The sequence below is a fragment of the Nicotiana tabacum genome, chromosome 3 (assembly GCF_000715075.1).
Source record: "Nicotiana tabacum cultivar K326 chromosome 3, ASM71507v2, whole genome shotgun sequence".
NCBI classification, from domain to species: domain Eukaryota; kingdom Viridiplantae; phylum Streptophyta; class Magnoliopsida; order Solanales; family Solanaceae; genus Nicotiana; species Nicotiana tabacum.
In genome coordinates this window covers 101,297,109-101,369,197 of record NC_134082.1, presented here as the reverse complement: position 1 = coordinate 101,369,197, position 72,089 = coordinate 101,297,109, and the positions used below count along the sequence as shown (strand labels likewise).

Below are 72,089 nucleotides of genomic sequence, written 5' to 3'. Positions count from 1 at the left end.
AACATTAAAATGCACTTCAACCTAAATTTATGAATTTCTTCCAAAATGTCAACTTCCACAATAGACGCTGAAACGCTCCTCGGTTATCCAAAACCCGATTCGAACATACGCCCAAATCCGAAATCATCATACGAACTTGCTGGAACCTTCAAATCCCGATTCCGATGTTGTTTACTCAAAAATCCAACCTTAGTTAATTCTTCCAACTTAAAGCTTCTGAAATGAGAATTCTCTTTCCAAATCAACTCTGAACTTCCGAAATTCCAATTCCGACCACGCGTACAAGTCATAATACCTGAAGCGAAGCTGCTCAATGCCTCAAACCACCGAACGACGTGCTAGAGCTCAAAACGATGATCGGGTCGTTACAGACACGTGTTAGTTATCCAGACCTATATTGACATCTGTTGGAGCACGTTTTAATGAAGCGGAGCAGCTCCCATTTGGATGTTGAAGTTGTGTTTCAACAATGAGTTTTAATTGGAAAAAGAGTTTAACTCCTGTCAACTTGAAATACTCCTCGAATAAATATTCCAATATTTTACCTATTTAGGCAAATTATTATTTCAAATAGTGAAGTTCAATATATGACCAAATTGGGGACTCTTGTTGTGGGAGTTCTTGTTGCCTCATCTGTTACAAGTTATAGTGCATTGAACCAAAGTCCAGGCAAGTAGTAACCCATTGTTAACTTCTGTTTCCTCGTTGTTCAAGTTACGGTACCTTACATTATCTAGTGGTTGAATATTGCGTCATTCCAAATATACAATTCAAGGTTTTTTCTGTGATTCAACTAATGTGAATTGCTTCGCATAATATCCACAAAAAAAGAAGTGTTATTAACACGAGATTTCATGTTCAAGATATGAACACATACGTATTATTCAGAATGGATAGATCTCATTCATTCCATCACTACTTGACGATAGAAAGTTGTAATCTTTGGGCTTTGTAGAGTGCTATTCAAAATTTACTCCATTATATTTAATACGACATGGATTTAACTTCTCTCCATTTTCTATTGTCTCTATTTCCCAAGTTCCTACTTGGATTGATGGCACATGTCACTTTTTGACATTAATGGTTCAGATTTAATTTACAAAAGATGGGTCTAAATCATGATTAGAATAATAGTATTTCCATTTGCTCCCGAAATTTGTGGAAATCCCACAATTCTAGCAAAATAAAAAGAACTTTAACTATTTATAAATATATGTGATACATTAAAATTCTCTTTATCTCATCTTTAAACTGATATTACATACCAAGTCTTTGCAACTTAAGAAGAATCTGAGGTGTATAGTCAATTTATTTCAAGTAACAATAAAACTTCAATGTCTAAATTATTTATTCTCTGTTTTTTCCTCTTCTAGAGCTTAATTTTAGGATGTTTCTTTTTTGTTGAATTTTGCTGTAACAATAATCTCTCAAAAACGTAATATCCGTGGCAAGAATCTGTATAATTGTATATGCGGCAGGGTTTTCGGTGCTATTTATGGAGTAATTTTGGCCAATACAATTTTTTTTGAATATTATATATATTAATACTACCTATACTAACCATGGTGAAGACCAATCTTTAAATAATTAAATCTATATTATCTATATATATATTAAAGCAAGAAAGTTACCATATATAATTGACATTATGGTTAAGTCAAGTCAAGCTAATAAACATCAATAGTATATGGTAACTTTATTCTATATTTGACTATTTCAGTTAAATACAAATATAATTATAATATACATACATACATATATATATATATATATATATATATATATATATATATATATATATATATATACGGAATTTAAATTAAAAGATAATTTTGAATTTATAGATAAAGGTCTAAAATTCGAATTTAAATTAAAAATAAAATTTATCTTTTTCTATCATGTTATCATATTTAATTCGGTTAATGATCATATGCAATCATGTCAGGAACTTTTGTTATTTTTTATAATTATTTAAATATTACTTTGCCTCTAGGAAAAAAAACTATTCCTTATAGCTATAGAACTCTTTCACATTTAAAATCCTATAAGTATAGTTCTTTGAAACACTGTAGCTAGATTTGAATAAAATGAAATTCTTTTAAAATAAATATAATATATATGGTACACGTCTATGTTTATCTAAATAACAAAAAAGATATTACAAAACCAAATAAAAGTTTACTTACATATGTAATAAAGTAAACATACATGCTGGAGAAAGAAACAACACAAAATCAGTCAATATTAAAAAAAAATTGTTTCTTTTTTCTTCTTGAAAAATATTTGTTTGAAGAGTCAATTTGCATAAATGGACATCAAACAAATAACAAAACTTTGGCTATACAATTGCTATCATTAATTTCAATTTAGCACATTTAAGGAATTGAAGGGTATAAGCTGAAACCCCTTCATTTAGTTGTAGTCAAGCCAATATTGCAATGGTATAATATTTTTTTCGTTGAAGAATATTAGTTTTGAATCATTAGATTATGTGAAAGGTTTTTTTGTTCACACTCAACAAGAGATAAATTGATTTCTAATTGATAGTTTTATAGCGACTTTTAAGTGTAACAAAGAGTATATATAAAGAAAAAATTAGTATGACGTGAAATATTTTTTTTTTTAAATGTAAACAAATTATTTCGAAAAATCTCATTACTTTTTTTAATTCAAAGATAATAACAAGACAAGATATTTTTTAACATTAGTAGGGAGTTTTAAAATTATTATAATAGAAGTTATATCATGGATAAACTCAAAAAATCGAAATCTTATGGAATATTTACAAAATATCCGGCCATATTTATTGTTTACTTTTTATAGATAATATAAATAGATGATATACCGACAACACACAATTATACACATATTATATATGGATTATATATAAATTACACATCATTCAATTTTTTTAATTTAAGTTATCGGGTAAGCACCTATTTAGTTGATTAGATAAAGTCAAAAGAAAATTATGAAATAATTTCAACCAAAGACTAAAAATATAATTAAAGTTCATATATAGACAATTTTTATTATAACTCATCCTTTTATAGTGAAATAAATTAATTTTTTGTAACAACAGAAATAATGACATAAAAATAAGATAAAAGAAAAAAAATATTGAAAAAAATTTGAAAGATCTAAAAATGAGAAATAAAAGATGACAACAAATTTTTTTTTATGTTTCATTGTTGTTGAGTATAAAAAATTGGAAAGTTAATCTCATCAATTTCAAATATTTTTTTTCAACTCAAATACATAGATTATAAGATAAGGATATCTTCGATTTTTTTTAAAAAAATTTACATTATGTGTCATTTTTAAAAAATTACTATTACTAACAAACTCATATGATATTTGAATTTGAATTGGAATGCAATTTGAGTAGTTTGCATTGAGGTTAAGCCAAGTATGGTGTCGAAAGATAAACTACTTGACAATTTTAAGACAATATATGCAATGTTTTATAATAATAATCAACTAATTTAACATTTAATGATTCAAAGAACAAAATTTTGTATATACAGGATATTAAAAATTTAAATTCTAGGGCTAGAGATATCGATAAACTTAAAGTGGAGTCTTACTGAAATAAATCCGGCCAAAGAATCATTTAAATTTTTAGATAGCCGATTAAAGTGAATTTTAAATTAAGGATAATATCTTCACTTGCATCATTATAAAGATAATTATTATTATAATATATATAAAGTTTTAGAAATTGAAATTTCAAAATAGAAATATTTTTTGAAAGATAAAATCATACCAAATAAGAGTTCAAGTCGTAGTATAAGAGTCACGTCGTAATCAAAGAATCGTTTATATCGTGTCAACCTTTGTGCTTTGCCATAAATATGAGTTATTATTTCACTTTGTGGCTATTTTTAAGTTCCAATGACACCTATGAGAACAGTGCAAAAATAAAATTATCACTACGAGAATTGAGAAAATGTTAGTCTTTTTTCATGTAGTATTTCTTAATTAATATCTGACGATTATCTATAATTATTTAGAAGGTCTAAATGTTAAGGTTATTTACATATAATTCAAATAACTCAGATATTTAATATGGTTAATGTCAAATATCAAAATGGAGTAAAAATATTCACTAGCTAAAGAATTTTTTATATTTTTAGATAGCCAACTAAAATGAGTTTTGAATTAAGAATAATATTTTCAATTACATTATTATAAAAATAATTATTATTGAAAAATAATGTTTTAGAAACTGAAATTTTAAGAAAGAAATATTTTTTAAGAGATATCAACACACCAAATAAGAGTTCAAGTAGTAGTAAAAGAGTTAAGTCTTATCCAAAGAGTCATTCATTGTCTCAACATTTGATTGTTTTGCCATAAATATAAGTTATTATTTTGCTTCCGGACTATTTTTAAGATTCAATGATACCGGCAAGAATGGTATCAAAAAAGAAAAATAGAAGAAATTGTTTTTTCATGTAGTTAATATCCAAGGATTATTTATATTTACTGAAAAAGTATAAATTTTAAGATTATTTACATATAATTCAAATAACTTAAATATTTGACATGATTAGTGTCCGCGCATCCACGTATCCGCGCGAGTACTAATACTAGTTAACGATAAAAGGTGAAATGTGTCATCTATCTATATAGGGACTTGGGGAAATGGAGACTAAGTGCTAACTATGACAGCTACAAAATTGCGGGAAAAGATATCAAGCAGTTCAACACAAACTTTTACTTTCTTGTTTTCGAATATTTTTCTCTAAAGGGGAGTGGAGCTAATTACAAAACCCTCCCTTGAGGTGTAGGATTATAATATGATTTTTTTTTTATAGTGAATCACTGTTATACATCTATAATAACATTTGACGTTTAAATATATTTTGGATGTTATAGACAAAAATTTATATTTTCCTTTTCTAATATGTAATATAAAAAAATAAAACAATATTTAAATTTAAAATCTCAAAAATATGAATTTCACGAATTAAATGCTAAAGAAATCTAAGACATTATCAAAAAAATCATAACTAAATGTACAAACATTTAAACTCTAAGGCACACAATCAAATCTTTCAAGATTGATGGAAGAGCTCCATAATTGTAGCTTGATTCGTAAATTTCAGTCTCTTACTAGCGGTATAATATTGGAATCGGCGAAGATTTGCATCCAAACTTTCAGCAAAAGGATATCCAATTGCTTTTCTTTTAAGGTAATATTCTAAGGGTTTAACAATTGAATCTTATATCTCAGTCCAATTAGCAGTAGGTTGAGGTTCTTCGACATCACTTTCATCTGTCTCTATAGTGTCTTTCTTCTTCCACTCCAATAACTTGGGCAATAGGAAGTGTTGTATCAAATTGCACATATGTGGTAGCATCCATCGTCTCATTGATGTTATCAGATGGGATTTGAGCTAAACGTGATAATACGTTCCCAACATCCTCGACTAGCTATAAGATAATATACACCCATTATAAGTTGTACATCAAAGTTATAAAATATTTAGAATTATTAGTAATAATCTCAGAAAATCTACATGGTTGTTATAGAGGGATAATTTTACAAAGAGCGTACTATCATAAAGAAGATTATTATTGTTAATTATAGGTAGAAAGTTATTATAGAGATGTAAAATATAACATAAAAATAGGTTCTGAGAAAAACTAAGCTTTTATAGTGAATAACTATTACATATGGATACTGTTATAGAGAGGTTTGACTGTATTATTTAACATGATTTCAAATATACTTTTTCTTTTTAATGAATTTTTATAAATACAGCAAATAACCGAAATTCACTGCAAATAAGTTTCTATACAATTTTGAGCAATTGTATGAAGGTCCTTAAATTGTCTAGTGGTTTAATTAATACTACTATATATTTCCATCTAATTGTATTAGCTTAGTAGGTGTTAATGGAAAACATGGAGGGTCCATCGGGTGTTATTTATTAGCGGACCTACATAGGGATAGTAAGGACCCGGACGCCTCTCCATTTTCTATTATTTTTCGTTTGGAAAAATTTTATAGCCCTCCTTCCAGGTTTCATTTCATATCGTTAATTTTCCTTATGGTTTATGATATTACACTTGTTTCTCGTATATTTTAATTTTTTTTGTAACAATTTCTTTAACTTATTTATGATTATTAATGTAGAAAAATAACAATCTCACAATTTTGCCCCCTTTTTTCAAAGGAATTTTGCTCTATCTCTAGGTGCATGCATTCATAAACAGAAACAAGAGTAATAATAATCAGAAAAGAGAATTGACTAGACGTCACAAAAGACTACTCGATGAATCCAAATTTCTAGAGGAAGTCGGTTATGGAGCGAGTGCAACTATTTATTTATTCCATAAAATTTTATAGATAAGAGCTGCTGGAAGAAAAAAACAAGCTTTTCAAATAACATTCACTTGATTTAAACTCACTTTTTATATTCGAAATGCAAGATCCACCTATATAAGTTTGCAACAATGGTGATTTTAATACTCAGAAACTTTTAACTACGAATGCAAAGTTTTTAAAAAGAATAGATGTTGCTTAAATGGCTTTGTGCAAATTGACTGGGCTGCGACTTTGCCCTAAAGCAAAGTCAAAGTGATGGAAATATTGGCGAACACGTTATAAGACTTGTCTATTTCTTTGTTTTGTTTTTTCTCTGATTTCTTTCTTCTCGATGTGATATCATCAAAGCAGACACCTTTGAATGGATTTAAGTAGATATGAAGTTCTTCAATCAAACGTACGTGGCTGGGTAAGACTATTCCTTCAAATTGGTAAAACTCAAGGCTGCTGAACTTTAATTTCAATTTTATTTAATGATTATAGCAAGAAAAAAGAAAAAATAAGTTGATTATTTAAATGGTCAGGTAGACTGAGAAATAACTTAGTAAAGCCACTTATCTTCTTTTTTTTTAAATCAATAACATAATCTAAATAAACAAAAGTATTTTGTTCCTATTATGAAATAAAAGCAATTTAGTAAAACATGAACAAGAAATAAAGACAATTTAGTAAAACATGAACAAGAAATAGAGATAGAGAGAAAGGAAGAGATTTTCTTCTTAAATTGTGTGTATTTTCCTATCTATTACAAGGCCTTTATATAGGCATGAAAAGTGAAGAAAATATGTCATGGAATATGTCATTGAACATAGAAAATATGTCATTGAATATGTCATTAACCATTTGAGAGAAAGATCATGGAGGAAGAGTAGACATCCACCATATTTTGATTTTTATCATAACACTCCCCCTTGGATGTCCATAAATAATGTGCCTCGTTAAAACTTTATTAGGAAAAAACCCTATGGGAAAAATTCTAATGAAGGAAAAAGAGTACACATATTTAGAAATACGCCTTTTGGTTGCCTCGTTAAAAACCTTGCAAGGAAAACCTAATGGGACAAAACCTTGTAAGGGAAAAAGAGTACAATGCGTATTAACTCCCCCTGATGAGATCATCAGTTCACATCGTTGAGCCTTCGTATCCCAATCTTGTACACTAGTTTCTTGAAGGTTGACGCCGATAGATATTTGGTGAACAAATCAGCCATATTATCACTTGAACAGATCCGTTGCACATTAATATCACCATTCTTTTGAAGATCATGTGTGAACAATAATTTAGGTGAAATGTGTTTTGTCCTAACTCCTTTATGAATCCTCCCTTTAATTGGGCTATGCATGTTGTATTTTCTTTATACAAAACTGTAGGTAGTTTATCACACTTCAAACCACATTTGTCTCGAATAAGATGTATAGTAGACCTCAACCATACACATTCTCGACTTGCTTCATGAATAGCAATTATCTCAGCATGATTAGAAGAAGTACCCACGATTGATTGCTTAGTCGATCGCCAAGATATGACAGTGCCACACATGTAAACACATAACATGTTTGAGATCAAGCCTTGTGTTTGTCAGATAAATACTCCACATCGACATAATCAACAAGATCGGTATTGCAATCATTGCCATAAAATAAGCCCACATCGGTAATCCCCCTTAGATAACACAATATGTGCTTGATTTTATTCCAATTTCTCCTTGAGCGGAGCTATATCTTGCTAAAACATTAACTGAAAAAGTTATGTCATGCCTTGTAGTGTTAGCAAGATATATTAGTGCACCAATTGCATTAAGATATGGTACTTTAAGACCAAGAAGCTCTTCATTATTTTCATGAGGTCGGAGTGGATCTTTATTTATATCGAGTAATCTCACAACCATCGGGGTACTTAATGGATGTGCTTTATCCACATAGAAGCTCTTTAAAATCTTTTTAGTGTATGCTGATTGAAGGACAAAAATTTCCATCTTTCATATATTCAATTTGTAGACCAAGACAAAATTTTGTCTTTCCAAGATCTTTCATTTCAAATTCTTTCTTTAAACAGTCTACTGCTTTAGGAAGCTCTCCGGGAGTTCTAATGATATTTGAATCATCAACATACATGGCGATTATAACAAATTCAAATCCATATCCTTTTATAAGAACACAAGGACAAATTGAATTTATACCCTTCTTTCAACAAGTATTCTCTCGGGCGATTATACCACATGGGCCTTGATTGTTTCAATCCGTATAAGGATTTTTGAAACTTTATTTAATAAATTTCTTGGAAACCTTAATATGCTCCAAGACAATTTAAATCTTTCAACGATATCTACTATACGCATATCAAGTTTTTCATATATTGCCAGATTAAAACCTGAAGTGACTATATCCACTATAAGAGAACATGTCTCCATATAATCAATGTGAGGATATTTACTAATTTTCTTGTGCCACAAGTCGTCTTTATGTCTATCGACTTGAACCTTTCGCACAAGAACACATTTATACCTCAATTGACTTTATACTTTCAGGTGTTGGACTATCCGTCCAACTTCACATTTTTCAAGTGAAGTCAATTTCATTGCGTATTTTTTATTTGGCCAATCTTTTATCTGTCCAAATTTCATGACAGATTTGAGCTCAAGATCCTCGTCAATATTAATAATATTGAGCGCTACATTATGTTAACAGTATCGTCGACGATCATTTTATATTGGTTCAATTATTACACAATAAAGACATAACTTATTGAGATCTCTTTATCTCATTATTTTCAGGTACCTGAACCTCTCACATGAGGTCTTACGAAGTGTTATGTCGTGGTGCTCTTCTAGAGCATTTGCCTCCTTATTATGACCATTTTGCCCCTCTCCTTCTTCAAGGAGTTTTATCTTTGGAACCGATTGGTCTGTTACACTTCATGCGTGCCATAGACTCTGTCCCTCATGGACTTTATTCTATTTGGAGCATTAGCAGCTGAAATATGACATTTAGCTTTGGGTCAGCAAATGCGTCTGGCAATAATTTGTAAATGAATTATCACTTGAACTTCAAGTTTATATTTTCTTGTATGAGGATCTATATGTATTCATAATAATTCATTTCACGTATCACTTTCTCAGCTGCCCATTTTCTCCCCCTAATGTTGGGATCACCAAAACATTTCTCAACCATCTTTGGGAACTCATCTTTGTGCATTTTGGTGGCATAATTAAATCATATAGCACATCCATATTTCTTTATAGAAATTATTTGGTTCCTGACCCTGAACCGATTGTGATAGGGAGAAATTTTTATAACTTGGCTAGATGCGTACAAGTGCTGTTGTATATTAAATAATAAATCGCATACCAAATTTCGTTTTTGGGAGTTTTGTTCTCATAACCAATGATTTAGCTATAATTGGAGGCATACAATTTCTGCTAAACCAACTTGGATTTAAACCAATATTATTAAGATAAATCATCATAATTTATATTCTGGAATTGTGCTCTAATAATTTGAGCAAGCAATCTTGCAAAAATCAAACTGCAAGTTGATAACAAATGCACATGTGACCATAAAATAGATGCATCTATTAAAACCATATAATAGTAAACGATCCACATGGCAGGTGACTGGGCCCATATATATATATATATAAATCATATAATAGTAAACGGTCCACATGGCAGGTGACTGGACCCATATATATATATCACCTTTTATTCCTTCCAGAAATCAAAGGATTCAATCTCAACCTTTAACTGGTATATCATGAGAATAAGCAGCACAAGAGAATTCTTGAAGAATCTTCTATTCTTCAATATGTGTCAATGTAATTCTTAATTAATTTTTCGCATCATAATTGAACCGATATGGTCAACCGATCATGCCAATTAATATTTATTTTAGTAAATCTCTAGTTTACTTGTGGCATATGATTCCAGCATCATGCTTATATTTGTGTAGTACAAATAGAAAGAAGATCGGGTAACCTTTCATATTTACCCGGTATGATTATAGAAATATGAAGATATTCAATCTTCCTTTCATTTATAGTCTCAATATGCCAATCACTTTGACTTATATATTTGAAACTCAAAAAGTTTCTTTTGAGACTTTACAATATCAATGTCATGAATAAGTTTATTCATCCGGGTAGTAACAAATTAGTTTTCCCGGAGTTCTTAACAACTTTTGTAGTACAAGATCTTTTATCATACCATTCATATGGTAAATGTCTCCTTCACGGAGAAAATTATATCATAATAAATTGTCATGGTCAAAATCATCATAAGCAAAATCATTTCTTGCTTTAATTTTTCCTTTAATAACTTTTATAAAGCATGGCAAAATAATATTTGGCATATCACATGTACGCGACCAATGACATATTCATGTAACCACACAATAATATTTATTCTCTTTAGTTTACTCAAACCTCCCTTAGAGGTGAGTTGTGTGGTATTCATATAATCATGAATTGTGTGTCTTTATTCATTGCTTTTATCACATATTGCCACATTCAACTTTAGGAATGGGTTTGCATTCTCAATGCTTATCATAAGTCACATTCTCTTCAAGGAATGGATCATAATCAGCGACGTATTTTCATACCAATTTGATGGTAAGCATTGCCTTCACATTTTGAAGGACTATTTTGAGAACCCTTATTGTTCTCCTTTTATAATCATAGTGATGATTATTATTATTTTGATATTTGAAACGCCCACGTTCATTGTTCAACCACTTGTCTTCATTGAAACTTATTATGCATTGTTATCACATTCACTTCAAGAATGGAACAAATGGGACAATTTTCATGTCTTTTCATGAAAAATATATTATTTTTCTTTAGTCATCATTATATCATCAATATGGTACATTGGGACTCAAACCCAATGTCTTACCAATATAAAGGCATGTTAGGCCATAATAAATTGGGACTCAAACCCAACTCTTATCATTATGGAGCATCAGGACTTGATCCCGATGTCTTATCCTCAATTAATGGCATAATAGGCTAAACAATATTGAGATTCATTCTCAAGTCTTAATTTCAATCACATGCTAAGAAAGTTATACACAACTAATTTGCAACTTAGCAAATCAAATTTGCTTTCTTAAATAAGTGTACAAATCTCAAATCAGCGTAAAGCTTTATTAATTATTTGTAGCATCTATATGAAATACAATTATTTGTAGTCAGAATATTTCTTCTAAATTCTATTAGAGTTTAAAAGGATCATAAAATCATTGTCATAATATTTATTGAGTCTCTCTCAAAAATATTGTTGTTTTCGGGGTATACCCTACCTATTGGATTTGATTTAACGCCATGACTTTCCTTCACTCAATTCAACCAAGCAATTAGTGAATAAATTTATCAAAAGTATATCATATAGGTAACAACACATATATAGTACTAATACATAAATTCAGCATTTATATTACCTGAAAAGTGACATTATAGGTAACAACTTACCAGTTGTAGCTTGTGCATCATTCATATAAAATACTTGAAAATGGTAAGTCAGTAGCAAACATCAAGTAGGTTATGGATACTCAAAAATACCTCTTGTAGTAGTCATACTAATCATTGTTTGCTTTCAAATGATATGACCATAAATTATGAAGTATATTTTCTCAATAGCTGGTTTGTTTTCCAAACTTCAAAGAAGTAATTAATCAACCTAGATAAAGATGTGAAGTATTTCTTGTTTTCTTCAAGATGATTTATGCTTTTAATCAGTATGACCAATTTTATTTTATTTTTTATTCCTTTTTTTGGTACTATATGCAAGTGTAAAAATCCAAAAGGAAAAAAAATATTCATCCAAGTAAAAGAAAATGTTTAAAGCGGCAGGACAGATTGAAGATAGTTAACACATAAATATGCATAAGACAATTTATATAAAATATCCTTGGTTACCATGACATGCATCATATCAACAATTAACTGCTACTATGATTTTCACATATAGAACTTCGAAAATTTTATTCCATTCATGTGATATAAAAGATGTAATATTAATATGTGCTTATGCAATACAGGTGTAGTACGAAGTTGTGTGCATATGCGATTTTAAAGGAATGACAAGTATAAGATAATCATACCTTCTTACATTTCATTACTTACCATATGTAGTTTCTCTTTACATTTAACCATGTGATGATATGTATGGCTTCTAATTGTAATCTTTCCAGATGTAGAAAAAAAATTATAGATATATATATACAATTAGTTAGAGACTCGTGCTGATAACGTATTATGAAATAAAAGCAATTTAGTAAAATATGAACAAGAAATAAAGACAATTTAGTAAAACATGAACAAGAAATAGAGATAGAGAGAAAGGAAGAGATTTTCTTCTTAAATTGTGTGTGTTTTCCTATCTATTACAAGGCCTTTATATAGGCATGAAAAGTGAAGAAAATATGTCATGGAATATGTCATTGAACATAGAAAATATGTCATTGAATATGTCATTAACCATTTGAGAGAAAGATCATGGAGGAAGAGTAGACATCCACCATATTTTGATTTTTATCATAACAGTTCCAGCTACTTATATAATAGTACTGGTATTAAATTGCATACACAAATCATAAACTAATACATTAACATGTTCGTGACTGAGTTAAAACACCCGAATTTATAGTTTTGGGTGTTGGCTTGTCATTAATAATGTTATTAAATGGCCAATTTGAAGCCAATATTTATAGCGGAATAGGGACAGCTAGTAAAGGAATTGATCTCGCTAGTGTAATGCCAAACTTCTCTTCCACATCCAAATCTTCTGGTGCAATATCACCTTCAGCTTTCCAATCAAATGAATTCAACAATGAACCCAACATTACAGACAATATCCTGGTTGCCAAAGGTAACCCTGGGCAAATTCTTCGACCAGCACCAAATGGAATGAGCTCAAAATCATCCATTTTCACATCCCAAAATCTCTGTGGGTTAAATGCCAAAGGATTCTCCCAAATAGTTGGGTCGCGGCCCATTGACCATACGTGCACTAACACTTGGGAGCCTTCTGGAATAAAGTACCCACACGCCTCAACGTCTTGGTCTACCTTTCGCATCAAAAAGGGAACTGGTGGATGCATCCGCAGGGTTTCTTTCACTATGCACTGCAGATAAGGGAGGCGAGCAATATCGGCCTCTTCTATTACCTTGCCTTTGCCAATAACTTGTGCAAGCTCGGCTTTAGCCTTTCTCATAATATCTGGGTTTCTCATGACCTCTACCATTGCCCATTCTAATGTATTTGAACTTGTATCAGTTCCTGCAACGAAAAGATCCTGCAACATAATAAGGGATGTCAAAACTAATGTAAATTAGAAGATTTACACTTGCAATGGGATAGACCATTGTCACATATACTCGTGCAAATTGGTGGTGTACCTTTTTCAAAATAGACTTTCTGTTTCTACAGTAGCAAGTACTATGCATGTTGTATATGTGTCCACGTAACCGTGTGTATGCTTTTTATTAATCTGAGGTAGTAAACCAATGTAGTGTATTTATATATATAGCTCTTCCCCTAACATGGTAACTGTGATAAGTAAATCTATGCACAAATTGGCCAAAAGCAGAGGGCAAATTAGATCCAGAAATATGTGTTAAGGTCGAAAGCAGATAGCAGTAGTTTGAGAACAAAACCAGATTATAGGAAAAAGTTCGAAACGAATCTAGTGAAGGCGAATAGAGCAGCATTTGACAAATAAGGAACATAACGAAGATAAAGAAATCCAAAATACCAGGCACAAGTGTACTATCTGATTTTTGTCAATTGCCTGTGGATCCTCTGGACTAGTATTTAACAAAACATCAAGAACATCAGTGCTACCACTATTCGGCGATTTCCTCCTTTGCTCTAATCGTTCATCAATCCATCCCTCAATCTGCTGAAGCAAATTATCAAAATGCTTGCCTATGCGTCGCCTTATCCCTTGAGGATCAATCCATTTCAACACGGGGAAATAATCAGCCAAATTGGGCTTACCAGCTTCTTCCATGATTTTCCACACAGCATCCTTAAATTCTTTGCCTGAATTTGCATAAGGGTCCACTACATCCTTGGAAAAAATAGTACTCGAAAGTAAATTCATAGAGGTCTCAAAAGCAGCTTGGCCTATATTCACTGCCTTCCCTGTTTGGCTACACTGACAGCAATAAGCAATAAAATCCTGGATCTTTTGGGACCTGAAATTAGAAGTGACAACATCAACTAGTTTGTTAGCAACCCGCCAAAGCTGTCCAGGTTTAAACACAAGTAAGTTTATGGCCGTCTTTTGACTTGATCCTTCAAATATCGGGTCAAATATAATGTAATCAAGCAAAATTATTTTGAAAACATTTTCTTTTTGAAAAAAGCAATATAAAAAAGGATGGGAAGTTGGGTCATATTGGTTTAAACTTATTTTGACTCGAGCAAACTTTGGACAGGTTAGTTCATGCTGTTTTATTGATTTGACCGTCCAATTTTAACTCAACCAATTAAGCCAATTTGCAATTTGTACCTAAGATGCTGATATTCATCAAGCCTGTTGCCTGAGAAAATATTAGAATTCAAGATTTTCCGCAGGGATCTCCAACGAGTAGTAACAGGTAGAAATACGACAGAGAACTGATAGTGATTATGGGAATGGAGTGCATCTGGGATTGTTCTGCTGGAGAAGGCCAAATCTTGGTTTTTAAGGACTTGTTTAGCCACGGCTGATGAAGATATTACCACCGTCCTTATTTGGCCCATTCTGAGGCTGATTATTGGACCATACTTTTCTGCAAGCCTAGCAAGTGACTGGTGGGGTTGATCACCAAGAATGTTATGCAAATTTCCAATCAATGGTAGGGAAATTGGTCCTGGTGGAAGTTTTTGGTTACATATGTTGCTTGTTGCTAGCCAACAAATGCCTTGAACAAAAGTCCAAGTAAGTAGTAATCCACCTACAATTGCTAGATAATCCATAGGAATGTAATATTCTATCCAGAGTACGTGCCAGTACTTAAATACTGCATCATATTCTAAATATAGAAGGTGTCAACATTGTGTATTTGCCTTTTTTCTAACTATGACAGCCACAAAGTTGTGGAGAAAGATATCAAGCAGTTCACATCTTATGGAAACGGAATAGCTACGCCAGCAGGTGGGAGTGCGTGCGCCATGTGATACACGACTACTATTTTTCACATGGTTCCAAATACTACAACTTTTGCTTTCTTGTTTTTATTTTTATTTTTACAAACTAGTTTTTGGACATGTTTGATAAATTAATTTTACGGAATTCTTGATACTTAACATTGCATTCCGAGGTCCCTTACCTTGTAATAGGTGTGCATACAGTCAAAATCGGGCTTATCTAATTTTGTACCACTAACCGAAATCGGGACGGAAGATGAAGGCCCGGCCCCGGTTATATCGGAATATGGTACGGAGATGGATTGGTAAGCTCATGGATCGATAGCCGATCAAGATCGAGGCCGACCGTGATCGAGACCGAAGCGAGAAAGAAATCGAGCAAGATCGAAGGAAGTGTGCCACGTCGAATAGCAGAAAGCCGAGATATTTGTGATCGAGCGAGGATCGTGGCGGAAATCTCGGCACGTATCGAGTCAGGATCGGTTATTTAGCCTATCATGGGATTTACTTCTATAATTAGAATTATACCATAAATAGGATTCTTCTACTATATAAAGAGGGTCTTAACCATTTTGTAAACAATATACATTCACGCATAATAAGGCAATATATCATATTTTCTCTTGCAAGCTCTATTACTCAAGTTCATACTTTTCAATAAGCATACTCAGTTGGTTCGAGGGCAGTCCAGCTCGAGGGCCATAGTTGTTCATCACATTGGTTTGCTTTATTTTACTGTTAATTCCTAGCATTAATTCTCATATTTATCAGTTTATGCCAAGTGAAATCACATATCCTTAAAACCACTTATAAGTTTAATTGTTATCCGATTTTAAGGGTAAATAGTTTGGCGCCAACTGTGGGGCTAAGGATAATAGTGATTGTCTGGTATATTTTTTGTGGCATACGTAATTTTACGCTTGTTCATTGAAGTGTCTTTGATTTAAGGAACAACATGTCAAACGCTCAAATAGCACCCACACACACAGACGACGGCCTGGGTCTCCGTGGCGAGAACGACAACATAGCCGCCCCAGGAAACAAAGTGCCTCCAATCAACCCCAATGGAGCTCCGGCCATAGATCCAATCGATGTCAGCTCTCATATTGTCGTTAATGGGAATTTGGGCGTCGATCCTGAAAATAGCATCCACAGAGATGCTCGAACAGCCGATCAGAATGCACATGGTGGTGAAGAAGGCGGGATTATCCTTCGAATGATATTCGAAATGTTGCAGACTCAACAAGCTGCAATAGTACAACTCCAAAATCAGAATCGTGCACCAAGCAGGATCGAGCTCGAGCCATCACAAGAAATTGCCCATAGACCCGAATCGGTGCCAAAGAGATCGAATGGAGGAGATCGAAGACCAATCCTGCTATCCTAAAAATGCTCGAGGAACTGACGAAGTGAATCGAGACAGGGGAAAAGAAGATCGAGGAGAACGATAAGAAAGTAGAAACTTATAATTTCAGGGTCAACCAAATCCCGAGGGCACCGCCGATGTTGAAAAGACTTGATTCCAAAAAGTTTGTCCAAAAACTTTCCCCCCAAGTGCGGCTTCGAAGCCAATCCCCAAGAAATTTTGTATGCCCGAGATCCCGAAATATAATAGGACAACAGATCCAAACAAGCATGTCACCTCATACACATGCATCATTAAGGGAAATGACTTGGAAGATGACGAGATTGAGTCTGTATTGCTGAAGAAGTTCAGGGAAACTCTATCGAAGGGAGCTATGATATGGTACCATAACTTGCTACCTAACTCTATTGATTCATTTGCTATGCTTGCAGATTCTTTTGTAAAGGCACACTGTCACGACCCAAACCGATGGGCTGCGACGGGCACCCGGTACCTTACTCAACCGAGTACCAACATAGCGTATCTTTCATATCATTCTATTATAGGTAAATGAACCAAAATAAAGCCTAAGGGAATACAAACTTATACATATAAAGTATAGGCCTATAAGACCAAAATAGCCACTCGTGTACTGAACATAGGCCGACAAAGCCATATAATCTTTTACGTACATGACATCTGTCTAAAGACTCTATGAATACATAATTTTCATAAAGGTCGGGACAGAGTACCGCCATACCAAACAATACGCGTTTAAATCATAGTAACCAATCAAGCAATTCCGAAACAAATAGAGCAAACCAACATCTTTTGCTGAGCTGATAGCCTACTTGGAGGGCTCTCGACCTGTCTATCGGGGTATGCGGGCATAAAACGCAGCGTCCCCAGGAAAAAAGGGACGTTAGTACGAATAATATATCGAGTATATAAGGCACATAAATAAGTACATAACAGACATGGAAGAAGTATAGAGTAAATAACTCAACCTATAAGTCTAGATAACTCTATAAATCATGAAATACTTATAGTGTCATGCATATACGTATGAATGTCATGTCGTGCATAAGTACATGTGTTCATAATATCATTAAGCCTCTGAGGGAATCACATCATATCATCTCGGCCACTGTAGGCAAATCATCAATGTATACCAGCTGATCAGGTGGTGGTGCCCATATGGGAAAGATTATGGCGTTATATACGTACCACCACCCGATCAGCTGGTATACGTTGATGATTTTCCCATAGTGACCGAGATGATATGATGGGATGCCCTCAGAGGCTTGATGATGTTATGAACACATGTACCTATGCACGACATGATATTCATACGCATATGCATGACACTATAAGTATTTCATGATTTATAAAGTTATCCAGACTTACATGTTGAGTTATTTACTCTAACTTCTTCCATGTTTGTTATGTACTTATTTACTTACCTACTATGTACATTATTCATATTGACATCCCTTTTTGCCTGGGGACACTGCTTTTCATGCCTGTAGGCACCGATAGACAGGCTGAGAGCCCTCCAAGTAGGCTATCAGCTCAGCGAAAGATGTTGGTGCGCTCCATTTGTTTCGGAGTTGCTTGATTAGTTAGTATGATTTAGACGCGTATTGTTTGGTATGGCGGAACTCTGTCCCGACCTTTATGAAAGTTATGTATTCTTAGAGGCTTGTAGACAGATGTCATGTACGTAAAAGATTGTAATGCCTTGTCGGCCCATGTTTAGTACATGAGTGGCTATTTTGGTCTTATAGGCTCGTACTTCATATGTATAAGTTTGTATTCCCTCAGCTTTACTCCGGTTCATTTACCTATGATAGAATGATATGAAAGATACGTTATGTTGGTACTCAGTTGAGTAAGGTACCGGGTGCCTGTCGCATCCCATCGGTTTGGGTCATGACACACACACTGGAGCCATTAAGGTCACTACTAGAAAGTAGGACCTCTTCAAGGTAAGACAAAAAGACAAAGAAATGCTCAGAGAATTCGTATCTCAATTCCAAATGGAGCAAATGGATTTTCCACTAGTCACCGATGATTAGGCTATTCAAGCTTTTACTCAATGTCTTAACTCTCAGAGTTTCGTAGCTTCACAACAGTTGAAGCAGAATTTGGTCAAATATCCAGCTGTCACTTGGACTGATGTACATAATTGTCATGCCCCAAGCTCGGGGAGCGCGACCGGCGCTTAACCGAGTGAACCCGGAAGAGCAAGCATGTTAGACACTTTCTACCCAACTCACTTACGATCAAGTGAAGGCATGTTTTCATTAATTAGACAATAGGAGATCATATAAGTACATTACTAATCCATTTCATTAGTTACATCATTGTTAAGTTTCAAAATACATACACCTTACGATTTAGTGGAACAAGAATCCAAAACATAACATAATCCATTGACCTTCTCAACACCCACATAACGTCTATGGAGCCTCTAAGTAGATACAAAAGAGAGTGCTACAAAAGTATCGGCAGGAAGGCCCCGGCTATACCTCAAAACATGATAAGAAGGTAAACAAGAGATACAAAAGATATAGGACCCCGAAATGATGTGGGGCTCACCAAGTCAGCTGGAAAGAGGGTGCACCACTAGCTGCAATCAACTATGTCTGCTATGGAACCACCTACATCCATTTAAAGATGTAAAGCCTCCGACAAAAGGGACGTTAGTACTGTCGAATAGTACTAGTATGTAAAGCTAAGCACCAATCTTAATAGAATGAACAATGAAACAAAGAGGAAGTAGTTATGATGTACAATAAGAGCTTCAAACAAATATGAAAAATATCAAGTAAGGATTACATAGTTCTCGGTTCAATTTCCATATTATTAGGTTGATAAGCATAGTGCCATGTGCCACAATTTTCAATACCACTGTGTTCCTACACGGAGTCCGATCTCAACCCGATCGGCTAGGTCATCTCATTTGAGACATCAACCATATTCACAATTTCAATCAATCATTTCTAGCACAGTTACCACCATGTGTGCGCCATGGTGTCTGCTCACGGCCCGATCGGCTAGGTCATCTCAGTTGAGACATCATCCCTTCAATCGTTCATCTCAATTCACATTTCCTTCCCATATTTTAATGCATGGCACGAGTGGCCTCATTTATTAAGTCGTTCTTGGCTCTTGGTCGTATCTTACAATCCAGGTTTCCCTTTTTATACATTCAAATAACACTATCATCAACATCAATAAAGCCTATCATATAAGGCATTGCACACATAAGGGAAAAGCTTAGAAAATCCTAATCACACGGAGGCTTTTCATATAAATTAGCATAGCAATCTTTATTCGATTCTTGACATGAATTCTTGACCTTTCTCAACACATATTCCACATTTCAAACACATTCTCAAATAGCATGATGACATGGTAAATATTTAGAACAATTATCGAACATGAATCTTTCAGCACAACACATTATGGTAGTCAATTCTAGTATGATCAATTTAGGGACTTACACCAATTACGTGAACACCAGAGGTTCGATTCTAAGAAGAAGGGGATTTAGCCATGCATACCTCAATTGAGCTCTTATAACTTTAAGATGTTTCCGAAACTATCAACTTCATTCTATTTTGCAATATAGCAGAATTGAACCCAAAATTAGGAGAATGATGTATAATTCTAGCTCACTAAATCATTATATCAAACACTATGTGTTCATTATGTTTTAAGACTCGTTTTGTGTAAGATTCCATCATTCCACAACCCATCTTTTATCATTTTTAGCCCATACTCTTCCTACATTCTTTCACCACCCATGCATGTAAAACAAACAACCCTCAAGCCCATGAACCATCTTGCTAATTACCATTTTAGTAGAAATTTTGAAATTAAGAGATAACGCATAGATTCTTACCTTTAAGGTAAGGACTTAGTGAACTTCACTTGACAATTTTCAAGGATTTTTATGCAAGAATTCAGGAATAATTGGTTGAGGATCACTCTCTCACTCTAGGACTCCTTCTCTCACTCTAAAACGTCAGGAATAGGCTCAAAATGAGCCTTAGCATATGTTTTAACGACATGGGATCGGGTTTAAAATTAAGAAATTTGGAGCCCCGACACGGATCTGCGGTTGCATATGCGTCCGCATAATGGCTATGTGGCACGCAAAATGGTCGCGAAGTGGACGTCAGGGACCTAAATTTTTTGCCTCGGTCTGCAGCCAATATGCGGTCCGCAGATCTGTTCTGCGGTCGCATAATGCGCCGTAGAACCTCCCTTCACAAAAGTTCAAGAATGGTTATGTGGCCAAAGTGCAACCCGCAAAATGGCTATGCAGTCGCATAATTGGTCGCGAAAATGAACCTTAAATTTGGCCCAAAAGACTGCCTTGCTCTGCAGCCAAAATGCAGCCCACGGAGTGATTATGTGGTCGTATAATGGGCCGCAGAAATACATATTTCTGCAAAACACTTTCCTCTAACTATGTAGCATACTGTTCAATCCAAAAAGTCCGAAACAACACATAAATCTAACTTGGCACCACGAAATTCCGAGTTTTAGGAAGAATTTTGCGGAGCCTTACAATAATCGGTCTCAGTCGAGATTAGGGTCAAGGATGATCAACTGAGGGTTCCAATCGGTTCGATTTATCCTAACAGGCCGGTGGATAAAATTAAAAGGGACCTCGACCGAGAACCACGGTCGAACAGAGACCGATATCAGCCATACAGTGAAGATCAGAGAAATAACAGGCCGGGACGCAACCCCGTTCAGAATGATTGAAGGAATGATTGGGGACAGAGCTCCCGAGGGCTAATGAGCAAAAGTGGTTTCAATAGGGACGTCGGTTCCAAAGAAGCACCTTGATTGTCAGAATATAACTTCAACATAGATGTTTTTACCAGAGTATCGGCCATTGGACGTATCAAAGATACTAGATGGCCTCGACCTGTACAAACCGATCTGGCCCAGAGAAATCCAAACCAAATATGCAAGTATCATGGTACCCATGGTCATAAAGCAGAAGATTCCAGACAGCTAAAGGATGAAGTAGCCCGATTGTTCAATAAGTGCCACCTTCGAGAATTCTTAAGTGATCGGGCCAAGAATCACTTCAAAAATAGAGATTCAAAAAGGCAAATCGAGCAAGAAGAGTCGCAGCACGTGATTTACATGATCGTTGGAGGGGTCTACATTCCTCAAGGACCGATATTTAAGCACACCAAGGTGACAATCACAAGGGAAAATGAACATGGGACTACTTACCAGAAGAAACCTTGTCTTTCAACGATGAAGATGCGGAAGGGATCGAACAACCTCATAATGACGCACTGGTAATATTTGTCCTTATGAATAAAATTCAATTTAAACGTATTTTGGTTGATCCAAGTAGCTCGGTCAACATTGTTCGATCGAGGGTTGTAGAACAACTCAGCCTACAAGATCAAATTGTGCCCGCAGACCGAGTACTTAACGGTTTCAACATGGCGAGCGAAACCACCAAAGGTGAGATTTTTTTGCCAGTGAACGTGGTCGGGACCATCCAAGAAACAAAGTTCCATGTAATCAAGGGAGACATGAGGTACAACGCCATGCTCGGAAGGCCTTGGATCCATAACATGAGTGAGGTACCCTCGACCCTTCACCAAGTTCTGAAATTCTTGACATCTAAAGAAGTCAAAACAGTGTACGGGGAACAGCATGCTGCCAAGGAGATGTTTGCAATTGACGAATTAATATCGGTGTAAGCACTTTCTTCAGCAAAGGGATCAAACTCTAAGGGAAAGAAAGAGGCTAAATATCAACCACAAACACCAACCTCGAACCAACCGGAAAAGCGGGATACCGATGAGGACGATGACTATGGGATACCTCGATATTTTGTAGTTCCCGATAACTCTGACGCCGCCAAATAAACAGGGTCAAAGAGCTGGAACAAATCACACTGACCGAACATCATCTAGAAAGGTATACTTAGGCACGGGGCTAACCCCTAAGCTTATGAAAAAACTTATTCATTTCCTTATAGCTAACATGAATTGCTTTGTTTGGTCCTACCTCGATATGACAGTGATCCCGCCGGAAATTACCACTCACAAGTTGATCTTGGATCCTAAATTCTGCCAGGTAAGAAGGCCCCAGTCCGAGATTAAACATGCCTTCATCAAAGACGAGGTAACCAAACTTCTCAAAATAGGATCCATTCGGGAAGTAAAGTATCCCGAAAGTCTAGCAAACGAAGTGGTAGTCCCTAAGAAGGGAAACAAACTTAGAATGTGTGTAGATTATAAAGACCTAAATAAGGCATACCCCAAGGATTTTTTTCCTTTGCCTGACATCGATCATATGATTGATGCCACGATCGGCCACGAGACTCTTAGTTTTCTTGATGCCTATTCCGGGTACAACCAAATACAAATAAACCTGGAAGACCAAGAAAAAACTTCATTCATCACGAAGTATGGCACCTACTGTTATAATGTAATGCCATTCAGACTAAAAAATATTGGTGCAACTTATCAATGCCTAGTAAATCGAATGTTCGAAGAAAAAATAGGGAAATCTATGGAAATTTATATCGATGACGTTCTAGTTAAATCTCTGCGAGTAGAGGACCATTTAAAGCATTTGTAAGAAACCTTCGATATACTGAGGAAGTACAATATGAAGCTCAACCGAGAAAAGAGTGCATTCAAGGTTGGCTCGGGCAAGTTTCTTGGCTTCATGGTGTCCAATCGGGGGATCGAGATCAACCCTGATAAAATCAAATCTATCGAGGATATCAAGGTCGTAGATAATATAAAGGTCGTAAAGAGGCTAACCGGGCGCATAGCCGCCCTGGGGAGATTCATTTCAAGGTCCTCAGATCGGAGTCACCGATTCTTCTTGCTGTTTAGGAAGAAGAACAATTTTGCATGGACCCCGGAATGTCAACAGGCCTTGGAAGAACTAAAGCAGTACGTATCGAGCCTGCCGCTGCTTCATACCCCGAAGATGTACGAACAACTTTACTTGTACTTGGTAGTATCGGAGATAGCAGTAAGTGGAGTCCTGGTCCGAGAAGAACAAGGTAAGCAGTTTCCTATTTATTATGTTAGTCGGACCTTAGGTGAGGCCGAGACTAGATATCCACACTTAGAAAAATTAGAGCTTGCCTTAGTAAGTGCCTCTAGGAAACTAAAGGCATACTTCCAATGTTATCCAGTATGTGTTGTGACAACTTATCCTCTTCGAAATATCTTGCACAAACTCGAACTGCCGGGCCTGTTGGCCAAATGGGCCATCGAAATCAGTGGTTACAATATTGAGTATCGACCTCGAACCTCCATCAACTCTCAAATCTTAGCAGACTTCATGGCTGAATTTTCACCGGCCTTTGTACCCGAGGTCAAAAAGGAACTACTAATAAAATCAGGTACATCTTTGGGAGTATGGACCCTCTTTACGGACGGTGTTTCGAACGTGAAGGGGTCCGGACTAGGCATCGTACTAAAATCACCCACGGGTAATGCAGTTAGGCAGTTATTAGAACTACGAAATTGAATAACAATGAGGCCGAATATGAGGCCGTGATTGCAGGTCTCGAACTGGCTAAGAGTTTGGGAGCAAAGGTCGTAGAGGCCAAGTGTGATTCCCTCCTCGTGGTAAACCAAGTTAATAGGACTTTTGAAGTCCGAGAAGATCGAATGCAAAGGTGCTTGGATAAACTACAGACAACTCTACACCGGTTTAAGGAGTGGACCTTGCAGCATGTACCTCGAGAACAAAACAGCGAAACCGATGCTCTTGCCAATCTGGGTTCATCAATCGAAGACGACGAACTCAACTCGGGGACTGTCGTACAACTCATGAAGTCGGTGATCTAAGAAGGCCACACCGAGATAAATTCCACAAGTTTGACTTGGGATTGGATAAACAAGTACATAGAGTAATTAAAGAACGGAAAGCTCTCATCGGATCCAAAGGAATCGAGAGCCCTGTGCATAAAGGCAGCACGGTTCACTTTGTCCGAAGATGGAACGTTATTTAGAAGGATGTTCAATGGACCATTGTCAATATGTTTGGGACCGGGAGATACCGAATATGTCCTACGGAAAGTTCAGGAAGGCACTTGTGGAAATCACTCTGGTGCTGAATCATTGGCCCACAAAATAATCAGAGCAGGATACTACTGGACCGATATGGAGAAGGATGCAAAGGAGTTCATTCGAAAATGCGACCAATGCCAAAGGTATGCGCCAATGATTCACTAGCCTGGAAAGCATCTTCATTCGGTCTTATCCCCATGGCCGTTCATGAAGCGGGGAATGGACATCATCGGCCCTCTTCCATCGGCCCCAAGTAAAGCTTAGTTTATTTTATTTATGACTGATTATTTTTCTAAATGAGTTGAAGCACAGGCTTTCGAGAAAGTCAGAGAAAAAGAAGTCATAGACTTCATCTAGGATCACATCATATGTCGATTTGGGATGCCCTCTGAGATCGTGTGTGATATGGAAAGCAATTCATCGATAGCAAAGTGACTAAATTTCTCGAGGATCACAAGATTAAGAGAATCCTATCGATGCCTTATCATCCCAGTGGAAACGGACAGGCCAAATCGACCGATAAAACCATCATTCAGAACCTTAAGAAGTGGTTGACCGATGCCAAAGGGAAGTGGAGAGATATATTGCCCGAGGTTCTATGGGCGTACCGCACAACGTCGAAATCCAGTACCGAAGCAACACCGTTCTCATTAGTTTATGGAGCCAAAGCTCTAATCCCAGTTGTAGTCGGAGAACCCATCATCAGATTTTGATATGCAATAGAGAAGTCAAATAACGAGGCCATGAATATGAGCCTAGAATTGTTGGACGAAAGACGCGAAGCTGCCCTCGTTAGATTGGCCGCTCAAAAACAGCAGATCGAAAGGTACTACAATCGAAGAGCCAATCTTCGACATTTCAACATCGGGGACTTGGTGCTAAGAAATGTCACCCTCAACACCCGAAATCCAAATGAAAGAAATATGGGTCCGAACTGGGAAGGACCATACTAAGTTCTCGAAATCATCGGAAAAGGGTCTTACAAGATCGGTATAATGAATGGTGAACAATTACTGAGCAACTGGAATATATTGCACCCAAAACGATATTACTGTTAAGGTACGACCTTCTTCATTTTCATTTATATTTTAAACTAACTCCTGCAGGTGTTCGATTAGAAACAGCAATGGACTTCTCAACACGAAGACTTTAGGTCTGAAAACACGTGTTGCTCTCTTTTTTCCTTAGACCGGTTTTGTCCCATAAGGGTTTTCCGGTGAGGATTTTAACGAGGCAACCATTGATCGTGCTAACTTAGAACAAGTCAACAGTATCGAGGCTTCTTTATAATCAACCTCGAATATTGGGGGCATTACCCTCAAACGTCAACTTTGTTGTGAGGAAATTACTTCATGGTATCAGGGCCTCGATAGGAAAATTTATAAGGGTCAAACGGTCAAACGAACCGTGCCCGCGTAATTTGCTCGAGCCCTGGCACAAACATGTATGCATGTATAATCAATTATAAAGAGAAGTATTTTTCCTTGCCAATATATCATGCCTTAGAAAAAAAATTATACTTTACAATTTTACACTCTCAATCTATTATGGCTTAAGGGCCGATCATAATCGAAGTTCGGATAATTACCCTCACACTCGAGGACTGCCATCCGAAAAAATAAATGAGATTGAATTCATAAGACCTTTTAGGCAACTCCCGATTCTTATAGGCCACGGTTATCCCTCTCGGGGACAGACACTTCGGGCAAGCTCGAAGTAAAACGAGAAAATAAGCCCAAGGGGTAAATTCCGGACCAAAGAGACTATAACCAAATTAATATGGCTCTGAGACGTCCGAATTTTGTAACAAAACAGGCCTTCGAATCTTTCATAAACCGGTTAAAAGGGCTACCCCCGGCAAAATCATAAAAGGCTTCGATAATATCAAGCCTCGAAAACTCTAATGAGTACGAAATTGTTCAAACTCTCGAACGATTCCTTACTTCGTGCTAATGCACTGCAACCTCTGTGAACATGAATGATAAACAAAGGAAAACTTTAAAAGCCAAAAAGGGTAGAAAAGACTTATATATATGATTAAACGATCATTTTACAAAGGCCAGATCAGCCGATTACAAAAATTTACAAAGGGCTACTTTCACTCCGAGTTCGAGAAATCATTCTCACTCGATTAAAATCCTAAGGACTACCTTATTTCGAGTTCGAGCAGACCCTTACCTTGAGTTTGATAAATCATTGACACTCGACTAAAAGCCTAAAGGCAACCTTATTTCAAGTTCGATCGGTCCCTCACTCAATCATTAAACTTAAGGGTTACATAAACTCAAAATTCGAGTTATCATTCGGGATCCATCAATTAGAAAATATTGAAAACAAGGCTTAATATCAGCCCTTACCTTTCCCAAACCATGGACCCTCGAACATAGCTTCATGATATTATGCTAAGGCATTTTGATCTTTATATGAAATAACAAAAAAAGGACGACAGATTCATAAGACATGGAAAGGAAAGAAAATTTTATATATATCAAAAATCATTTACAAGGGCAACATGGCCCGACCAGAATTCTCTACAAAGGCCAAAATGGCTCTAAAAGAAACACGAAGAAAAAAAATACAAATCCTAAGGGCCTAGTCTTCTTCGAGAGCAGCATCCTCACTCCCAGGGTCTTCCCCACTTTCGGACCCGCTCATACTCCCAGAATCGGCATCGTCAGGGAAGGCCAACACTTTGGCTTCAGCTTCAAGCTCTTTGGCACTCTCGATCTCAGCAGCGAGATAAAGCCACAAGCGTGGATCTCGAGAATCTCTCTTCGGGAATGGCATTTAGCATGCTCGACAACCCAGTTCGCTTGAACCTGAGCAACCTTGGTGACCTCCTTTGCCCGAGCCTGAGCAGCTTCAGCGTCGGTCCGATAGACTGCCACCATAACATCAGCATGGGCCTTGGCCGTTTCGATCTCCAATTTGGCCGCTACAAGTTCTATTGCCAGCTTCTCACGATCAGAAGTTGTTGAACCCAACCGATACTAGAACTCCTCAATTTTCTTGGCTTGCACCAAGGCATCCACTTTCAAGCTTCGAAGCTAGTTCTCGGCCGAGGTCAGTTGAGCTCGGGCAGCTTTCTTCTCTGAGGCCAAGCGGTCCATCTTCTCCTTTTATCCTTATGCCTCAGCTTTTAGTGCATCTATTTCTTCACAGAGCTACTTGATCACGTCGAGTTTTTGATGGACCTACGGGTTCGAACGGTTAGCTATGATGCCTGAATTGCCATCACTAACTTCAAAAATTCTTCTTACCTGCTCCATCAGTCCAGTGTACTCTTTCTGAGCCGTTTCTAGCTCATCACGGAGACCTCTAGCTTCCTCTTCTCTTTGCTCGCTGAGAAGTTTGAAGACATCCTTCTCCTCAGCCAGCCCCCGAATCTCGGCTTCATAACGGCTCAGTTCCCCCCGAAATTAGAGGAAAGCTTCATGATGAAGCACTGAAGCCTGCAAACATAGGAGGGAAAAGTTATACAAAGGGAGAAAAAACCTAAGTATGAAAATAGGCAGGAGAATCAGGAATTACCCGGTTTAGAGCCTGTTGGGCTTTATTGAAAACACAAGGCATTCCGACCTCATCCATCTAGGCTTGGTCCTCCTCTGTGACCAAACACTCGAGGTAGTTGGCCACCCCTACGGGGGCAATAAGAACCCAAACATCCTCCGGGACCGTGATCGCGATTGTCCGCTTGGACCTAGGAGCGGCATTTGGGGCCGGAGTTGGTCAATTTAATACTTGGGGAAGCCTCACCCAAGATTTTCTTCGGAACCTCCAAATCACTCAGGCCAGTAAAATCTTCTACCCTAGCAAAGAAACTACGAAATAGATCCTCCTCTTTGTGGGCTCTTTCCCTGTGACAAGTCTCTGCGTCCTGAGCATCACGTATCATGGAATCGGAGACTGGAGGAAACAAAGAAGAATCCCCGATCTCTATTACCCCAAGTGGGTCTTTTGAGGAACTGCCTCCATCTTGGGGAGTCTCGAGCTCAATTTCTATGCCCGGGATTCATCGCCTCTTCAACGGCCTCTTTGCCCCAAGGTAAAACATCTTCGGTCCCTTTTGGCTCGAGGACTTGGGCTAAAGTCTCCTCCTCGACCTCATTGAGCCTAGGCTAAGCAGTGTCGACTCCCACTAGCTCTGAAGTTTTTCGCGCCCCTGTGCTAGCTCGTGCACGGGCCACCAGTCCGGAATCATCTTCATTCTCTTCTTCTTGTTCACCCTCTTCGGGCTCATCCCGAAGCTTGAGGACTGAGTCTATTGTTAGAGGGATGACTCTTCCCCTACGGGTTCGCCTCTTTTTGGGCTTTTGTTCATCCAACTTCGTAGAGATCAGAGCCCCTCTCCTTTTCCGCTTTGTCTTTTGCTTCGGAGCAGACTGTTGGGGAAGGTTTTCTTCGTCACCAGATAGGGGCCTCATGGGCAAGTTCCACCTGAGACCTGCAAAAGAAGGACAAGTGAGATCGAGAAAAATTTCGGGCAGTGATCAAAGTTGTCGAGTTATACGAAAACTTACCGTGGTTTCAGGCCTCCCATCGACCTTTCACCAATTCGCGCCATGTGCTCAGCGTGTGTTGATTTCGACACTAAGCTTCTGACCCAGTTCTCGAGCTGGGGAATTGCACCCGGCATCCAGGTGATGGCTGCATCAAATAAAATGCCAATAAGAAAGGATGAAAAAGTGAAGGTAATAAGCAGAAGTTAAAAATGGAGTTATACTTATGTCTCATAATCCATTTCTCCAAAAATGGCAATTTCGGCCGGGATCAGGTCCGGGGTCTTCACTCGGACAAATTGGCCCATCCACCCCAATCCTTGTCCTTATTTATGCTCGAGAAAGCGGCTTTGGAGCTCGACATTGAAGCTTTATTAAGCCCCCTTGGTAAAGTAGTGGTTATATAAGCGTATGAGATGGTCGAGGGTGAAGGGAAGCTCGTAGACTTGGCTCACAAAAAAATGGAGCAGTATCACTATCCTCCAGAAGAAGGGGTGAATTTGTCAGAGGGTGACTTCATACTTCTTGCATAAATCCACGATGACCGGGTCGAAGGGACCCAATGTTAAAGGGTAAGTGTAAACACTTAGAAACCTTTCCACATGGGTAGTGATTGAATCCTCAGGCAAGGGCACCACCACGTGTTTGTCAACCAAGTTGCAGTCCTTTTTGACTTGGTCAAGGAGGTCACCGGTGATCGTGCATATATACCTCGGTATTGGCTCGCATCAGTCCAGAACCGAGGGGGTATTTTTAACCTTGAAGTCAGAGTTAAGGACGTACACTCCGGGAATGAATTCTTCAGGGCGTGGCTCTGTCGTTGGTTGCTCGTCGGCCGGCTGAGACGAAGAAGCTTTTTCTTTCTACGAAATGGTTTTAGATGTTTTGGCCATTTTGTTTTCGTGAACAAGGGAGAACAGAGATTGGGATATTTCATTTTTTGGGGAAAACGAACGAAGAAACTCAAAAGCTTGAAGGTAAAATGTTTTGTAGAAGGCAGAGAAATATGAAGATTGAAAGTAAAGTTTGGGCAAGAAAGGGAAGATACATTTATAGGTTGAAGACGACAGTTCAGAACCGATAGTGGCCGACAATAACTTCCAGGCATTTAATGCCTCGACATCTGAACCGACGGGATGTTTCGATCACCTATGCCGCTTACATCACGATGCTTACATCATAAAGAACCGAGGGTAAATTCGAAGATTCAATTCGCTTCTTGTCATTGCACTCCAAAAAATGAGGGGACTATCTGTATATAGTCAAAATCGGACTTGTCTAATTTTGTACGACTAACCGAAATCGGGACGTAAGATCAAGTCCCGGCCCCGGTTATATCAGAACATGGTACAAAGATGGATTGGTAAGCTCGTGAATCGATGGCAGATCAAGATCGAGGCCGGCCGTGATCGAGACCGAAGCGAGAAAGAAACTGAGCAAGATCGAAGGAAGTCTGCCACGTCAAATAGCAGAAAGCCGAGATATCCGTGATCGAGCTAGGATCGTGGCAGAAATCTCGGCATGTATCGAGTCAGGATCGGATATTCAGCCTATCACGGGTTTACTTCTGTAATTAGAATTATACCATAAATAGGATTCATCTACTATATAAAGAGGGTCTTAACTATTTTTTAAATAATATACATTCACGTATAACAAGGCAATATATTATATTTTCTCTTGCAAGCTTTGTTGTTCAAGTTCATATTTTTCAATAAGCATACTCAGTTGGTTCGAGGGCAGTCTAGTTTGAGGGCCATAATTGTTCATCACATTGGTTTGCTTTATTTTACTGTTAATTACTAGCATTAATTCTTATATTTATCATTTTGTATCAAGTGAAATTACATATCCTTAAATCACTTATAAGTTTAATTGTTATTCGATTTTAAGGGTAAACAAGGTGTTAATGCAAAACCTCGAAGATCCATTGGGTGTTAGTAGTTTACTTAAGGAAATTTTAACTCCTATCGAAAAGGTTGATACCTTATTTATTATAAATAAATACCCTATTAAAAAATTATCTCATATAGCTACCTTTTAATTTTTATAGCAAAATATCTATTTATGGCCACTTCCTACCTTTAAGCCATTAAATACGCTGTGTATTATTTTTCTCTCTCCCTCTCCCATCCCTCTCTCCTCCTTTCTCTTTCCTTTTTCTTCTCTTTTTCCCACGGTTTTTTCCTCCCCTGCTTTTAGAAACCCTAGCAGGGGTTGTGTTCCACCAACGACAGATCTGGTTGGTGACCACTTTCCCCCTTCCTTGTTGTGTCACCCCTAAACCCCCCTCCTCCGGCCGGCGATACCTTCTTCTTTTTCTGAAGTGATGATTACATTATAAAACCATTTGGTTTCCAAACGTGACGATCTAAAATAGTTGAAGTTGAAAAACTCTAAGATCCAACATCTTTCACGCCATTTTGAATGGAAAGTAGAAAAGTGATTTTTTTGCTTAACTACTCGTTATTCAAAATTCACGGTCCAACTAATTCAAATTCATTCTACGAGATTATAAGAAGATTTCGACAAGGTGAAGGAATGCGAAAATAAAACGACAAAAGAAAAAAAAAGTAGTTGCTTTGCCTTGAAGAGTCTATTACCTTTTTATTTATTGTATTTCAATGTATCTCGCTGTATTTCATATATTTTAATGTATTCACTGTCTTTTTTTTAATTGTATTTCAATATAGCTCGTTGTATTTCATTGTATTCACTATCTCGCTGTATTCCACGAATATATTCATATGCTTTTTTAATTAATATAATTTATGTATTCAGATGTATATATGTATTCATATGTTTTTGTATTATAGATGACCTGCTATACTCCATGTTTTCAATGTATTTTGATGTATTTAACTGTATTCAATGTAATTATATAATTTCAATATATAAATCTATTTGTAAAGATACCACTAAAAAATACTTTAGTAAAGATACCACTGAAAAACTAAAGGATGGATTTAATCTCTGAAGATTGCTCTGATTTTGGGCTGTTTTTCGTGTTGAGAATATTTTCTATAACTGGAAATACAAATTTTGCGTGTTATAATTGAATTTGTTGAGTTATATTAGGAGTATATCGCGTTAATTGATTCATTTACCGTTTTTAAATAGTTGAAGACCTTTTTTTGCAAATTCTGTTACTGCATTCACGAATACGGCTCGCGAATACAGTCGAATACATTCTCTGCTTAGCTGGACTCCCCTATTTTCCGCCGAGTTTTGCTACTGTATTCATGAATACAATAGCAAAAATACATTGAATACAGTCTATAACAACTAAAAACATAGTTATAGGAAGTAACTTAGTAAATGATAGTTATAGCAAGCTAATAATCACTAAAACATATTTGTTTCTGAAAATATCTCTTTATTTATTAGCCTACCTATATAGGGATAGTAAGGACCGAGACGCCTCTCCATTTTTTATTATCTTCGTTCTTTATCAACTTATTCTCATGATACCGTCCTATTTAAATGTCAAACGTTCACTTTTTATTTAAATAAACAGGTGTCTTAATCATAATTGAAAAGATAGATATTGCTATTTAAGTCTGTCCATCTCCATTTTTTCTAAGAAAACAGGAAGTGTATTTGTATTTTATGATGAAGTGATTTAGTAAACAGTGCTTATTTTTTCATCCTAAGAAAAATACACATAGTTGCATTTAACTACTTCTAACTGTACACTTAAACACTTAATTAAGTTACTCCACTAACTAACTACTAACTTGAGTTCTAACAGCTAACCACAGTTATAATGAGCTAACTAACTATAGTTACTCCAATATAGAGCCAAAAATGCTTGATAATTTTCTTTTCTTATGCCTAGACCCTGATAAACAAAGTTATCTAATATCAGAGTTGAATGTTGATGTGAAGTCACACACCCGGAAAAACTTAAAACAGTCGAAGACGTACCTGATTAAAAAAATAACAATAATAATATTGACCCTAAAAAACGCAGAACTAGAAGTCCTGAGTATAAAAATAAGTTCACTTTAAAACAGTACAAGGTGTCTAGCCCTCAATGTGATGATCCTGACTCATGCTTAAACGGGCAAGACTAACAACTGCAACAACTTCCCCAGATATCACCAGTCTGGAATTAAAACTTTTAGTACTATGCCATCTGCACAAGATCCAAGAGCCCTTTCACCTTGGCTTCCCTGGACGAACTTGATGAGAAGTTGTTAAAATCACCTGTCGGCATCTGAAGAATATTTATCCGTTCAGTCCAGAAATGTGATAAGCATTCCATAGTCAAAGTCAGAACATTCGCCTCAAAAGTCAAGAATGCTAATACTGGATTCACATCCCAGCTGTATTTTACTCCAATGAGTCCAGACTTATCCTCCCTTTCAAGTTGTAATCTTTCTTCGATTAGCCAATTTCAAGTTGACATGGAAGGATAAGATCGAACATGGATTTCAAGGCGATAGGACAACTGGAGAGCTTTTATGTTCGATTTCCACAGAGCTCCTGAAATCGCATCAAACTGCAATGAAGAGCATAAGTTAAATTCTGATCATTAACAGTTCTCCCCGTCCTTCCTTCCCTGAAGAAGGCTTACCCTGTGCACGAAGTACCGCCAGGCTAGTGCCAGGGTAAGAGGAGAATGGGCTTAAACCGTACACAGCCTTTTCCTTGCATTTATGCATAAAGGCTGTTGCCACACCTACCCCTTGGTCACCAAGGGAGCAACTTCGCTGTTGCACCAATGCTTTCCCTCACCCCCTCAAATAAATAAATAAAAGTATCTTTTCAATAATTAACAAGCAATACATGAACAATGAATTCTTAAACTATCAAGATCTTTACATCAATAGCAAAAATGTGTTCAGTTTTGGAAATGCATGAATAAAAAACAGCTGACGAACACGAACATGATGAATGAGCTAGTAATCCTTGAAAAATTGGCTTGAATGCTAAAAGGATGACAATGCAACTTGCTACTTCAATTTTTAAAAATATCCTCATCAATATTTTGATACTTATTCCTAAAATGCACAAAATCAAAAGGCAATGTAGATCATGAAATAACCCATCCCCCCCCCCCCCCCAAAAAAAAAAAAAAAGCGAATTGAGCATAAAAATAAAATAAAAAGAAGTGGGACGGGGGAGAACAGTGAGGGTTTAACAGTCCAAAGTGACATTTAAGGTATGACCCGCCACAAAGTTTGTCTGAGAGACAATATGGTGCATAGTAACCAAGAATGAGAAATTAAAAGTAAGTTAAATAAGGGTAATAAGTATGAAATCCTGCAATAAGAAAATCAATAGAAGAAATTCATCATTTGCCTCCAGATGATGAAGAAAGATAAAGTCCAGGTAGGCTAACAAAATGTCCAAAGCAAATCCATGGATTAACTAAAACTTCTAAGGCAACTAAAACCCATTTTAGACAAGTTAGATGGTATTGATCGAAAAGTTGTTTGCAAACTCAGTTTTTGCATGTTCTCCAAATGCAATTCCAACTTCGCAGTAAGGATTCTAAAGAACGAGACAGATATTTTGTAAGTTTCTAGGAGGTAAAACTCTTCAAAACTATCAGGAGACATGTAAAATGCTACCCAAAGGCTCAAAAAATTACTATAAACCAATTTGTCTTCACAAATTCATGCGCAGTTGAACAATTAACTACATATGCATGATTTGAGCAAAATAGATTTGGAGCAACTGCCCAATTAAGCTTAAATATCAAAGTAAGAATTGCTTAACCTAACTGTGAAGAACATCCAATAAGCCAATCAAAACATCAAACAAAGGCTACACTTTAAACAAAATACAGCATATTATAAGATCTCCTATTACTAGGATACAGAAAAGTGAACTTGGGGTGGAAATAATAAATGTATTATGGAGTTTGCTTAGTGCAAGGATACTATCCCAAGAATACAATAGAAACCAATGAGGAAGTACAGAAATATGTCAAACAAACATACCGACGTAGTAGCACTTGTGGATTATAAGGAAACAGGTTCTTTAGGTGAAGGCTTTCAATAGATGCTTTAAGTGAAAAAAGACAGTTCCTTGCACACTCAAATGGTGATATCTGAGTTACATAATCCTCATCGCAACATCCATGGGCTTTTTGGTTTTTGCTTTCAAGTGGTAAACTAACTCCACTAACAAAACTTGGCACAGCTGATATCTCTCCCTTATAGTTATAATCATCTGCTGAAAACTTTTTTCTCTTTCTGCTTCGACCTTTTCCGCTCCATGAAAATTCCACAAATATGTTCCATGAATCACATACCTTACGTAGGCACCTATGAGGACACAGGTGGAAATTATATGGAAAACATCAGACAGATAAATCAACATATTTTGTTTAGGAGGGGCTAATGTTGCTCCAATTCTCTGATTTTGAATATGCTAGTTAGATTTGGAGCAATCACCGAAAGAAATGAATATGCACTGTAAATGGAGGAACATGTGGTTATGTTTTGGTTTTTAGGATATATTAGGAAAAGAAAAATTAATTCATAAGACGATTTAAGGAACTTTTGCAAGATAAAAAAGATGATGTTTTTTACATAGAGCTCTTGTAATTTTTGAATATGCTACACGGTAGAGCTGGAACTCCTTACATAGACTAAATCAGATCCTATATCAGATCGTTTTACGTTCATCATACTTGAAAATTGGGAGAAAAAGATGGGTTGCAAATTTGGGACTAGTATGCTTTACCATATGAAGGTTGGGCCTGTCAAAACACCATAAGTGGTACGCATATGTGATCCACTTACAGATCTTATAGCCATGTCCAAAGACTAGAGACGAAAATAAAAATGTAGAGTCTGGTACATACCTCAAAAGATATTCAGCAGAGCTAGCTCCTGTGTCTTTTGAGATAAGATAATCAAGAAGAACTTGATGATCATAGTGTATCTGTAAGCAAGGTAACACTCAGCATGGGTAAATACTAGTATTTCGTCTTGACATCAGAAGGAGAGTAAACAACGAAGTGGACAAGGGAATGTTTCGAACTTACTCCAGCCAGGAATAGGTGAAAGAAATGTATTGGGTGAAAAAGGTGTGAAATCAGAGAAAACTCTCTCACTTCAACAGTTGAGAAAGCCACTTCATCAATAAACCTACATACAACAAGAAGCACTAAAAGAACTGCCATATACTACTTCACATCATCTCTAGAATTAAGTAATATACGTGCAACTCACTTTTGTTCAGAGTAAAATGGCAAGCAAAACATTTGCAAGAGCATTTCAAATAGTATATCATCCTACAATTTAACAGTAAAGGAAAGTCAGAAAAGTGAAGCCGGTTGGAATAATTTATCATACAAGAACAGCAAGCAGGTTTTGCGTCACAAACCACTTCTGAGATGCAAAATCAGCCAATCAAATCAACCAAATATGAAGCTTTAGCTGAGCTCTATGTCCTGGACATCATAATATAGTAGGAGGTATACTAAAACCTAGAAACAAGCTAGAAACCATTTGAAGTAGGCAATCCTCAGCCATTGGAAGTCCAATGATAACAGATGAATCTCTAACGCTTAGACAACAAACCTATGCAAATGATGGATTGAGCCAGTGCTAATCGGTGAGGAATAAATATAAAAATCTCAGAGTCTAAGGATTAGTTCTCCAGATTTAGTCAAGTGGTTCCTCCAAAATTGCCGAGGAAAGAGTTAACAGAAAGGGGAAAAGAGGGACAGAAAAAAGAGATGCAGAGTTCTAATGCAACTGCATATACAAGGTTTTGTACCTCACTCTTGGTCGATTATAGCACCACAGGGAGCATTTAAACACTCTATATGAGTTTCCTAGTAACTAGCTAATATAAGTTCCGCTGCTCTTATTGTTCCCCAGCTTATCTCATACCGACAGTCAGTTCCAAAACTTGTCAAACCTTGAAGATCAGATATAATTATGAAGCTGCAATTCAGCCATTTTATTTAGAGGACCCAAAAAAAATGAACAAGTTAAAATAAAACAGTCATTGTGAGCAAGAGCACAAACCTCTTGCATATATAGCTGCAAGAAGGATGAGACGAAGTCCATGCATTTCTCAGAGTACATATCATGGTCAGCAAAACTATCACCAGGGAGAAGCTCTTTGAGCCACTTGTGGAGCTCTAGCAAAGCTTTTCTTCTGCTGCAACACTTGGGATTCAGATCAAAGCTTGAGCAAGACTTAAGATTTTTACAAGCATAATGTTGATCAGTCGTCTCTTTCATGTTCATCAAACTAGAGGAACATTTGAGGAAAAAGAAAATAGCCAGCCTTTGCAAATGCTTTGATGAAATGCATTTCTTCCCCATATCAAATGTCATTACCCCAAATGGAGAACCTTCGAGATATTTATCTAGACCAAACTCCTGCCCATCCATAGGTTGCAATAATACATCTTGAAAGTAAGTGTGGATAAGATGCAACCACGATACTACAATTGAGGGGTCCAAATGGATTTGGTTACTAAGTCGAATCATGAGTATCTGAAAAAATGAACAGGTATTGCAACCACAAACTCAACTCAGTTAAATGATGTCATTGGTGGATGTCCAAACAAAAATTTAAATATACTTATCACACCACTGTAAACAACATAAAACGATTACACGGGAGCATATATCTATTCGGAATGGAAGAGATTATTATTACAACAAAAGCAAAAACAGGAAAGCCTCATCATATCCACCTAATTGTAACACTTTAGATTAAACTGTAGCATTTAGCATATTAAACTTTCTCCATCCGACTTCTTTTCCTATGATAGATCAAGTGTTATTGGATTCAGGGCATCAAGGGGTGTTATGCATGTACGAATGCAACATCTAAGAGCGTAATCCTTCAATAAATTAGATAAAGCATAACCCCCTAATTTGCATCAATAGACAAATTATTTAGTATTAGAAAGAATAGGCTTGAATTGAACAGAATGGTTACAGAGGATTTGTACAGACCCCAATCCAATTTGGGATCGAGGCATAGTTGATTGATCCAGATAGACAACAACAACAACAACAACAACATACCCAATATTATCCACATCGTGTGGTCTGGGGAGGGCAGTATGTACGCAGACCTTATCCCTACCTTGTGAAGGTAGAGAGGTTGTTTCCAATAGACCCTCAACTCAGGAAAACATAAGCACCATATTAATTAAAAGATAGACAAGAGGGACAACACCAAAAAGCCATGTAAAAGCGGGCATAAAAACAATACGATAATAAGATGATCAAAATGAAAGAAAACGACGGGTAATTATAGAAACCTACTACCAACAGAATGGGAGAGTGCGTACTAATACTACTGGTATGAAAAATCTACCACCTACCCTTCTATCCTAATCCTCGACCTCCACATCTTCCTATCAAGGGTCATGTCCTCGGTCAGCTGAAGTTACGCCATGTCTTGCCTAATCACCTCTCCCCACCTCTTCTTCCGCCTACCTCTACCTCTCCGTAAATCCTCCAATGTCAACCTCTCACACCTCCTCATCGGGGCATCTGTGCTCCTCCTCCTCAATGGGTGCGGCCACCATTGAGCACTGGATGCCTAATCACCTCTCCCCACATCTATCTTGATCCAGATAGATGTTAAATAAAAAAGAATTCACACCAAAGTTGTTTGAGAAAACTAGAGAGCGACTTTTTAATCTTCCACAATGCCCTTAAAATATTTTGTTAGTTACTTTCATCTATACAAAATGGGGATAAAGGGCCATATGGAGACTTCTTCCTGCCTTTGCTTGAACATTTGATGAACCAACTCTCAGGAGCAATTAAAATCAACAATAATTGCCCACCTAACAAAGAAAAGAGAGCAAATAGCGTACCAGATTCCACTAGTTTACAAAAGCACTTCACCCTGCCACTCGCATTAGATGCACAGACTAACAATTGAATTTCCTACCTTCTTGTTAAGAAGGTAATGAAATACGTCAAAAATTTTGTATTAAGAAAAAAAAAATCCTACCTTCTTCCAGAAAGGATCAGTAAGAGAGGCATATTCAGCATGTCATAAGGTTTTGTGATCATATAACCCTGATTAGCATGTCATTCAAATAAGTTATTCGTTGATTACATTTATCACTTTTTAAAACAAAAAAATTTTAGGTACTACCATCAACTGCCTACACTGCCAACATTTATGAAACACTGGCTGAGGGAAGATATCAGCTCAGTACCTTGCCTGTCCCCATAAGAATGTTTTACATTTCATCGCAAATTATGCTTATTGGGTAAGAGTAAACCGTAGGTAGTATAAAGCATAAAGAACAATAGCACATTGAAAAAGCGAAGCCAGTACCTAAACTGCATCTCAACTGGTGGGAAAAAGCAACGATAATTCGATAAGCACCAATATAAAGCATAACAAGAAAAGAGGGGGGGGGGGTAAAATCAGGAATAAACGCAAATCCAGGCCATGGAAGGAGAAAATCAATCTGTTTCTATGAGAAGTTTAATTCAATTGAATGTTTGAAAGCAATATCAGACATTCAAATCGGATATATCATCATGGTAAGTACCAATGTTTTTCCAGTGAAAGTCATAAGGTTACCTATTTTTTCTATACTTGGCAGCAGGAAGCATTTTATAAAAGATGCTAATTAATGAGAATGAGTTGAGAAGGAATTCATACCAACATCTTATGTTTAAGATATTGAGAGATGGCAACATTATCAGGGCACTGTTCATTACTAAGGCATGATATCAAAAGTCTTGGAAGTAGGTTTTTGATTTCACAAATAAATGGATGCTCTACTGAAGTGCTGACAGCAGTGTCCGTCCAACCACTTTTAACCAAGGAACAGAGCAATCGGAGAAGATATCCCTGAAATGTTAGGATTGACTTAGGTTTTGCTTCTTGCATTTGAGGCAAATGGTCCGGACTGGAGTCCCCTTGAGCATGGTAGACCTCTGACAGCAAATCCCACGGCATATTTGAGATAAAAGAAGTGGTAGCCTCCAAGTAAATGTTGAAAATTTGATCGATAAGATCTCGGTTCAACTGTTTCAGTATACTGTGTAGAACTCTCATGATAACAGCTGCCGTTGACCAACTTCCACTTTTCAGGCTGAGCTTCAATAAATGAGAAGGTGATGGATCCCCCCTCAAGTCTTTGACCTCCATCGTATGTCCCATAGAGGAAAGACCATTAGAAATTGAAATTTTCACGCAGAAATACAGTAAATTGATATATTCACCCCAAAAGCTTTCCTGCAGATAGAAGTTGTTAACACACACAAAATATCAAAACAAAGAAGTGCCAATGTAGTGATTTCAAAGCCACCATCTTATCACGTACAGATTCGACCAGAAAATCTGAAACAACCACCAGGATATTGCCAACTAGGTGATGGATATATGGATTCTCTGTTGCAACCACAACCATCTGAAGATAGGAAATCATAAGAAAGTTGTAAGGTTGAATAAAGTAAGGGGGGGGGGGGGACTGAAACTGATCAAATGAGATGAAATTTTAGTTTACGAGAATCTGAGCAACTAGGTTTCATATCAGATCATTTTTCATCAGGATTGTGGCAATTTTCCAGCAATGGTCAAATGAGCTTAAATTCTTGATCTTAATTAGTGTCCAGAAATTAAACTCCAAACTGAACAGGAGATTGAGAAAATACCAGGATGGTAATTGAAAAAACATCACGATGCTGGGGCCAACATGTTACAGCATTTGTACTTTAAAGCTTCACAGTAGTATTTGATACACATAACTGTACTACAGAATATGGTATTGTCACAGTGAATCCAATTAACCAATCAGCCCCAAAAATCATATAAAGATTGGAATCCCTGTGTCATACCTCATCACGGGTATTCGAATCGAAAAACTTACCAAGACCCCAATAACTTTGGTTAAACAATGATGATCATGAGCATGTGACTCAGGGATTATTTGACCTCCACCAACAGAATTTCCCGCCATGTCCTCCTAATAAATTTACACAAACAAACAAATGTACCCTAAGATACTTCCAAGCAAAACCATAAGATTACACAGAAAGAATCTTACAGAGCTGTTATCGGAGTCATATTCCTTTATCCACTGCTTGATTTCTGTATAAACCTAAAAGTTGGAACTTTTAATCCATTAACTTTGCTTCAATTCAAAGTCTCAAAAAAGAAAATCCCACAATAGGGAGATTGGTAAAGAAAGGAACAAGTACCTGTGAAAGAGCAATTAAAAGTTGTTTCTCCATTTCTTTGGTTAAAGAAGCAGACCCAGTTTCCTGCAGAGGCATAGAGTTTTCATTTTATGTAAAATGAGGTGAAAAGAAAAAAATACACAGAGGCAATTAAGAATCAGTGGGGGGTAGGGGGGGTGGGTAGAGTGAGCTTACAGTATAAGGACGGAGGTAATGATCAATTAAACAACACAGCCGTGAGTGTTCGTTTGTCATACGCCCTCCAGCAAGTTTCTTTTTCCGGCGATTTTGCTGAACGAATGTACACTAACCTACCAAGTCTCGGACTTGATATCACCGGTGACCGGACGTTAACTTGCTTTTCAGCAGAGATAGTTTTACTTTTATATCAGCAATTTCAAGTTCCATTGCAATACTCGGCGAGAGGGCTCACTTTTCTTTTCTTTTTGACATTTACATTTTAAACTGTTAAAAATTGTAGTTTAAGAAATATATTTTTCTTTAAAAAAAATTCAGGAAATTTTGAATAAAGGGTCAAATTTGCCTTCTATTGTTTCAAATTCAAATTGAACAACTTTCTCATCCTTGCATTTTTGGGTAATATTATACTTGCTATTAAAAAAAATATCTTAGTTTTACCCTCAAGCTCCAATCTAAAAGTAATTTTAAACTGTAACGAAAAGTTATTATGTATATTATCTTTTTTCTCAAAAAATTTAGACACTTTACTGGGGCGAAAAGGTATAAATGGACTAAAAGTGTAACAAATGTTAATAAACTTTGAATAGCACATGAGTAAAGTTGGACCTTTTCCCAAACTAATAGCTTGTTGGATCAATTTTTTATTAGGCAAAGGTGCTTTTTTAATATTTAGCCAAACTTTTAGAAGAAAATAAGTGTTTTGAGTAGGCAATTAAGAAGCATTAAAAAAATAGCTCCCAAAAGCATTTTTTTGAAAAGTAATTTCGAACTTTAAAAATATTCTTTCAAAAGCTTGATCAAACATAATTGCTTCTCAAATGTAATTTTTTAAATTAATAATCAAATACAAACTATTTTCCACCAAAAATTACTTTTTTTAAAAATATTATTAACAAAAACGCTTTTCAAAATAAGATGATGGTAGACGCTTGACCAAATATGTTGTAATACTCTTTGATTTAATTTTATATATATTCTCAAGTTGGATAAAAGAAAATAATTGCGCCAGATTTAAAATTTGTATACAATTAAACTACAATGAACCTTTAAGACATTATACATTTCTAAGGATTACAAATTTAGACTAGATTTGGTAATGTTGGATAGTTCAATCTCATAATCCCTACTCCAAATTGCTTCAATGGAGTGACGAGAGCTACCAACTTATGCCACCATTGAATGAGGCCTCTTCTATTGCAGCACTTCTCCTCAATAAGTGCGCCTCTATAACATCAGCAACCAAAGCACGCCAGCTCCATGCCCTCATCCTCACTTCTATACCCGCCACCTCGAAATCTCCTTATGTCTTCAACAACATTCTTTCTATGTATGCGCGATGTGAGTCCATCCAAGACTCACATATCCTGTTCGACAAAATGCCTGACAGAAACATCGTCTCTTTCAACGCCCTCATTTCTGCCTATTCTCGAAAACCCCATCTTGCCCATTTGGCTTTCCGTCTATTTGCTGAATTGCAAAGTGAGAACCTAAGGCCAAATGGGTTAACTTTTACGAGCCTTTTACATGCATGTTCAGGCCTCAAGAATCAGGTACTAGGTTCTGTGCTTCATTCCCAATGTATAAAGTTTGGATTTTTGTATGATGTGTGTGCTCAAACCTCTATACTTGGGATGTACTCAAGTTGTGGCTTCCTGGATTGTGCAGAGAAAGTTTTTTGCTCCATGCAAGATAAAGATTCTGTGGCTTGGAATACCATATTTTTTGGATATTTGGAAAATGGTAGGACCATGGAAGGCCTTCAGCTATTTGACAGCATGTTGACTGCTCGAGTTAATCCGACAAATTTCACTTATACAACGCTGTTGAGTGCTTGTAGCAGGTTGAGAGATGGTCTTGCAGGGGAAGCAACTCATGTTAAAGTAATTGTTTCCGGGATTGCACCAGATTTGCCCTTGTACAATGCGCTGCTCGACATGTATTCTAGTTGTGGTGATAATGAAGCAGCTTTGAAAGTCTTCGGAAAAATAAAGAAACCAGATCTGGTATCTTGGAATTCAATGATTTCTGGATATGCAAACAATGGAGATGGAGAGATGGCAATGACTATGTTTGTCCAATTTCGACAATCATCCCTTTTCACACCTGACGAGTATACATTTGCAGCTGCAATTTCTGCTACAAGAGCATATCCAGCAGCTGATTATGGGAAACCACTCCACGGCCAAGTTGAGAAGGTGGGGCTCGGTCAAAGTGTATACATTGCAAGCACACTGATATCGATGTACTTTTACTATGGGGAAGTTGAGTCTGCTCAAAGAATTTTCATTAGCATCCTGGAGAAGGATGTTGTCCTATGGACTGAGATGATTGCTGGACATTGTAGGAATGGTAATGCTGAGAGCTCTATTAGGTTTTTCCATGGAATGTTACAGGAAGACCACAAGGTTGATGAATTTACTCTTAGCAGTGCCTTAAGCGTGTGTGCTGAAGCGGCATGTATGAAGCAGGGTGAACTGATTCATTCCCTGGCTATCAAAACAGGTTATATAGCTGAGATGACCGTTTGTGGGAGTTTGGTTGATATGTATGCTAAAATAGGAAACCTTGCAGCTGCAGAGCTTACGTTTTCCTGTGTAACCACGCCTAATCTAAAATGCTGGAACTCAATTCTCGGAGGATATGGTTACCATGGGAAGGCAGAGGATGCGTTTAAGGTGTTCAATGATATTTTACAACATGGCCTAAAACCAGATCCTGTAACATTTATCTCTCTGCTTGCGGCCTGTAGCCACTGTGGATTGGTCAACCAGGGTATATTCTTCTGGAATTACATGAAAGGTATTGGTTTAGAACCAAGCCTTAAGCATTATTCTTGCATGATCACTTTGTTGAGTCGAGCTGGATTTCTAGAGGAGGCTGAGAATGTTATAATGGAATCACCTTTTGGTGATGAATGCCTTCAACTATGGAAAATTTTACTGAGTTCTTGCGTAAGTAAAAGAAATCAGAGCATAGGTATACGTGTCGCAAAGCAGGTTTTGAGGATGGATGCAGAAGACAGTGCATCAAATGTATTGCTGTCAAACTTTTTTGCTTCAACTGGTAGGTGGGGTGGTGTTTCAGATATCAGGAGAAAGATAAGGGAATTGATGTTGGAAAAAGATCCTGGTCTGAGCTGGTTAGAGCTTATAAACGATATCCATGTGTTCTCTTGTAGTGATCATTCACATCCACAGTATGATGAAATAAGAGCTGAGTTGTCTAGATTGCAAGGAAACTTAACACAGTCAGAAGCAACAGATCAATTCATGCTAGATGCAGTGGCCGTGTAAGTAGAATCTAACAAGAATCAGAATAATAGCTCATTTTCAGCCAACCTCTTCTCCAACATGATACCTAGTATATATTTTTGTCTTAACAGTTTGCACGCTTTTCGCTTCAAATGACACAAACGGATAATTTAAAAAATAGTCGATTGTTGTTTTATTTAAAAAGATTTTATAGATATGTGTTTACTAATACAAAATAACTTTTGAATCTCCGTAAGAGAAGGGGGTAAAATTATTCCATTAGAGTGTTCTTATACATTGGAGTTGCTGTTTCGCGTTTTAAAATCAATCTATCAACTGGAACCTAATATAAACTTAGTGGGACTAATCATAATTTCGCTAAAAGAATTTACTAGCCGTTTAGGCGCCACCTAATGCAATCCTTATTAAACCAGATTGGGTATAGGCTATACTCTAAAAAAGCATTGTTGAAACTTGAAAGTATGAGTCCTAACTTTTTATTAACATTTTCTCAACTTACTACACAGAATTATATCTGATTGTATTTTTAATAATAAATGATTTTACTACACAGAATTATATCTGATTGTATTCTTAATAACAAGATAAGATGATTTTACTAGGGTTTTTTTCCGCCATGCATTTTTGATTTCGGTGGCAGTATCCACATTATTTTCGTATCATAGTAATTAAAGTAGAAGTACATGTTAAAACTATTAAAAGATGAAATATTCTGTACTCTTTTTGTAATTTCCTTTTTGTTATCTAAATTAAGACTTCTGTTGCCCAAACATACAACTAACTTTGTACCATTTTTAAGTTTAATCAGTTTGGATAAATGGGGACTTCCTTTACCTAGAAGCCCAGAATACACCTTGATAAAGTCGTTCACGAACTATTTGTATTTTTTATCTAGCAGCAACAATGCAATGGCAAATCATATTAATCTAGTCTCTAAAGAGATTGTTGTAAAAGGGCAAAAGGTTTTCCATCTACAGTTGTACATTACCAATTAGTTCCTAGCATTTAGTTGAGGCAGTGGTATGTTTTTGACTAAAAAGGAAGAAGCGTTGTTTATTTTCTTCTCTACATGTTTATAATTAGATAGTTGTCACTTAACAGAACATTACTGATGTCCTATCTCCTCTATTTCCTTTTGAAATGAGAAAAGAAAGAAGACATGTAAAACCCTGAGGGGTCGTTTGGTACGAGGTATAAGAAGGTATAGGGGTGGTATAAAAATTTAATACCACCTTAATACTTTGTTTGGTTGGCAAACCAGGTATAAGTTATCCCGGTGTTAATTTTAACATCGGAATAACTTATACCTTATAGAGGGTGGGGTAATTAGCACCGGTATAACTTATACCTTTTTCTTAGAAATTATACAATTGTCATTCTTAATACAACATACCAAACAGTGAATAAACAACAATCCCAGCATAACTTATCCCAAGTTTCCAACATAACTTATACCGGCATAAGCCCTATTCCAACCAAACGACCCCTGAGAGCTTATAAATTGAGGAATAAGATCTCTTCCACTAAGGAATCTGACATGTAATATCTCGAATAACTATGCTTGCACAATCTTATTTCTGAAGAACTGATGCTAGCTGGAAGTTAGATCCGGACTACAACAAATATAACCTGTTTCATTTCTACAAAGGGCAATTGAAATCGTCCACAATCAAGCTCGATACACAAAATCAGGAGAAATAGGGAAATAGCATTGCTGCAAAATCCCTATTGATAGTACATCTCTGCAGAAATAGCAATCCACAATAGTAAAACAAGCCAATGAAACTGGAGGTAGATACACAGCATCATTTCATGATTTGACAATATGCTTGACCTTGCCAGGATACTGTTACAGGTAACAAGTGTTGCTGCAGCAAGAAACTTTGCATCCATTAAGATTCTCAGACTGAAACTAGATGTCTGAATAGCCAACACACTGTCTAGCGTCTGCCTGTACGACTTTTTGCTCTAGACTTCTGCAGAAAAGAATGATAGACAACAAAGATATCAGGTATAAGGAAGGATAGTGTTAGGCAGCAAAGACCATCTTGCATAACTCCCTAGCATAGTAAGCATGGAAAGTTGTAAGCTAAGGGCATTCAGATCTAGGAGCATGTTTGTAAAAGTAATAAGCACCTACCTCATTATGGTTTTATTACAGGAGTAATGAATACCATAATGAAGTAAGTGCTAATTGATGAGTTTGTTCTCAAAATGCTATATATCCTATTTTAGAATTCCTCTTGTCCTGCCCAAAGCCCATTAATGTGCGCTCTTTCTTTTAGGAGTTTTAAGGAGATATCATAAAAGATATAGCCAAAAAAAGGGAAAAGGGGCATGAAGAAAGCAAGGAACTGTTCGGCCTAGATGGTCTTTTCATCTTCCATATATGGTTGATGGGACAAATAAAAGCAAACTACCTAGATATTGTCATAAGCAGGTTGCAAGCCTAAATTTTGCTAATCCAAATTAATTATCCTAGGCAACCTCTGCCCACTAGTCATGGAAGCTGTATAATATAGTCCAGCAAGCAGAACTTGTCATAAGCAGAGCTATGGCTCCAAAAGTAGAATCACAGGTTACTTTCTGAAAAAAATTTATTAAGGTAAAAATAGGCTTCATACTGTTGCAGTATAATATTCCACAGGTAGTAAATATTGAAAGAAGGTTTCCACCACTCAAGGGAAATTGACACTGTTTTAATATGGACCAAAAAAGACTGCGGCTTTTTATTTTTGGGATCAGCGAGAGTAGTAATAATAGCGGTAGCTGGCCTTTCAAATGAAAACTGTCCTTTTATTAATGAAAACTGTCTTTCTTCCAATGAAATACAAATGATAACAGATCTCAGCCACGCAAATATCAAACACGAAACTAGCAGCAACTTTTTGTCATGAAAGACCAAGTCGCAACCACTCATAGGCACATGGTAAAAAAAAAACATAGATCTCTCTTTTCATGAAATATTCCAAAAGAAACAATCACTGAGACATTATTTGAGAATATACATCTATCATTGCCCAAATGTTGGTGCAAACATATACCAGACCAATGATGAGAAAATTTCAACCCAAGGTTTGTAAACCTAACTTCAGCAACCACGAGGCAATACCAAAGATGTCTAGGCCCATTATGACTGCATCATTTCTCAGAGTTGTGATGTTCTCATTAAATTAAAATTTTGTTCATAGAGATTCAACAGTTTGATGTATGTACTTTTTTTCCTTTTATAAGAAATTACCTTGTGAGTTAATGAACCATGGTTTCTGAACGTAAGAATATCAACTTGTCACACACTACAAGGTCCAAGCAGCAAGATTTTTGAAAAAACATCATAACATTCAACTATGTAATTTTTCAGGATTGGATTGGCACAAAGCTGGTAATAAACAATCCAGGCTTCCCAAAAATATATAACCAAACTGCAGATAAATTCACCAACATAGCCATATCAAACTAGTCCTCTACTCCACTTTCTTTTCCCTTTTCTTCATGTTGTGTTTTAGCCTTTAGGAGTAGGTGAGAAGTGTTTTTACTTCTTTACTTTTGAAGGGTTGGGAGGAGTGCAGGCAGAAGGAAATAGGTCAAGGCATAGACAAAGAAAGAGCCTAATATAGGAGAACATGTATACTCACAGATACAGTCCCAAAGCTTGCCCCTGATCCTAGTGCAGCACCTTCAAAAAATAAGAACAACTCAGGCACAAATCAGCATACAAAATATGAAGGAGGCAGATCCTAGGGATTGAAGAAAAAGACGACAAAAAGAAGAATCCCTTTCATGGAAAATACTGTAGTATCAAGAAAATCTAATTATGGAAAATATTCTCAAGATATCTGAAAACTTCTAATATCAGATGTAGGTAAGAAATTGCAGATTATTACAAAAGAAATGATATAAGGAATTTTGGATCATAAAACAACGTTTTTCAAAAAGATAGTATGTGTTGTAATAAATCACAACGTGCAAGCAATTAGAGGAAATTTTCCAAAACAAAAAGCTTAGCTACTCAATGTAACTTCCTCTGAAAAAGTTTCAGAAATGAAAACACAAGAGCAACTTTTCTGCACCAGAGCATTTAGAAACAATAACCCAAAAGAACTTTTGAGAATGGCAGTTAATCAAGAAAATTCTCCAAACAATACCTTGACACTCTTTTATATATATTTGTAGTAGTGTAGTATTAAACTAGCAGTTGTGGGAAAAATTTTACGTAGCAGTTCAAACGTTAGTTTAATAAAACAAGCATCGAATCAAAGCTTAATATATGAATAATTACATGATTTTGAATTCTTAAAAATTGTGGAAACTGTATAGATCCTAGTAATGGAGTGGTGTCAAACATTTTGGAACATCCGAAAAGGAAAGTGTCACATAAACTGAAACCAAGGGAGTATACAATTGATTCAGTAAACTGAAGACCAAGTTATAGATGTATGTTACATCAATTATCTTTATGGGAATTAAAAGATATTCAGTATCTTATAAAGGGGATAAATAGAAATTTAATTCTTGTAAAAAGCTAATCTAAATAAAGATATACAAAGCAGAGGGCCAAAATATGTCATTCATTGAGTTTCCTGGAAGCATACCTGAACCAAAAGGTGTTGCAAAACCCGAAACTCCAGAAGCAGGGGTAGAACCAAATAATGGAGCACTAGAGGCTGGGCTGGAAGTAGACAAGGACCCAAAGAGTGAAGTTTGAGGGGAAGCACCAGATGTTCCGAACAAAGAGGAGACTGGAGCTGATATTGTTGGAGTAGTGAACAGGGAAGAAGATGAAGCAGCAACGGATGGGGTAGCAAAAAGTGAGGATCCACTTCCAGGTAAGGCAGAAGGAACTGCAGATGATGTTTGTGGTGCACTGGATGCCCCAGGTGCTGCTGAGCTGGAAATCAATCCTGCTACCTGAGTTGATGGTTGTGAAATTGCAGGTAAGTGCAAAGTTGGATGTACCCTTCTAGCAGCTGCCTCCAGTTTAGCTGTTTCCCGCCTATCCGCCTCAAGAAAAGGATCGCTCCCATCCCCTCGACGGCGCTGATCAGCCAGGTATGCTGTTTTCATTGATTCAATGTACTGATGAATGCTCTCTACCTGCTTTACATAAAATATAAACATCTTAAAATCACAGCAACTAGTAATAAAGGTATAAGCAAGAACTTACAAAATAGGGTACATAATACATTTAGCATGCAGCATTACAATTTTGCTGCTTCAAAAGTATAAGCAGACATCAACTAAAACTCTGGTGCTCTCTGATATACTAATTATACGTGGTACGAGACTAAACTAATGAGGAACTTCAACTGTACCAGAAATCCAGAATCTACAAGTCTCTAAAGAGGTGACATCACTTGCAAATACTGTAGTCATTATTTGCAACTTGAAGTTTGGTCATCAGTATTTGCAAATTTTGAAAACCTTGTTTGAGGAGTATTTCAAGAGAAATAATAGTGTTCACTAACACAATTTCAACTTCTTTTCCAAGTGAAATTCATTTCCAGACACAATTTCAACTTCCAAATACTTTTTTCCAATTTCAACTTCAAATATTCCTTTTTCGACTTCACCCAAAATATTGTCCAAACGCCTACTAAATATATTATCATGTCCCACAAAGAGAGATTTCCAGAGTGGCTAGTGCGCACACACACAGTCACATGTAGATATATGTGCATTTGTTTGGTCAAGAAACAAAGAGAAAAAACTACTCCTAGTCATTTTTACTCTTCTTACTTCATTCTGAGCAAGCATGATACTTTCATATGCTTAACAAGCCTTTCCCATTACCTTTGCTGCAACATGAACAAAAAAGTCATGCACATTTGACATGACTTTTGGAAGAGACTGCAACAAAGATGAACTGGAGTTCATGGAATTCCTGTCAGAATCTAAGAGCATCAACTGCTCCAATTCTTCAACCCATTGCCGGCATTCTAAAAGATATTTCTCAAATCTTGCGACTGTTTGCTGCAAAAACGGAGTGGGCTTCTTTGGTATCCCCCTGTAAAAATCAAAAACTGGTGCATTGGGAGTAGAATGTGCTTGAGTGGATGCTGTTTGAGCGACTGTTGCACCTGATGCTTGTGATGGAGCAGTAGCACTTGCAGCAGCAGGTGCACTTTGACGAAGAAACCTTGGGCGTAACATCATAAAGGAACGCACCGCAACCTCTGTATTGTGCAGCATATCTTTAACAACAACCATTAGCTCTTGCAAGATAGCCTTTTGTCTTTCCATTGATGTACTAACTCCACCAAGTTCCTGAAAAAGCAACTTCAGGTTAGCACATGCAATTAAGTAATACCTGAAGTAATCGAAACAGTAATTAGAAAGGAAAGCAAGAGAATTAGACTATAAAATGTTTAATATCAGCGGCAAATAATATCCTCAATCAGAATAAGATGAGCATTGTTAGGTGGTATGAATTATGAAAATCTGAATAACTCAAAAATCAGCTCAAGACCTCTGGATCATCATCAGTCTGTGCTAACCACAAATAGACACAAGAAATATAGCTATATATATAGACTGCATGCAAGAAGAATAAATCAGCTTGACCAAAAGTAGACATTGATAGAAAGAATCTGGTTTTCAAATACTTCCAATAATTATTTTCCCACAAAGAACAGTTCTACAACCCAAAATTTGATTACTTAATGTTTGATAACTAGTCCAACTTAGTGGATAGACAACATAACCATGTCCATTCTTGTGAGTTTCAAAGCGCCAATAAAACTAGTACATTGCATATATCATATGATCAACAATAAAAACCTTTCTTTTTGGTAACTGAGCCCGAAGTTTTACTAAAGAGTTAATTCTAGAGGAATTATGATTTAAAAATAAAAGAATCTTAAGATAAGACCTGAATGCTGCGACTAGCATCCACCTCAAAGCCATCATTGGCCACTGATGAATCATAAAGTCGGCTACACTGGTCCAGCCTTTGACTTTTATCCCTGTATTCCAGTATTCTCTCCCTATATCCACAAGCACAGAATACAAATTAGAAAACTTCTCCAACAAAAAGGAAAAAAGAAATTAAAAAGCAACTTCAATCTTATTTATATTAAATCAACTTACTCAATTTGCAGCAGGAGCTTCTGTGAATCCGGGTGGAGGTCTGCCCATTTGGTACTGTAAGTGGCTGGCGTCTTATCGTTGGTGAAAAGGTACAACTGCTGCTGCTGTTGCTGTGACTGTTGTTGCTGCTGCAGTTGTTGTTGTTGCAATTGCAGTTGCAGTTGGTGTTGTTGTTGTTGTTGTTGTTGTTGCTGTTGCTGCTGCTGAAATTGAAGTTGCTGTTGTTGTTGCGGCTGCTGCGAAAAGGGAGTGATCTGCGAGAATGGCGACGACTGTTGCTGACCAGGAGTTTGGAATGGAGACGACTGTTGCTGGCCGGGAATTTGGAATGGCGACGACTGTTGCTGGCCGGGAGTTTGGAATGGGGACGACTGTTGCTGGCCGGGAGTTTGGAAAGGCGACGACTGTTGCTGGCCGGCAATTTGGAATGGAGACGGCTGTTGCTGGCCGGGAGTTTGGAATGGCGACGGCTGTTGTGCCTGTGGAGTGAAAGAGAACGCCATTGGCTATTCTAACGCTTGGCTCATCGAAATTTATGAGTAGTTGAATTAGGGCAAGAAGAAGAATGTTTAGGAAGAAAGCACCAACTCCTCAAACAGCTAAAACGCTAACAATGCAAGCATTAATTTGCATTACTAATACTTTGTTTGGTATATTTTTTTAACTTATATATAATTAATATTTGTATTAGTTATACATTATACTTAGCATTATCCTATGCATAAGTAATGCATAGATAATTTTTACAAAATAAAAATAAAAATGTTTAGAAGTTAATACAGAATACCTCATAATCATCCCAGAATCCGATGTCACAAGTGCATGAGCATTTACTAAGGAATGAAATAAAATACAGTAACTGTCTGGAATACAAAGTGGACAGAAGTGAAAATACAGTACAATACTCTGAACGAGGCTCCGCTGGCTGCCAGGCGTCTCGATAAATGCAGCTCACCTAAGTCTCTGTATCAACCATGCAAGTGTAGTATGAGTACGAAAATAACGTGTACCCAGGAAGTATCTCGTCTAATCTCAAAGAAGTAGAGACGAGAGGTCGACTTCGATACTTACTAGTGGTCCAATGATAATATACCAATAATTTAATAAATCGAGAATTTTCATAAAAATGATGGTAACTCAAATAGCACGAGGCAAGTAAACAATTCTTTCGTTTATAGGAAATTTCCAAATTTATTTTCATCATTTATACATTTATCTTAGGCCAGGGAGAAACAAATATCAACATCTATGAATTTCAAGGCAAGCAATACAAGCATGCGCAAATCATGCAGAGGCTGTACGGCCAGATCCAACAAATATTTAAACTGTGCATTGTCAGAGGGTCGAATGGCGCGAACCATAGATACATCTATTACCCCGCTCGCGAATCATACATGTGACGCGGTCAAATATAAATAAACACAACAATCAGTCAATCAAGGGATTCATCAGGGAACGATTGTCCAAAGAAAAGCCAATTCTCTTTTAACAATTCAAGAAAATGAAGTTTAATCTTTTTAGAAATTCATTTACTAATTCGATGTGATTTAAGCAATGCAAATTATCAATAAAATTACAATATTCCAAGTATAACATGCTTTTGGATCCTAGACTACCCAGACTTAAACATAATAGTAGCTACGCACAGACTCTCGTCACCTCGTGCGTACGTAGCCCCCACAAATAGGAGCACAAATCTAATTAATTCATCTATGGGGACAATTCCCTCTTACAAGGTTAGAAAGGAGACTCACCTCACTCTGAAGCCTATTTCCCAATTCAAGAAGCGCTCAAACCTCCACATCGGAGCCGAACGATCCAAAATTATTCAAATGTGGTAAGAACTAATCAATACATGCTCAAACGTTCATATTCTAATTATTAAACCAATTTTCCAACCCTAAATGCAAGGATTCCTAAAATTCATCTCCGGGCCCACGTGCTCGGATTCCGGAAATTCCTGAAAAAAGTTGTTACCCATAACCTAAGGATCAAGAATATATGATTTCTACTAAATTCTATAACAAATTTCGTGGTTAAATCTTGTTTTTATCAAAACCTTAGATTTTTCATCTAAACCCTTGATTTTTCCTAATTTTCACATGTTAATCTACACATAATCTATGTATTTAACTCATGTCGCGTAAAAATCACTTACCTCAAGGTGCTAGGTGAGAGCCCTCTTCCAAAAGCTCCAAAATCGCCCAAGAGATGAAAGGAAATGAGCTAAATGGACTAAGTCTCGAAATTAATAGATGTGCACAGGCCTCAGATATCGCATTTGTAAATGCGACGGTCGCAAATGCGACAAAACTATCGCAAATGCGAACATGGGCCTCCCCTGCCAAGGTCGCAAATGCGACTAATGAGTCACAAATGCGGACTCTGCCGAGGTTGCAAATGCGAACTCTGCCTCAGGCCAGGTTCCATTGCAAATGCGAAGCCTCACTCGCAAATGCGCCAAGAACACCAGAAAATTTGGTGTGTTTTCAACTCCTCCTGCACGTCCGAAATTCACCCGAGGCCCTCGGGACCTTAACCAATTATACCAACATGTCCCAAAACATGATACAAACTCGCTCGAGGCCTCAAATCACATCAAACAATGTCGAAATCATGAATCGTACTCCAATTCAAGTTTAATGAACTTCAAAATTTTAAACTTCTACTTTCGTTGTTTAAAACCTATCAAATCAGGTCCAATTAACCTCAAATTTTGCGCACAAGTCATATTTGATATTACGGACCTACTCCAACTTCCGAAATCGAAAGCTGACCCAGATATCAAAAAGTCCACTTTCGGTCAAACTTCTCAAAAACCTTCAAATTTCTATCTTTAGCCAAATGACTCCAAAATGACCCACGGACCTCTGAATTCACTTCTGATCGCGCTTTCAATACCAGAATCACCATATGGAGCTATTTCCAGACTCGAAATCCCAAACGAACATCGATAACACTGAAATGCTCTTCAACCCAAACTTATGAAATTCTTCTAAAAATGCTAACTTCCACAATAGGTGCTGAAATGCTCTTGAGCCATCCAAAACCCGATCCGAACATACGCCCAAATCCGAAATCATCATACAACCTGTTGGAACCTTCAAATCCTGATTCCGAGGTCGTTTACTCAAAATCCAATCTTTGTCAGTTCTTCCAACTTGAAGCTTTCGAAATGAGAATTCTCTTTCCAAATCGACTCTGAATTTCCCAAAATTCAATTCCGATCACACATATAAGTCATTATACCTGAAGTTAACCTACTTATGGCCTCAAACTGTCGAACGATGCGCTAGAGCTCAAAACGACCGATCGGATAGTTACAGTAAAAATAGCTAAAGATAATCAAAGTGGACTGGAGGGAGTAAACTTTTTATATTACATTCACTGTGGGATAACAATCTAAGGATAACTAATTTCAAGATTAAAAAAATCAAATCACGAATGTGTACTTTTTTTTAATTTCTTTGTGTAAAGCTCCATAAATTTTGCAGTCAATTCGGACGATAGATGAGCTTAAGAGAATAATAAAACTGACATTAAAGTATGTGTGTACCCATAAGAGGGCGTATGAATAATTAGAATATATTAACATAAATTTAGTACAAGATGGAAGTGGTTTGAAGTGGCAAAATAGTAAAAAAAATTAAATGTTAAATTTAAAAATAATTAGAAATAAATGGCAAAAACAACGCGTTTAGGCTATAACATGCACAAATATTTTTCAAAGGAAAAGCAGGATCTCGTTGCATGTGTATGACGTGAGGTCATTTGTGCTATAAATAGAAAGAGTTAAGGGAGAGAAAAAAATTGATTTCTGAAAGAGGTTTGAGAGGGTTTTAAAGGAGACCGGTCAACGCATTAGATGACCAGTCAAGATGAGTTGCTTTAGTATATTTTATGATGGATTAACACTCTTTAATCCTAGTATTTATTAGCATATAAATTGATTATAATCGTTAAGGTTCAAATATTCAAGAACTAAAAAAATACTATAGTTGTGATTTTCAGATTTGGTCTAAAAGAGGTAATTCTAATACTTAAAAGTCATTTATTATGAGTAGTTAGAAGTATTTGTGGCATTTGTTACTAGTTTTAATGGTGGAAGGTTGAATTATAAAATCCTAATTCATGGCATGAATAGCGTTCTTGACAAAATGAGGGAGAAGGTGAATAATGTTATTGAAAATGGAATTGGTGAATGTAATGAACCTATTGAATCATTTGTTAGCTATATTGAAAGTGATCAACTAAGTAAATACTAAATTGAATATTGTACAAATGTTGGTTAAGGAAGATGATAAATAGTAACTTAGCCGTCATTAGGCAACTGATATAGTAGAATTAATGACTTCAAATGGGTAGTGAATAACAAGAATGGAGTTGAATAGACTAGTAAGTGAACCTATTGGACGATTTAAGTTATTGGAGGCTTATAGCCAACTTTGAGCCATAAACCGATATTGATGAATAATTTGGGTTATGTTTTGATGCAATTAGGCTATCTAATTGTAGATATCAACTTGTTGGTGATGTTAAACGCTTTAATCAAATTGGATCGTCATAGTATTTTGTTGGAACTTAGAGTTGAGGTAAGTTGATTAAAACTTATTCTTTTTTGAGGGATTTTCTCTAAAAGCATGATTTTGGTTAGATATTAATTATTTATTAATATATATATTTGTGCTTCTGGGAACAAGCGGATACGTATGTCTCCATGTATCAAGATATTATGTTGCATATGTACTATCATGTTTATGAGCACCTAATTTTTGCTCCACATGGAAATTACTCCTAAAAATAGTCCAAAAATAATTTTAATGATTTTTTATAGTATTTTAGGAGTTTTTCTTTTATTTGTTTTGCATTATTCGCGGTGTTCATGCATATTTAGAAATGTTTTTTTCTAAATCGTAAAAAATTATCAAAAAAAATTTATCTTTCAATGTGTTAATTGCATTTAGGAATTAATCATAGGTTACAAACATGGTTAAAATAAAAATAATAAAAACATACATTGGCTTTAATCAGTTAGTTTAATTAATTAGTTAAAATGCTAATTAAGTTATTGTGGCAAAACAAATTTAGTTAGTAGTAATGTGGCTATTTTTGAAAGATCAAATAAAAGAGTAACAAGGTCTTTTGCTTCTTGTTCCAAATTGGCCCAATTCTAGCGGCCCAAAACCCCACCTGCCCGACTTGCTTGACCCAACCGGATCCTCTTCTTCATTAAAATATCCCAGATCCCCCAAAACCTAGAAAAAAGAGACGGATGGATCTTCCCCGAAAGACTAACCCTAGTCAACCATAACCTCTTCCCTCATCACTCTCTCATCATCATCTACACACTCATTTTCTCACCCAAACGATCACTCTTCTCACTCCTCTCTCTCATCTCTCTCTCTGGATTCACAGACTCACGTGGTGTGATTCGCAATATGCACAAAAACAAACGAGTGCGCGACATAACGACTTATTCAAACAAATTTCATAAATACTAAGAGCGATTAATTATTTAATTAAAAGCGGTTAAAAAGTTAAAAATATACAATAGGTTTTAAACATGTAATAAATAAGATAATTAGGTCAATTATTAATAGTTGAAAGACCGTTCTAAAACCACGGAACTCGGGAATGCCTAACACCTTCTCCTGGGTTAATAGAATTCCTTACCCGGTCTTTTGGTTTTCGCAGACTTTGAAATAGAGTTAAATTTGCTCGATTTGGGATTTTAAATAAACTGGTGACTTGGGACACCATAAATTATTTCAAGTGGCGATTCCGAAATAAATAAATAATCCAATTTCCAATAATATCACTTTAATTGAAAAAAACTTCCTATCCCTCCAGGAAAAAAGAGGTGTGACAGCTCTGGAGACTCTGCTAGGGGCCAACCCAGAATCCCTGGTTCAGGGTTCAGAATTCGAGCTTAGAATAACTTTTATACTAAGCTACTTGTGATTGTCTAATATTACTTGTTTGAGCCTAATGTGCTAATTGCCTCTTTTTACCGCTTCGATATTACCATGAACTCTGTATAAACTGAATCTTTCTTCTCTCTGAGTCTTCTAAGTCTTCTGGGAAGCATGCGCTTCACGTGGCTTCTTTTCTGTTAGAGTCATATCCTAATTTTAGAACGAGGATCAGACAAGTTGCAAAGCCAGTGAAGCTTCTGTATTCCAGGTACGTTGCCCCCTCCCCTCCCCCCGCTCGAGTTGTCTGCTTGGGTAAGCTAGGTCTAGTACAATACACCTAGGATTTAAACTTAAAATAACATAGCATCATGTCGGATCCTTAGTAGGAATGTTTATTTACATCACGTGCATTTGACTTTGGGGACTCAACATAGGGGTTGGATCCGTCTAGGAGAGTTGCACCTAAATTAAAAGACCAGCCTGATGCATCGTACGTGCTACTTGTACATTTATTTGCTTCGACTTGCATGTTGATCGGCTAGGGAAAGAAAATCAAGAGAAAAAACAAGACTGTGTAAGAGAGAGAAATTTTCCTGATTCTGATAACCCGACATTTGGAAAAGTCTCGAAACTCTGCCGATTTTTTTTGAAAAAAATAATTTAAAAAAAAAGAGAATGAAAAAAAAAGTCATTTCAAAATGATTCAATATCTTTTTTCCTGGTTATGACAAAATTGATCGAACGACGCAGGTTTGATTCTCATCGGATGTGAGATACGTAGGCAAACCTCATCGGTTCCGGCCCTAATTTTTAAAAAATCCAAAAACATTTTCCTTAAATTCCTTTGTTAGAAGTCTTTTCTTAGAAAATCCCAAACAAATAAAAAGATTTTTGAAACCCAAAAGAAATTTCTTTCTTTTTAGGTCTTTCATTAAAAAAAATCAATCAATCAAAATCCAAAAATATGTTTTACTCTTCTTCAGAAGTATTTTTCCTAAAAAAAATCAGAAACAATAAATTAAAAAAATAAAAAAGTTCTTTTTTTCTTCTTCTTTAGAAGCCTTCTTTCGCAAATGTCATAAAAATTGAAAAGTTGAAGCCAAAAATATTTTTGTTTTTCTTCAAAAGTTCGCTTTCGGAATTTATAAAGAAAACTCAGAAAAATTGAATTATTTTCTTTGTAAAAGTCTTTCATTTGAAAAAAAAAAAACAAATCAAAATCCAAAAAAAAAAATTTACCTTCTTTTTAGAAGTCTTTTTCCTTAAAACTTTAAAAAAATATTTCCTTTCTTCTTTGGAAGTCCTTCTTTCGAAAATTTAGAAAAAAAAAATCAAAATATTTTCTTTCCTCTTTAAAAGCTTTTCTTTCAAAAATTCCAAAACAAAAATGTAAAAATATATATTCTTTTTCTAAATGCTTTCATGGTGTGAGTGTTATAAAAAAGTAAAAAAAAAAAAAGAAAAGGTTAATTTATTTACTCCATTCCTGATTTTCCTTAACTACGCAATGATCTTATTCATGTGGAGTCCTGATACGTAGACAATCCACATCGGATTCGATCATAACCATAAAATTAATTAAGTAAATAAACCGAAAAAAAGAGAAAGAAAAAATCAAGTGAAATAGAAAGAAAAGAGTGACAAAAAAGAAAAAGAAAAAAAAGAGAGCGACAAAAAATAAAATAAGAGAGTGACAAAAACAAGAGAAATGAAAGAAAAGAGGTATATAGTGAAAAAGGATTAGTTAAGGCCGGGATGAAACATGCACTCCCAAACACATGGTAGAAGCGTTTAATTATTTAGATGTATTGCATCCCAATGTGTGATTTCCTATCTGTTAAGCGTCTCAAAGCTAACAAAGTTGTTGGGTGTGCAAATTAGTCAGGTTATATTTCGGTGATTGGTTTTGTTGGTAATCTGGCTTCCCATCCTTACTTTACAAGATCCAAAGGCAGGGTTTCTATGACCTCCGAAAGTTATCTACTAATAGACGATCCTGAGGATAGCCCGACATTGGCTATTCCACGGCCAGAATCATTCGTAGTTGAAGAAAATAAGATGTTGCGTCTCCGCATATTGGAAATGTAGGACGCCTGGTCTAAAGGTAAGGAACCGCCGAGTGCAATACCTAAGTTCTCTGAGTTGATTCCCAGATCAAGTGAGGCTACCTACGCCCCTGTGCCCAACCCGTTCATCCCATGCGAGTACTCTCCAATGTCGTTTAACGGCCCCGGAATGGCTTTTGTGGTTTGCCCCTAGGTGCCGGCCCCAAAGGCACCATCATCGATGTTCTCTACAGCATCAGTTTGCACCACAGCACAACCAACCATACTAGGGTCGTATGTTGAGCTTCCAATGCTCACCTTTCAGGGTTCACATTTCAACTAGAAATAACATGTGTGGCCCCATACTCATTTACTCCACCACCATAATATGACTTCTCGGTGGAACAAAAAAATGTTGTCAAGAATCTCGAGCAAGAGGAAATGGCTCGAAAGATGAAAAGCCTGGAACAAATCCTGAAAAACATTGCAAGGCCTAAGTGGCCAAAAGAGTGTCTCATACCCCACCAGTGCATGTTTTCCCATGTTCACTTGCCGGCAGGTTACGACGGACGCGGAGACCCGATAGCTCATCTGAAATGATACTGTAACCAGTTGAGAGGTGCTGGTGGAAAAGAGGAGCTGCTAATGGCTTATTTTGGAGAAAGCCTCACCGAAATCACTTCTGAATGAAATATGGATCAAGAAATTACCCATTGGCATGTGTGGGATGATCTGGACCGAGATTTTGTACGCCCTTTCCAGTATAATGTGGACATCGCTCCCGACAGAGATGTTTTGTCCAATTTGAAAAAGAAAACTACGGAAAGTTTCCATGAATATGCTGTCAAATGGCGTAAGCAAGCTGCCAGGGTAAAGCTTCAGATGTACGAAGCAGAAATGGTGGCGGTCTTTCTATAGGCCCAAGAGGCGGACTACTTCCAGAACATGATGTCTGCTATAGGTAGACCGTTCACCGAGGTTATCAAAATTGGGGAGATGGTAGAAAATGGGTTAAAACGGGCCGAATCTTAAGTCATGTTCCCTTTAAGGCAACATCAGAGGCCATTCGGAGTGGTTTAGAGGGTTTGATAAATAGAAATTGGAGAAATGAGGAATTTGATCCGGCACTGAAGGCCATTGAAGCCATTGCCGAGACAAAAGAAAAGCCGAAAAACGATCGCCAAGCCTGAAAGTTCTCCATCAGATGGGAGTCTCGGTAGTCAGTCTTGCTATCCTTTCTGCATCCGGATTATCTCAGGGTGTGATCCGAATATTTTACTTCATTGTCTTATTTTTCAATGTTAACCCTTGTATCTTTAAAATTAAAAAAAATAAAAAAAAAATCAAATGAAATTAATATTTCATTGTCCAGGAATATCTTTTTTCTTAATCTTTTCTCTTTTCTTATTTTCTTTTTAGTTTTGTTAAATGCAGATTTCAATAACATGACATGCTTGCAGATTTCATGACCAGATCCTAAAACGTTGTCAGTCTTCGAAATAGTGAATCAAGAATCGAAATGCCATGAAAATAGGTTTAAGGAAATAAAACAAAGAATCAGAACAGCTAAAGGAAAATTGGCTCCAAATTGGAAAGCTCCATATAGTGTGATGAACCAAAAGGTCATCTTCAGTTTTAGAAACTGATTTCATGTTCCGAGGCCTTAAAACCCTCATTTTATCCCTCCTAGATTTGCGTGCACAGTTCGTGTGTATATCCGATAAGCCCTTATGTGAAAAATGTATGAAATAATTATTTTTGGCCAAAAAGTTGATTTTTATTAACTTCGGTCAACGTTTTGGGTAAATGGACCCGGACCCGTGTTCTGACGGTACCGAAGGGTCTGTAGTAAAATATAGGACTTGGGCGTATGCCTGGAATCGAATTCCGAGGTCCCAAATCGAGAAATAAATTTTTGATGAAAATTGTGAGGCTGAAAATCTATGAAATTAAAGAAATTGATTAATGTTTGATCTCGTTGGTATCGGACCCGTATTTTAGTTCCGGAGCCTGATACAGGTTTAATATAATGTTTAAGTGATGTTTGTGAAATTTGGTGAAAAGGGAGTTTATTTGACGTGATTCGTACCTTGGGTTGAGAAAATCGAAGTTTTGAAACTTTCTTGAAAATTTCATACAATTTGGTACTAAATTTGTAGTTCTAGGTGTTATTTTGGCGATTTGATCGCGCAAGCAAGTTCGTATGATGTTTTGAGACTTGTGTGCATGATTGATTTGGAGCCCCGAAGGCTCGGGTGAGTTTCGAATAGGCTACAGAGTAATTTGGAACTTAGAGAATATTTCTAGTGTGCTTCAGCTTGTTGCAGGCCACTTATCTCGCAATTGCAAGCCCTGCAGGGTCTGCATTTGCGAGCCTTTCGTCGCAATTGCAATTAGAAGGCTGGGCCGACAGTGTTCGCAAATGCGAACAAACCTTCGCAATTGCGAAGGGAGTTTGGGAGGGGTCTGATCGCAGCTATGTTCTTTTACTCGCATTTGCGAGGAACAGTGCTCGCAAGTGCGACACTTTCCTCACATTTACGAAGGCAACACGACTGTGAAGGGCTTCATATTTGAGATGGCTCCTTCACATTTGCGAAGCTCAGGTCGCAAATGCGACATCTGCAGCTGATAACTTTGGACTTAGACGGGATTTTTCATTCATTCTCCCATTTTTCAAAACCTAAACTTCAAGAAGCGATTTTCCAAAGGCTAGTTCTTCCCCAAATCATAGGTAAATGATTCTTAACTCATTTCTTTCAATCTTTTGCTTTTTTTCACAAGATTTCATCCTATAATCTAGGGTTTTCATGGTGGAATTGGGGATGTAGAACTTAGGAATTTCGAAATTTTGGGATTCAAACCTCAAATTGAGGTCGGATTCCAAAATCAATTGTATATCTGGGCTCGGAGGTGAATGGGTAATCAGGTTTTGGTCTGAATTTCGGGTTTTAACCAAGCGTGCCCAGTTCAATTTTTGACTTTTGGGGGAAAATGTTAGGAAACCTATAATTATGCATTGAAATTGATTTCTTTAGCAATAATTGATGTTATTAAGTTAATTATGACGAGATACGAGTGGATTGGAGGTAGAATCGAGAGGTAACGCGGTAATTGAGCTTTGAATTGCATGTTGGATTGAGGTAAGTGTTTGGTCTAACTTTGATCGAGGGTTTAGAGATCCCCGACTTGATTGCTATGTGAAATTCCATGTGCGTGGCTTATATGTGTGGTGACGAGTACCTATGCGCTGCCAAATTATTTGTTTAGCCTGTTCCCTTCCCAGTTCCCAATATATTATCTTCCAATCCTAACTGTTTCATGCTTATTGATGCTTCCATGTTTAATTACTTTCTGTTAGATGTTGTTTTCTTTATTGAAGGTAATAGTTATTCTGTAGTTTCATTATGTTACATTATTAGTTTAAGCTGGTTTATTGTTGTTTCATAATATATTGTCGGTCTCGCTGTGTAGTAATAAGGGAGTGAGGTTTCATAATTGTATAGTCTTCTGTTTGACTTGGTTTGAGGTTTAAATATTGTGGAGGGTTTTTGAGCTAAACTGTGAAATTTCTATTCTTATTGTGTGATTGGTACTAATATGGTGGGATCGGGTTGCACGCCGTAACAAGAGGAATAAGGGTGAAATGTGATTGTCTGGTGGGATCGGGTTGCGCACCTAATAAGGAGTAATAAGGGTGGAAAGGTGGGATCATGTTGCACGCCGCAATAGGAGGAATAAGGGTGATATATTAAGGAGTAGTAAGGGTGGACCGGTGCGATCGGGTTGCACGCCGCAACAAGGAGTAATAAGGGTGAATGTTCATATTGTTACTGATTATATGGTGGGATCTGGATGCACGCCACATCATTTTGTTGTTTATGTATTCTACTTCTACGGTGATTTTATTTTGTAGCATTGAATCTCTCTTAAGCATTGATTATAGCTGAGTACTAGTGGATAACTGGGTTCCATATTTGTTTACTGCAAGTTACTATTCCATTTCGTTCTGTACTTCCTTTTTGCTTTATTATAAACTGTATGCAGGTTATATTTTAAAAGCCCCACCTTAGCCTCGTCACTACCACAACGAGGTTAGGCTCGGCACTTACCAGTGCATGGTGTTGGCTGCACTAATATTTCACTCTACACTTTCTGTGCAGATTTTGGAGTTGGTTGTGGCTGATCGAGAGGTCGGTTGCAGGCATTCATCTAGGAGACCCAAGGTAGTCCTGCAAGCGTCCGCAGGGCCTGGCATCCCCTCATATATTCTACATTTCTATTTTATTTCTTTCGGGACAGATGTACTTTTTTCCCAGACCAATACTTGTAGATATTCATAGAATGTTCGTGGGTTGTGACACCAGTTTCTGGGTGGTAACTGTTTCGGTTTTGTTAATAGTAAAAGGATAATAAGTTAATTATGTACTTTCGCTTTTATTTTCGTTGATTTGGTTTTTGTTAAATTTTAATTAAGAAAAGTAAAGGAAAAAGGTGAATAGAACTCTAACGTTGGCTTGCCCAACAAGTGCGATATTAGGCGTCATCACGGTCCCGACGGTAGGAAATTCGGGTCGTGACAAGTTGGTATCAGAGCACTAGGTTGCCTAGGTCTCACAATTCGCGAACAAGCTTAGTAGAGTCTGAGGGATCGGTGCGGAGACATATGTGCTTATCCCCGAGAGGCTGCAGAGTTAGGAACAATTTCCCATTTATTCTACTGTGTCGTGTTATTTGATCTTTCAATGCTAATTGAACTTTCTACTCTTGTCCCTTCACAGATGACGAGAAAGCGTACCGCTTCATCAGCTGATCAACAGCCCGAGTCCCTAGTGGCAGCTCCTACGAGGGGCAGAGGTCGAGGCCGCCGAGGCAGGGGCAGGGCTCAGCCCAGAGCTCGAGCAGCAGCACCAGCAGTGGAGCCTCCAGGTAGAGTTCGATGAGGAGGCTCCGGCCCAGACCATTCCAACAGGGCCAGCTCAGGTTCCAGAGGGGTTCATAGCTACCCCAGTACTTCAGGATGCTTTGGTCCATCTAGTGGGTTATATGAAGAGTGTTACTCAGGCAGGTACATTCCCCGTAGCACCAACCGTCTCTCGGGCTGGGGGAGGAGCACAGACTCCCGCTACTCACACTCTGGAGCAGTGGCTCCTCAGTTTTAGACTCCAGTAGCTCATCCAGTTAGGGTAGTTCCGCCGGGTGTTATAGCACAGACGGGTGATGGATCAGCTATGTCTTTTAAGGCCTTATGGAGATTGGATAGGTTTACCAAAATTTTCACTACTACTTATGGTGGTACATCTTCAGAGGATCCCCAGGACTATCTGGACAATTGTCACGAGGTGTTACGGAACATGGGGATAGTGGAGACCAATGGGGTTGACTTTTCTACCTTGAGTCTATCAGGTTCCGCCAAGAAATGGTGGAGGGATTATTGTTTGGCCAGACCAGCTAGGTCACCATCTCTCACTTGGGACCAATTCTCCTAAGCTATTTTTGGAAAAATATCTCCCTATCACTCAGAGAGAGTACTATCGGAGGTAGTTCGAGCGCCTTCAACATGGTTTTTTGACCGTCATACGAGTTAGATTTTTTGATCTGGTCCGTCATGCTCTTCTTATACTTCCTACCGAGAGAGAGAGAGAGAGTGATGAGATTTATTGAGGGACTTGCTCAGCCTATCAGATTGCAGATGGCTAAGGAGTCAGGGAACGAGATTTCTTTCCAGGATGTAGCCAATGTGGCCAGACGAGTTGAGATGGTTTTAGCTAAGGGGAGTGGTCAGGGGTCTGACAAGAGGGCCTCATCACTCTGGTAGATTCAGTGGGGCCTCATCTGGAGGTAGAGGTACTTTTGGTAGGGGCCATCCTCCCAGGCTGTTTCATTCAGCACTTCAGACATCCCATGGAGTTTCAGGGGGTCGTGGTCCTTATGTACCTCCTCCAGGGCAGCCAGCTTATAGTTCACTGCCATCTCTTATCATAGCACCTCCAGAGTTATTATCGCGGTCAACCAGCTCGTTAGGGTCAGTCTCAACTTTCTCAGCCGCAGTATCAGGATGGGTGTTTTGAGTGTTGTGAGTATGGGCATATTTGGAGGACCTGTCTGAGATTGGTGGGTGTTCATCCACCGCATCAAGGTTCTCGTTCCATGATCCTGGCACTACCCCCTCAGCCAGCTAGATGTAGGGTCAAGGATCCAAAGATAGGGGTCAGCCCGCTAGAGGTAGAGGTCAGGCCGTTAGAGGTGATAGCCAGGCCACTAGAAGTGGAGGCCAGCCAGCAGGAGGCCGTCCCAGGGATATGGTTAAGAGTGGTGGGGCCCAGCCTCGATGTTATACTTTTCTAGCCAGGCATTAGGCTGAGTCCTCTGATGCTGTTATCATAGGTACTGTTTCGGTTTGTAGTAGAGATGCTTCAATTTTATCTGATCCAGGGTCTACATACTCCTATGTGTCTTCTTATTTTTCATCATATTTGGTTGTGCCTCGTGATTCTTTGATTTCTCCCATATATGTGTCCACACCGGTGGGGGATTCTATTATTGTAGATCGTGCCTAACGCTCGCATGTGGTTATTATTGGGGGTTTTGAGACTAGAGTAGATCTCTTACTTCCCGATATGGTTGATTTCAATGTCATTTTAGGGATGGATTGGCTATCATCTTATCATGCTATATTGGATTGTCACGCTAAGGCTATGACATTAGCATTATCGGTATTACCTCGATTGGAGTGGAGAGGGACTCCTGATCATTCTACCAGCAGGGTTATCTCGTATATGAAGGCTCGGCTTATGATGGAGAAGGAGTGTTTGGCTTAATTGGCTTATATTCGTGATTCTAATACGGAGGTTCCTTCCATAGATTCTGTACCAGCTGCTCGGGAGTTCCCATAGGTTATTCCTGCAGACCTACCGGGGATGCCACCCGACAGGGATATCGACTTTTGCATTGATTTGGCTCCGGGCACTCAGCCCATTTCTATTCTGTCGTACCGCATGGCCCGCCATAGTTGAAATAATTGAAGGAGTAGTTGCAAGATTTGCTTCATAAGGGCTTTATTAGACTTGTGTCTCACCCTGGGGTACGCCAGTGTTATTTGTTAAGAAGAAGGATGTATCGATGAGGATGTGCATAAATTATCGGTAGTTGAACAAAGTCACCATCACGAACAAGTATCCATTGCCAAGGATTGATGATTTATTTGATCAGCTTTAGGGTGCTAAAGTGTTTTCAAAGATTGATTTGAGATCTGGTTACCATCAGTTGAGGATTAGGGCATCTAGTGTCGCTAAGACAGCTTTTCAGACTCGATATAGGTATTATAAGTTTCTAATGATGTCATTTGGCTTGTTAAATGCCCTAGCAGCATTTATGGATGTGATGAACCGGATGTTCAAGCCTATTTGGATTCCTTCATGATTGTTTTCATTGATGATATCTTGATCTACTCCCACAGCTGAGAGGAGCATGAGCAACATCTTCGGATCGTTCTTCAGACTCTGAGAGACATCCAATTATATACTAAGTTTTCGAAATGTGAGTTTTGGTTGAGTTCAGTTGCATTCTTAGGTCACGTTGTATCAGCAGAGGGTATTCAGGGTGATCCTAAGATGATTGAGGCAGTCAAGGACTGGCTTAGACCCACATCATCTACAAAGATACAGAGTTTCTTGTGTTTGGCGGGTTATTACCGTCGATTTATGGAGGGATTTTCATCTATAGCAGCCCCGATAACCAGGTTGACCCAGAAGTGTGCCCCGTTCAGATAGTCGGACGAGTGTGAGGCGAGCTTTCAAAATCTCAAGACAGCTTTGACTACGGCGCCAGTGTTGGTGTTGCCCACAGGTTCAGGGCCCTATATAGTATATCGTGACGCATGTCGTATTGGACTTGGTGCTATATTAATGCAGGGTGACAAGGTTATTACATATGATTCGTGGCAGTTGAAGATTTACGAGAAGAATTATCCTGTTCATGACTTGGAGCTAGTAGCCATTGTTCACACGTTGAAGATTTGGAGGCACTATCTATATGGTGTATTGTGTGAGGTTTTCACGGATTGTAAGAGTTTGCAGTATCTATTCAAGCAAAATGAGCTCAAGTTGAGGCAGAGAAGGTGGTTGGAGCTATTGAAAGACTATGATATCACCATCTTGTATCATATCGGGAAAGCCAATATGGCGGTCGATGCTTTGAGTAGGAAGTTAGCTAGTATGGGTAACCTTGCATATATTCCAGTCGGTGAGAGATAGCTTGCATTAGATGTTTAGCCTTTAGCCAATCAGTTCGTGAGGTTGGATATTTCTGAGCCCAATAGTGTTCTAGCTTGCACAATTGCTCGGTCTTCCTTATTTGAGCGTATCAGAGATCGGCAGTATGATAACCCTCATTTGCTTGTCCTTAGGGACACAGTGCGACACAGTGATACCAAGTAGGTTACAATTGGAGATGATGGAGTTTTGAGGATGTAGGGTCATATTTGTGTGCCTAATGTGGATGGGCTCCGTGAGTTGATTCTAGAGGAGGCCCACAGTTCCCGGTATTTTATTCATCCGGGTGCCTCTAAGATGTATCAGGACTTGTGGCAACATTTGGTGGAGGAGAATGAAGAAGGATATCGTTGCATATGTAGCTTGGTGTTTGAATTGTCAGCAAGTAAAGTACGAGCATCAGAGACCTGGTGGTTTGTTTCAGAAGATAGAGATTCCTGAGTGGAAGTGGGAGTGTATCACTATAGATTTCGTTGTTGGACTCCCACGGACTCAGAGGAAGTTTGATGTTGTACGGGTTATTGTGGATAGGCTGACCAAGTCAGCGCATTTTATTCCAGTGGCAGTTTCCTATTCTTCGGAGCGGTTGGCAAAGATTTATATCTGTGAGATCGTTCGTCTTCATGGTGTGCCCGTGTCTATCATTTCGGATCGAGGTACGCATATTACCTTGCATTTCTGGAGGGTAGCACAATGTGAGTTGGGTACGCGGGTCGAATTGAGCACAACATTTCATCCTCAGACGTACGGACAGTCCGAGCATACTATTCAGATCTTGGAGGATATGCTCCGTGCCTGAGTTATTGACTTTGGAGGTTCTTGGGACCAGTTCTTACCGTTAGCAGAGTTAGCCTACAACAACAGTTATTAGTCGAGCATCCAGATGGCTCCCTATGAGGCGTTGTATGGTAGACGGTGTCGATCGCCTATTGGGTGGTTTGAGCTTTGGGAGGCTTGATTATTGGGCACAGATCTAGTGCAGGTTGCCTTGGATAAGGTTAAGATCATTCAGGATAGACTTCGTACAGCTCAGTCCAGGCAAAAGAGTTATGCCAATCATAAGGTTCGTGATGTGGCATTCATGGTCGGAGAGAGAGTGTTGCTTTGGGTGTCACCCATGTAGGGTGTGATGAAGATTGGGAAGAAGGGCAAGTTAAGCCCTAGGTTCATTGGGCCTTTTAAGATTCTTTGGAAAGTGGGTGAGGTGGCTTACAAGCTTGCATTGCCACCCAAGTTATCAACAGTGCATCTAGTGTTTCATGTGTCCATGCTTTGGAAGTATCACAGCGATCCATCTCACGTGTTAGACTTCAGCACTGTCCAGTTGGACAAGGATTTGACCTACGAGAAGGAGCTGATAGCTATTCTAGATCGGCAGGTTCGTCAGTTGAGATCGAAGAATTATCTTTCGGAGGCAGCTATCTAGGAGTCTAAGTCCGATATGCGGAGTAGATATCCCCATCTTTTCACTGGCTCATGTACTTTTCTATATCCGTTCAAGGACGAACAATTGTTTTAGAAGTGGAGAATGTGATGACCCAAAAGGTCATCTTCTATTTTAGAAACTGATTGCATGTTCTGAAGCCTTAAAAACCTTATTTTATCCCTCCTCGATTTGTGTGCCCAGTCCGGACATGTATTCGGAAAGCCCTTATGTGTAATATTTATGAATAATGATTTTTGGCCTAAAAAGTTAATTTTTGTTGACTTTGGTCAACGTTTTGGGTAAACGGACCCGGACCCATGTTCCGACGATTCCAGAGGGTTGTAGTAAAATATGGGATCTAGGCATATGCCCAAAATCGAATTCTGAGGTTCCAAGCCTGAGAAATGATTTTTTTATGAAAATTGTAAGATTGAAAATCTAAGGAATTAAAGAAATTGATTAATGTTTGATCTCATTGGTATCGGGCCCGTATTTTGATTCCGCATCCCGGTATATGTTTAATATAATATTTAAGTTATGTCTGTAAAATTTGATGAAAACGAAGTTTAATTGACGTGATTCGGACCTTGGGTTAAGAAAATAGAAGTTTTCAAACTTTTTTAAAATTTTCATACAATTTGGTACTAAATTCGTAGTTCTAGGTGTTATTTTGGCGATTTGATCACGCGAGCAAGTTTGTATGATGTTTTGAGACTTGTGCGCATGATTGGTTTGGAGCCCCGAGGACTCGGGTGAGTTTCGGATAGGCTACATAGTGATTTGGAACTTAGAGAATATTGCTGGTGTGCTTCAGCTTGTTGCAGGCCCCTGATCTCGCAATTCAGGCATCACAATTGCGAGTCTTGCAGGGTCTACATTTCCTAGCCTTTCATCGCAATTACGAAGTAGAAGGTTGGGCCGGTAGAGTTCGCAAATGCGAACAAACCTTCGCAATTGGGAAGGGAGACTAGGAGGGGTATGATCGCAAATGCGATCTTTTACTCGCATTTGTGAAAGCAGCAGGACTGTGAAGGGCTTCGCATTTGCGATGGCTCCTTCGCATTTAGGAAGCTCAGGTCGCAAATGCGACATCTGTAGCTGATAACTTTGGACTTAGGTGGGGTTTTTCATTCATTCTTCCATTTTTCAAAACCTAAACTTCAAGAGGCGATTTTCCAAAGGCTAGTTCTTCCCCAAATCATAGGTAAGTGATTCTTAACTCATTTCTTTCAATCTTTTACTTCTTTTCACAAGGTTTCACCCTAGAATCTAGGGTTTTCATGGTGGAATTGAGGATTTTTGGGTAGAACTTAGGAATTTTGGAATTTAGGGGATTAGACCTCAAATTGAGGTCGGATTCCAAAACCAATTGTATATCTGGGCTTGGGGGTGAATGGGTAATCGGGTTTTGGTCCAAGTTTCGGGTTTTGACCAAGCAGGCCCGAGATTGGTTTTTGACTTTTTGGAAAAAATGTTGGGAAACCTATAATTATGCATTGAAATTGATTTCTTTAGCGATAATTGATGTTATTAAGTTAATTATGTCTAGATACGAGTGGATTGGAGGTGGAATCGAGAGGTAAAGCAGTAATTGAGCTTTGAATTGCCCGTTGGATTAAGGTAAGCGTTTGGTCTAACTTTGACTTGAGGGATTAGGGATCCCCGACTTGATTGCTATGTGAAATTTCATGTGAGTGGCGTATAGGTGTGGTGACGAGTACCTATGCACCGCAAAATTAATTGTTTAGCATGTTCCCTTCCCCGTTCCCAATATATTATCTTCTTGTCTTAACTGTTTCATGCTTATTGATGCTTCCATGTCTAATTGCTTCCTGTTAGATGTTGTTTTCTTTATTGAAGGTAATAGTTATTCCGTCGTTTCATTGTGTTACATTATTGGTTTAAGCTTGTTTACCGTTGTTTTATAGTATATTTCGGTTGGTCTCGCTGTGTAGCAATAACGGAGTGATGTTTCATAATTGTAGTCTTCTGTTTGACTTGGTTTGATGCTTAAATATTGTGGAGGGTTTTTGAGCTAAACTGTGAAATTTCTATTCTTGTTGTATGATTGGTACTTATATGGTGGGATCGGGTTGCACACCGCAACAAGAGGAATAAGGGTGAAATGTGATTGTTTGGTGGGATCGGGTTACGTACTGCAACAAGGCGTAATAAGGGTGGACAGGTGGGATCGGGCTGCACGCTGCAACAGGAGGAATAAAGGTGATATATTAAGGAGTAATAACGGTTGACCAGTGGGATTGGGTTGCACGCCGCAATAATGAGTAATAAGGGTGAATGTCCATATTGTTACTGATTATATGGTGGG

At 37.5% G+C, this 72,089-nt stretch overlaps 4 protein-coding genes across 6 annotated transcripts; 1 reads left to right on the top strand and 3 right to left on the bottom strand.

Annotated features, from left to right (window-relative positions):
• Nucleotides 1–12,741: 12,741 nt before the first annotated feature.
• Nucleotides 12,742–16,056, bottom strand: LOC107814597 (geraniol 8-hydroxylase-like). The gene is made up of 3 exons (XM_016640034.2): nucleotides 14,849–16,056; nucleotides 14,087–14,531; nucleotides 12,742–13,627 (listed from the first exon to the last, which is right to left on the bottom strand). Exons 1-3 carry the CDS (start codon nucleotides 15,295–15,297, stop codon nucleotides 13,037–13,039), a joined length of 1,485 nt encoding a protein of 494 aa, XP_016495520.1. The 5' UTR covers nucleotides 15,298–16,056; the 3' UTR covers nucleotides 12,742–13,036.
• A 17,139-nt stretch (nucleotides 16,057–33,195) lies between these two features.
• LOC107814596 (uncharacterized) lies at nucleotides 33,196–41,985 on the bottom strand. Of its 3 annotated transcripts, XM_075249696.1 has the most exons (13): nucleotides 41,738–41,949; nucleotides 41,564–41,626; nucleotides 41,410–41,463; nucleotides 41,233–41,328; nucleotides 41,018–41,110; nucleotides 40,687–40,773; nucleotides 40,020–40,598; nucleotides 37,394–37,870; nucleotides 36,590–36,651; nucleotides 36,403–36,505; nucleotides 36,220–36,299; nucleotides 35,351–35,677; nucleotides 33,196–33,903 (listed from the first exon to the last, which is right to left on the bottom strand). In XM_075249696.1, exons 6-13 carry the CDS (start codon nucleotides 40,771–40,773, stop codon nucleotides 33,864–33,866), a joined length of 1,755 nt encoding a protein of 584 aa, XP_075105797.1. In that variant the 5' UTR covers nucleotides 41,018–41,110; nucleotides 41,233–41,328; nucleotides 41,410–41,463; nucleotides 41,564–41,626; nucleotides 41,738–41,949; the 3' UTR covers nucleotides 33,196–33,863. The 3 variants fall into 3 exon arrangements, with proteins under 3 accessions (XP_075105797.1, XP_075105796.1, XP_016495519.2); XM_075249695.1 differs by lacking the exon at nucleotides 41,018–41,110 and having other exon boundaries at nucleotides 41,738–41,985; XM_016640033.2 differs by lacking the exons at nucleotides 41,233–41,328; nucleotides 41,410–41,463; nucleotides 41,564–41,626; nucleotides 41,738–41,949 and having other exon boundaries at nucleotides 41,018–41,132.
• Nucleotides 41,986–42,744: 759 nt separating this feature from the next.
• On the top strand, nucleotides 42,745–45,198 carry LOC107814600 (pentatricopeptide repeat-containing protein At3g50420-like). Its single transcript, XM_075249694.1, has one exon. It carries the CDS (start codon nucleotides 42,910–42,912, stop codon nucleotides 45,034–45,036), a length of 2,127 nt encoding a protein of 708 aa, XP_075105795.1. The 5' UTR covers nucleotides 42,745–42,909; the 3' UTR covers nucleotides 45,037–45,198.
• A 1,143-nt stretch (nucleotides 45,199–46,341) lies between these two features.
• LOC107814601 (nuclear pore complex protein NUP58) lies at nucleotides 46,342–52,735 on the bottom strand. Its single transcript, XM_016640038.2, has 6 exons — nucleotides 52,102–52,735; nucleotides 51,884–51,998; nucleotides 50,806–51,279; nucleotides 49,608–50,109; nucleotides 48,651–48,691; nucleotides 46,342–46,991 (listed from the first exon to the last, which is right to left on the bottom strand). The coding sequence occupies exons 1-6, from the start codon at nucleotides 52,602–52,604 to the stop codon at nucleotides 46,956–46,958; spliced, it is 1,671 nt and encodes a 556-aa protein (XP_016495524.1). The 5' UTR covers nucleotides 52,605–52,735; the 3' UTR covers nucleotides 46,342–46,955.
• Nucleotides 52,736–72,089: the final 19,354 nt, after the last annotated feature.

Bases quoted from the DNA above. Each gene is read 5' to 3' on its own strand.
- LOC107814601 (XM_016640038.2), bottom strand. From the start codon at position 52,604: ATGGCGTTCTCTTTCACTCCACAGGCACAACAGCCGTCGCCATTCCAA. The intron at 51,280-51,883 runs GTCTTATCTTAA...TTGCTTTTTCAG, and splicing joins ATGCTAGTCGCAGCATTCAG to GAACTTGGTGGAGTTAGTAC. The intron at 46,992-48,650 runs GTGAGTATACAT...TCTTTTCTGCAG, and splicing joins CAAGCTTTGGGACTGTATCT to AAGTCTAGAGCAAAAAGTCG.
- LOC107814597 (XM_016640034.2), bottom strand. From the start codon at position 15,297: ATGGATTATCTAGCAATTGTAGGTGGATTACTACTTACTTGGACTTTT. The intron at 14,532-14,848 runs GTACAAATTGCA...TTCTAATTTCAG, and splicing joins GATGAATATCAGCATCTTAG to GTCCCAAAAGATCCAGGATT. The intron at 13,628-14,086 runs GTATTTTGGATT...ATTATGTTGCAG, and splicing joins AGATAGTACACTTGTGCCTG to GATCTTTTCGTTGCAGGAAC.
- LOC107814600 (XM_075249694.1), top strand. From the start codon at position 42,910: ATGCCACCATTGAATGAGGCCTCTTCTATTGCAGCACTTCTCCTCAAT.
- LOC107814596 (XM_075249695.1), bottom strand. From the start codon at position 41,797: ATGACAAACGAACACTCACGGCTGTGTTGTTTAATTGATCATTACCTC. The intron at 41,627-41,737 runs GTAAGCTCACTC...ATGCCTCTGCAG, and splicing joins ATTACCTCCGTCCTTATACT to GAAACTGGGTCTGCTTCTTT. The intron at 37,871-40,019 runs GTATGAATTCCT...TCATTTTTTCAG, and splicing joins ATCTTAAACATAAGATGTTG to ATACTCATGATTCGACTTAG.